General features: G+C 50.0%; 1 protein-coding gene and 1 long non-coding RNA gene across 6 annotated transcripts in view; one reads left to right on the plus strand and one right to left on the minus strand.

Moving 5' to 3' along the window:
- The first annotated feature begins 6,150 nt into the window (after positions 1-6,150).
- On the plus strand, positions 6,151-51,940 carry KCNJ12 (potassium inwardly rectifying channel subfamily J member 12). Of its 4 annotated transcripts, none has more exons than XM_019715988.2 (3): positions 6,152-6,810; positions 39,905-40,026; positions 46,969-51,940. In XM_019715988.2, the coding sequence occupies exon 3, from the start codon at positions 47,025-47,027 to the stop codon at positions 48,309-48,311; it is 1,287 nt and encodes a 428-aa protein (XP_019571547.2). In that variant the 5' UTR covers positions 6,152-6,810; positions 39,905-40,026; positions 46,969-47,024; the 3' UTR covers positions 48,312-51,940. The 4 variants fall into 4 exon arrangements, with proteins under 4 accessions (XP_019571549.2, XP_019571547.2, XP_019571548.2 ...); XM_019715989.2 differs by lacking the exon at positions 6,152-6,810 and adding an exon at positions 31,522-31,540; XM_019715990.2 differs by lacking the exon at positions 39,905-40,026 and having other exon boundaries at positions 6,151-6,810.
- A 14,518-nt stretch (positions 51,941-66,458) lies between these two features.
- LOC141568917 (uncharacterized) overlaps positions 66,459-71,057 on the minus strand; it is an 8,276-nt gene continuing 3,677 nt past the window's right edge. For both annotated transcript variants that reach the window (XR_012492226.1, XR_012492225.1), the window contains exons 2-3: positions 69,386-69,543; positions 66,459-66,903 (exon numbers count right to left, since the gene is read on the minus strand). This is a non-coding gene — a long non-coding RNA (uncharacterized LOC141568917). The remainder of the gene's footprint in view (positions 66,904-69,385; positions 69,544-71,057) is intronic.

Below are 71,057 nucleotides of genomic sequence, written 5' to 3' on the forward strand. Positions count from 1 at the left end.
CTTCAGAAGCCATGAAGCTGTAGGAAGTGCCCACGTGTAACATGCGCCCATACTCATTCCTCACAGCCCACCAAGCAGAGACTAGAAGGGAGGCTGAGCTCCTGCTGAAGTCTCTCTCCATTGGCTGGGTGAGTGGAGGCTCGGGGATCTGACCAGGTGGGCCTAGTTCAGAGCACTCATGAAGCAGATGTAGACATTTGCCTACACACAAAAGTGAATGAGGAGCAAGGTCCCCTCCCAGGAGGACCACTAGCAGTTTCATCTCCAAACTTCCAGGTCTTTTGCTTTGCTAATGCAAATAGATCAGTAGTTTTTCTTAACATAACTAGGATCATGCACTAGGCCCTATTCTGCCTCTTGATTCTTTTTTGGCGGGTAGTGTGTCTTGGCCAATGAACTCGCCATTCTCATGATCTACCTCATTCTGTTTCAGAGTCAAGCCCACTTCAGAGAAGAGGAGACTGAGATTGAGGGCTCTAGCCCTGCCCCCTTGTGAGGAAGAAAGGGTGAGGGGTTGGTCGTGGGGCAGGTGCTGGGGACAGAGGCCGCATCCCTGGAGTGCTGGTCCCACATAGGGATCTCAGTGGGGGTCGCAGGAAAGAGGCAGGCAGTGCCCACTGGGGTGGAGGGGGGCTGGGTAATTGGCCCGATTATCCCAGCTGGGAGGCCTCCTTCGTGGAAGCTATTTTTAACCGTGAGAGAGGCTGAAGTGACTTCCCTCCCTCCCTTTACTGCCCTTTATTCCTATCATCCTGGTGCCTGCAGGCCCTGCCCGCGTCCTGGAAGCTCTGTCCCTTTAGAGGAAGGGAGACCGTGAAAAGGAGGGGAGGCAGAAGATGCCCTTGGCCTGTGTCATGCCACAGCATTTGTCCCCCACACAGTTCTGCCAGGCAGCTCTCATGCTCCCCCTGTTACAGAGGGGTTTAGAAGAGGTTCAGGAGGTCTGAGAGACATTTTTCAGTCCTTGCTGTTCTTTTCACATCCATCAGCTCCACCAGCAGCCCCTTGAGGGCATGGAGAGGAGTATTAGAACCCATCTCAAAAATCTCTGAAGTTAGTTAGACAAGGGCTTGTTTAGGTTGCAGAACTCAAAAGTCCAGGGGTAGATCTAAGGGTCCCAAAGGAGCATGTCTAGACTCTTGTTTCTCTCAAAATCTCAGCTCTCCTCTCCTCTGGATGGGTCTTGTCTCAGGTGGGTTCAGCCCATGTAGGGATAAGGAGGTCCCCAGCAGCCTCTGAGAAATAGAACTCCTTTGCCAGATGACCCAGCCAAAGTCCTAGGGCTGGTCCTCATTGGTTGGCTTCAATCACATGTCCATCCCTCAAGCACTCACAGTAAAGCTCACAGCTAGGCCTGGGTCACTTGCCCACCCCTAGGCTCTGGGGATGGTCCCAGCCCCCAAGGAAGCACGGTAGAAAGTATGGGAAACAGGTGATGCATCCCCCAAAAGCAAGGTTCCCAAAAGAAGGGCCTAAACACTGGGAGGACATGGACCACTGATGCCTCTAAAGCTGGGCAGCCAGGACAGAAAACTCCAGATACCCAGGACAGGACAGGTCGTCTGGGGCCTACGTCTTGGCCTTCAGCCCCATTGCTGGCTCCTGGCCGACATCAGCCCATCCTCCTGACAGATGAAGCACCAGGGGAGTCAGAGAGGAGGGGGGAGGCAGCGTGGCGGGTGTCAGAGCCTGTGCAGGAGGGAAATAAGTCAGCTGGCCAGCTCCCGGCTGCGTGATCAATGCTGACTTCCTGACAGGGTGGGAGTGACTCAGTGTCCTGTTTCCAGGGCCGACAGCCATTCCTGAAGTTCTGCTCTCCTCAGATCAATGCCACAGTGTCAGCCAGGGACCTGCGGGAGGGGTATGTGGCCTTGAAGGAGCAAGGCAGTCACTTTGTTGTCCTCTCTGCACATTTACCCCTTCACAGCACCCCTGACGAAGGGCCACCAGGGTTCGGCAGCTCATGTCCTCCCAGGCAATCCCTTTCACTGCAGGAGCTCAGACCCATCTGGGCATCGTTTCTTCATCTACCAACTGTGCGGGCATCTATGTGTCTATCAACTGAAGCAATTACATCATCCTTCATCATGAGTTCATGCAGTGTGCATGTAACCTAGAGGCTGGCACAGGCCAAATGTAAAATTAGCGTCATCCATTGTTACTATCATTGTCGTTATTCTTGGGGAAAATGGTGTTGAGGGAAGGGACAGGGCTAAGAGCAGTACTCCCAGGCCCAAGCTCTGCTCTGCCACTCACGGCCTGAGTGATCAGGGGCCTCTCCTTCTTCCTTGGCCCTGTTGGAATGCAGTCCGGCACCTTTTGACTTCTGGCCAGGGTTTTGGCCATCCCACCAGAAATCATACACTGGACCAGCCAGGCACAGGCTCTGAACACCTTATGGGGGTGGAGGTGAGAGGCGGGGTAAGCTCCAAACCCTGGACACCTGCCTGGATGAGGATGCAAGGCTTCTGCTGAGAGCCAACCTGTGATCTGGGTTTCATTCTGCAGATTCACAGCAGGATCACTGCGTGCTGGGCCCTGGCTATGTACACTCCGGACAGATGTGTCCCTGCCCTTACAGAGCCGACATATCTCGGCTCTGTGCCAGGCCCAGGTACAGTAAATGAGATGCTTCAGAGAGTGGCCAGTGTGGGAAGGAAGTCAAACAAGCTATGGGAGACGCCGTGGGCCTTTACAAAAGGTGCTGTCTGAGCTGTCCCTGAATGAAGAGCAGTTTGGGGAAAGAGCCCCGTGCTAGAATTGAAGTGGTGGCCTGTGAGGGCCTGGATGGTGGGCCAGTATGTCTGGAAAAGGAATGCCAAGAGAGCTGGGCGAGGTGAAGTCAGGTAGGTCCTGGGACTCAGGGACCGTGGGTCTCACGTGTGTCCTGGGAGAGTTTGAACTGGGCATGCCATGAGCCCATGTTATGTTTCAAGGGTCTCCTGACTCAGGGGCCAGGGCTGGGGTGAAGTCTAGGTGGGACAGGAGAAACCTGGGTGGGTTACTGGGAGGAGGTGGTCCTTGAAGCACTGGGAGGATTCTGGGGCAAACTGGTATAGCTGCCTGTGGGGCCAGACAAAGAAACACCAGTGAGGGAATATCTGGTTTTCGCATCTCAATCAATGATTAATTTATGACAGAAACAAATGCATCGGCTTTGTCATATTAAAACACGAATATTATAAGAGCCAGCAGCTTTGAGCCAGCTGCCCACTTGGACCAGCAAACCCCATCTAGCAGGATGCCCTCTCCACGCCCTGACAGCTTTGTGGCCTTGGAAGCAACTCCCCTGACTGGGCTTTTCTTTCCTCAAATGAAGGAGTGGTTCCAAATGGGCTAAGGTGCTATTTGGCCTCCCAGCCTGTGGCTCTGAGGATACCCAGGTCAGCAAATGTTTTTTGAGTAGCTATTATGTGCCAGGCCCAGGGCTGAGAGGGACTGGGCCCCACCCTGGAGGAGAAGAAAGATAATTTTAGATTAAGAGGAAGTCAGGTACAGGGGCACAGTGAGAAGGGGTTGGGAATGTATGTATGTTGCTAGAATCCCTACTGCGTGGGGGACATTGAACTCCCTTTCGTCTCATTGGCTTCTCCAGGGGCCTCCAGAGGGGCATTATTTTTCTCATTGTTGTGGCTATTACTATAACCCCCCCATTTGACAGAGTGGGACCTCAGCTAGAGATCTGTCCAGAGTCCCCTCCCACCTTGCCTAGCTCCGCCTCCCTTCAACACTAGAGGGTGGAGTGATGCCCTAGGAGGGTGGTGAGCCCCTCTGCTCACAGACAGGAAGCCTTGGGGTAGGTGTGTGAACTGGTTAGACAGACAGCAGTGCACGTCCCTGCCCCTCTGTGCCTCAGTCCCTGCATCTGGAACATGAGAGTGCTCCCTGTATAGAGGCTGGCACCCCACGTGGTCCTGCAAAAGGCCATGTGTCCAGGGCCCATAACAGCTGCTCATGGGATGTGATTATGGTTGAGAATTCCGACATAGCAGGTGGGTCAGGAGGGTGGGATGTGGAGCCTAAGGGCAGTGGCCTGGGGAGTCAGACCTGAACCTCTGCAGGGACGTTCTTCGCCGGGTGCCCTTGGGCAAGACACTTGCTGTTTCTGTGAAAGGGGTCTGATGATGGCTCTAGGGAAGGCCTGGGGCTCAGGGAGAAGATCTGGCTTACCTTCCACTGGTCCTCTTGGTGAGCAGCAGGGGGGGGCTGTGTGTGTCGGGGGTTCAGGGTTGAGGATACTCTGGACCCAGCCGCTCGTCCTAAGAGCTGGCAGACTCCTAGACACAGAAGTACCCCGGGGTCTCCTGTCCTTTCCCCAGCCAAGACCTGGCCTCCCAGCTGAGGGGATGCAGCTGCTCCGCTGGGTGCCCATGGTCGGTCGTCACAGGAGAGGTGTCTTGGGGCCCATTCCTTCTGGGGTGGAACTGGGGCCTCCATGTTCTGGAAAACGGGGCAAGGGAGGGTGGGATGCTGAGTCACTTCCTTCCTTGGTCACTTTGAGGGAGAAGGAGGAAAAGTTTCCTGAGAGCTTTTGGTCCCCTGGGAGGTGGGTCTCGAAGGAGGAGGAAGAAACCAGGACACTGTGTGCCAGTCAGGGGCAATGTGGGGTGTTGGGCTGGAATCTCTTGGGATACCCTTCTCTCCACTGCAGCCCTAGGTAGCTGTCCCTGGCAAGGGGGCAGGTCTCTCGTTCGGGAGTTCAGACCTGGCTCTAAGTCTTGGCTCCCCCTTCAATAGTTCTGTGACAGGCAAGACCAGTCTCTGTGTCTCAGCTTTTTTACCTATAAAATAGGGCCAGTGACCAGAGGGTCATAATGATGATGAAACAATTCTAGCCAGCTCCTTAGCCCAGAGCCTTGCGAGTGTTGAGTGCTTCCCCGACCCCCCACCCCCAATCAAAGCTGTGCTAGGCACTCTGGATAGACTCTGCACTCACTGAATCCTCACTGCAGCTCTAGGAGGTAGGAAATCTCACTCACTATCCCCACTTGATGTGAAAGTGTGGCCTTGATAGCAGAAATTACCTGCCTCCACAGTCTGTCAGTGGAGGTGGTGGGGTTCAAACCCTAGACAGCATGAGGTCGGTGAACTCTCTGGGTGGCCTAGGCCAGGTGGGATCTACTAGCTAGCTGCCTGGGGCCAGGTGCCTGGGGCAGGAGCCTGGGGCTGGTAGGGCCTGCAGACAGCTCTGTCTGAGCCGCCAGCAATCTGGGCGTTGGCCAGAGAGCCATCCTCCTCAGTTAGAATCCTGCAGCCAGTCTCCCTGCTGTGCAGACACATAATTATATTTCACATTAAAGGGGGAACTGGAGGCTGAGGGGGCCTGGTAGCCCTTTCAGACTTGTGCTCCAAGCACAGACCTGCCTCCTTAGTTCAATGCTGTGGCCCCAAGGCTGAGCAAGGGGTCAGACTGGTGATAAAATGGGGTCTCCCTGGGCTAAGGCCCAGCTAGAAAGGTCTGTCTGCCAGGATGAAAGGCCTGGGCCCTGCAGGAAGCTGAGAGATCTGAGACCCAGACAATAGGCCCCAGGAAGCTGGGAGGGCAGGGCTCGTGGGGACAGGCTGGGAAAAACGCCTGAACCTCCAGAGGCAGGGGTGGCAGGAGAAGAGGGTCACACGGGGGTCAGGTCTGCAAAGAGGGAGAGCAGGGGGAGGAGCACAGAGGAGAAAGCAGGAGATGGGAGAAGCCAAACAGAGCACAAGAGGGGAGGGGAAAATGCTATTAAAGAGGGGAAATTATGTGTGTATGTAAGTGTTCATGCCTGGTGTGCAAGGAGAAAGGATCCCGTTGGAATGTACAAGCCAAGATCTGTGTGCACATGTGTATATGTGCAGATACTACCCTGCATGTGCACTTCTGAGTATGTATGCACCTGTGCACCTGCAACCATCATGGACGTCAGGGCACTCATTTTGCGCATGTGGATACAGACGCCTGAACTTGTGTGCTGGCTGTGTGCAAGATTCCTTTCCCTGTGTGTGCACTCTCCATGCACCTGTGTGTGCTTGTGTCTCTGGAGGACATGCTTCTGTGTGTGTGTGTGTGTGTGTGTGTGTGTGTGTGTGTGTGTTCGCGCGGCCGGCCGCGCGCAGTCGCGCGCGGTCGCGCGCCAGTGCTCAAGTGGCTGGTGGTTGTGTGTGTGTTGTGGGGGGGCATCCCTGGGCTGGGGAGGCGCATAGCTAGGCCAGCGCCCGTGAGGGCGGGGGCAGCAGCCGCGCGGCGCGGGGCGGGCGTGCTCTCGGCGGAGAGTTAGAGGAGTTGCGGAGCTGGGTTCTGGTGGCAGCGGGGCGCGGAGCTGGGTGCGAGCCGAGCCTCAGACTCCCGCCGCCACCTCGCCCTCCATCCTTCTCTCGCCGCCTTCTCTGGGCCTGGCTGCTGCCACCGCCTCCTTGAGAACTGCAGCGAGGGGCGAGGGGGCTGGTGCGGCCGGAGCCGGCAAGGAGGCGCGGGGCGGCGCGGAGCGCCGGGGCGTGGGGAGCGCGCCTGGCCTGCCTGGGATCAGATAACAGCCGGCGGGGGAGGGGGTGCGCCGGCCGTGCTCACAGCCCAACCGAAGGACGGACTCTAGCCGCGCGGGCCGGACCGAGCGCCCCGCACCCGGGGGCGCCGTCCAGGCGCGCTCCCCCGATCCGTGGCTGCACCGGGGCGATCGGCTCCCGGAACCAACGCTCCCCTCAACATGGAGCGCTCCCGGGTGTTGCCCTGAGGCGGCGGCGGCGATGCAGCCAGCGCGGCGGCGGCCGTGGCCAGGAACGGCCGCCCGGAGCTCGGAGGACGCGGAGCGCGCCGCGCCCGGGGGACTGACCGAGGTAAGTGCGCGGCCGCCCGGCGCACGGACCCCGCGGGCCAGGCTCCAGCTCCCCGCAGGCCCTCTCCCGGCTCGGAGTGAGCATGAGGTGGTGCAGCAACAGGGAAGGTGGCGCGGGAGGGTTTTCTTCCCTCTGGTTTTCAGGGTTTTTTTTCCTCTCTTGGTGAGCCATCGGAGGAAATGCTGACTGCAAGCGTTTTCTTCCTCTGCCATGTCTCCGGCTACACCACCAAGGAACTTTGCTCGTTGCTAACCTTCGTCCTGGGGGCGCTCCGGGAAACTTTGAGGCTCCTCCGGCCCCTTCTGGCAGACTTGCACGAGGGGGCTCGGGAGGGAGCGTGGGGAGACACTTTCCCGCGCGGCATCAGCCCTAAGTGTGACCTTCCCGGAGATCCCGGGATCAGGGTGGGGGGCGGATGAGGGTGCCGTCTACCAGCCGCCCCCAGGCCCGAGATCTGCGGGTTCTTGGAGTCGTTTCGGTTTCTCACTTTCTGTGCTCTAATGGAGTAAAAATATTTCTGGAAATGGTGTTCTCCGCTAGCCAGCGAGCCGACGACTCCAGCCCGAGCTTCTTGCTTTTAGAAATGGGCCTTGACTGCGGAGGGGATGGCCCTGCAGCTAAGAAGCCCCCCGGCGTTTCAAGGCCGGGTCCCTCCCACCACGTGTTCCTGTCGGCTCTGGATGTCCTGGGGAGAGGGGAGGGAGGGCGGATGGGAAAGCAGAGCTCCCTGGAAGGCAACTGGGGTGCGCAGCTTTTGGAGGGGGGGCTTCAAAGGGTAGCTGAGGCGCTAGGGGGTGTCTGTGCTGCCTGTTTGGATGGAATGTGCACAAGTCATGTGAATACCTTAAACTGTGTTCGGAAGGGGAGCGAGGTCACAGGAAAGTGTTTCTTTCGGGGTGGTCTTCAGTCCTGAGAGGTTCTTCTGCCTCCCTATAGTCTGCACTTGCTGGGACCTGGGGCCACTTGCTCCCCGTTTCCTAGGGGGCATGCCCATCCTGGAGTGCTGTGCTACCTGTGACCATATCTACTTTCTCGTTTGCTCCATGTGCCCAGGCCAGAGCCCTGGAATAAAGTGGTGGAGACCTCCTGCCCCCCAGATCCACATCCCAGAGCCTGGGTTCTCAGGCTCCATCTCCCTGGAGCACAGAGGCGCCCTCATGCTTCTGAAATCAGCAGCTGCCTCCTCAATGATGCGAAGCCAGAAGGCATTAGCCCTCCATCCTACCCCTCACTCCCTCCTTGAAGTGCCAGAGGAAGGCTATCCTGCCCCAACCCCAGCCTCACCTTGTGCTAGGTTGCTCCAGACCCTGGACCGCCGCCATGTGGCCAGAGAGAGTTGGGGAGAAGATCCCAGCCCCCAGCACTGCCACAGGGAGCTTATAGTCTTTGTGGAGTATTACCTCTTCTGTTCTGAGAAGAGCATCCCCATCCCATGCTGGGACTCTAAAGAGACTGCTCAGCAAAGTCTACCATGTGGCTTTCTGGTGGCCCCTCCCCTCCAGCCAGGGTGCTGCAGCTCGGCAGTTCCAAGAGGAGGACTTCAGAAGGGCTCCCATCAGGTGGGTCCAGGACCCCTGAGGGAGAGCAGGGTGCAGAGGGTTGGGGGCTTGCTTGAGCGCACCTGGGGACAAGAAGGGGGGCTCCAGTGTGCTTTCCAACAGGGAAGGTCCTTCCCCACTGGAGCCCTGCTGAGTGTGTACAATGGGCACTAAATACTGGGTGTTGACACAGACCTGGCAGAGACTAACTGCAAGCCCCCGACCACCTCCTGGCCCCTGTCCAGGACAGGGCACAGCAGAGCTCCCTCCCCAACCCTGAAGGGGATGGCCCTTCTCTCGGGGGAGGGACAGAGCCTGAGTTTGTCAGCCGTTCTCTAACCCCCCCCATACCCAACTGCCAGGTCAGACCCCATAGGGCTCCCAGGGTGCTCAGGAGGGAACCCCTCTAGATGAGTGCCTCCTGGAGGGATGTTCAGTGGGCTGTGCTGTGCTGGGAGGAAGACGTGCTCTTGTCCAAAGCTCCGCAGCAAGTCAGGGCTTTGAGCAGAAGCCTCCACCTAGCTCTCCCCTGACAGGCTCCTGTTCCAGGGCCATGATACCCCTTTCCTGAAGTTCGCCCAAAGCAGGAGAAGGTGACATTGGTAGCCCTGTGGCAGTGAAATATTATAATAACAGCAATGACAATAGTTATAATAGTGACAGGAGTGCTCTGCAGCACTGGGACTGGTTCTGCCTGGAGGCAGTTTCCTCTGGCCAGACAAGGCCTCTGATGCCCTGGGCCGTAGCATGGCATCCAGAGGTCTTGGCACGTGTCTAGGGAGGAAGCAACTACGTCGTCACACCCGGCAACTTCTGTGGCCCTTGCCTGGTCCCAAGGTTGAAGGGTGCTGGTGCCCCCTCAGAGGCCACCGTATGCCCACCCTCAGTTCTGCTGCTCCCAGGCCTGGCTCTGGGTTGGGCCACCCTCTGACAGGTGCAGCTGGTGTTTGTTACTGGGTTCCCGTCAGGGCTTTGCTGTGAACGACACATGGGCACACCTGCCCCTCCCCTGGGGCCTGCAACGGGAGCACTGCCACGGGCTGGCACAGAGGAGAGGCTGGGAGGGACGCAGCTTGTGGGCAGTAGGAGGGGTGGAAGCTGGGTCCGCCACTTGGAGTGTGGTGGGTGTGTGGGCTTAGTCCCAAGGGACGGCCGCACCAGGGGAATTGGCAGCATGATAGGGAGACAGAAAAGGCTGAAGATGAAAGCCAGCCTAGAACTGGGCGATGGGCTGGGCAGGGAGGCTGGGGGCTTCAGAGGCGCCTTGGGGTGGGATGGGGGTGCTGGGCCAAAGCAGGCAGGTGTTCCAGAGGAGCTGGGGCCGAGAGCAGGAGTGGAGCCCTTGCTCGGCACTGGCTGAGGGCCCAGCGCTCTGCCAGCTGGTTTAGTTTCCTAATGGTCTGCCAGTATAGAGGGTGGCTTTAGCTCCATTGTACAGATGGGAGATTCGAGGCCCTGGGAGGGACTAGAACCTGTGCCCCTCGGTTCCAGAACCCTGGCACTCTCCCAGATACAGCTCTGTCTTCCCTCATTCCACAGATAACCTGCCAGGTGCACCTGTGTGCCATGCTGGCTGTGGGACCGCCAGAATGGCACAGCATCCCCTCCTGACACCCCTCACCCCAGGCTGGTTCTACGCAGGCCCTGGTGCAGCTACCAGGTTGCTGTATCCCTGGGACCTAGTGAGGCCTGAGATGCAGTAGGTGCTCAGAAAATGTTAGGTGGGTGCATGTCTGGCTGCTTTCTCTGGCCACAGCAGCCTCAGTGGGGCCTTGCTGTGCTGGCATGATTTGTGGCTGGTTGTGAACTCCGGGGTGGATGTGAGCTCTGAGGGTGGGGCCCTGGCACTCCAGTGTTCAGCTGGTCCCCAGTGCAGTGTCTAGTGTACAGAAGATGCTTAATAAACTGGTGTTGAATAAATGGAGGCCTGGCTCCTGCCCACAAGGATCTTAGCATTTAGGAGGAGACAACTAGGCTGGGCAAGGCCTATGGTGTGACTGGGGCTGAGTCACTTTTCCTCTTGGGCTTCAGTTTATCATCTGCGAAGTGGGACTGCTAAGAGCACACAGGATGGAAGAGTAGAAATGTGAGCCCCTGTGTGTGCCTCTGGGCAAGGGGTCTCAACAGAAATGGGGGTGTGTATAGGGGGCTCCAGGAAGGAGCGAGATGTGAGCATTGGTGATGCCAGAGCCTTGGGAATTCGTTATTTCAGTCCAGCCTTCCCTTCGACGTGTGGTGAAACTGAGACCCACAGAGGGTAGGTGATTTGCCGCAGCAAAAGAGGGCTTCGAACGCAGGCCTCCTGCTCCTGCTGTGTCCGCTATACCCCCTTCGTTACCCCCTCCCTCCAGCCGCTCCCACTGATGTGCCACAGCTCGGGTCTTCCTGCTTGGCTGCAGAAATGGCAGCTGTAGAGGCAGTGCGAAGCTGCGGGGACTTACGGGACCTCTGATCCAGCCCCTAATTGGCCTTCTGTAGCACTAGACACACTTCTGTTTACATGGCCAGATAGGAGTGGAAGCCCCCTTTTCAGTGGCCTCAGGGAGCAGGTCTGCTGTGGCTGTGATTAGTGCTGCTATAGAGTCACTGGAAGGGGCCTCCTGGATCCCGCTGGGGTCACCTCCCCACTAGCCTGGACTGAGCTCTCCTACCACCTTGGGTAACTGAAGCCTCTCCCTCCTCTGCTCACCAGTGGTCTGGGCCTCTCTGGAGGACTCAGGCTTGGAGAGGGGTCAGGGAGCAAAAATTAAAGCCTTCAAGGTGCACGCTTTTGCCAGTGCCAGCCCCGGCCGTGGTCGCTTAAGCACCAAATGAGCTTGATACACTCTGGGTGTTTTAGTCTCGGGACACCCCTGGGCTCGGGACCCTCCCACGGTTCCCCTCTCACACAGAATAAAAAGCACACTCCTCACTGCGGTCGGTCCACAAAGCTCTGCACAGCCTGTCCTCGTTACTGCCCTCACTCCCACCACTCTTTCCTTCCCCTCAGGCCACCCCTCACCTCCCTCCTTACTGTGCCCACAACACACCAGGCCTGCTCCTGCCCCAGGGCCTTTGCACTTGCTGCTCCCTTTGCCTGGAGCATTCTCCCCCAGATGTCCACACAGCCCCCTCCCTCACCACCTTCAGGTCCTACCCAAATGCCACCTTCTCCGTGAGGCTTCTCCTTGCTTTCCTGCATAACAAGGTGATGCTTTATCCCTCTCCTGCTTTATTCCTCTGTAGAACTTAATGCCACCAGCCATGTTATGCTTTATTTGCTTATCTTGTTTACTGCCTGTCCCCCCAGGAACGTAAGCTTCCTGGGTGTAGGGGTTTTGGTCTGGTTTGCTCATAGCTATGCCCACATTGCTACAGCAGCGCCCAGTGTATACAGGTGTTCAGTTGCCATACATGGTGCCCAACACATAGTGAGTGCTCAGTTGCCAGAATCATTGTCCATTCTGCAGATGAGAAAACTGAGTCTCAGACAGGTGACATCACTGTCCCAGAATCATAGAGCTTGTCGGGGCTGGCATTCAGATCTTTGCTCTGAGCTCTTGGCCTGCCATCTGCCTGTGTCACAGGGAGCGAGTTGGCATTATTTAAGGCCCCTACTCTGTGTTGAGTTTTTTCTGTGACTTCGCCTGCTTCAAGCTCTGAACCTGCTGTGTCCCTGGCACTTGGCCTACCTCCAGCTTAGAATGTACCCACCACATCCCTTTGAGGGGCAGAAGCTGTTCCCATTGCAGATCTGAGCAAACTGAGGCACAGGGATTTGCGCCTCTCAGCTCTCATCTGCCTCCCACCCTGGGGGGCTGGGGTGGCCCAGGGCTCAGTGTCCCCACTTCTTGCCAATTAAGCATTTTCAGGTGTCCATTGTCCATTTGTGTTGTGTGTCAATGTGTTTCACCCCCCCGCCCACTCTCTTTTTGAACATAGCACCCAGATTATTTTTTTTTTAACTTTTGCCATTTTCAACAATAGCAACTTCCCACTTTAAAAAGAATCTGCATGCTTCCCCCTTCCGTTCTCTCCTGATCTTCCTGTCACCTGTGACAAGTTGGGGCTTACTTGAGCAGACAGGTTCCAAGAGGCCGGGCCCTGGCCAGGGCTGTTGTGCTCCACCAGGTGCTGGTTGGGCCTCTCTGGTGGATGCACTCTGGGCAGGGCACTGTCTCTTGAGGCTCACCTCTGGGGCAGAAAAGGGACCGGCTCTTAACGAGAACCAGAGTCGTGTCCAGCTCACCCATGGCTATTGCCAGCCCCTGACCTGTCCCCACCCTGCGAGGGGGTGTGGTAGGGGGAGGGTACAACATGAATATCTCACTGTGGGAGTGGGCAGCCTGAGGCCCAGAGAGGGACAGTCACAGCCAGAGGTGGCACAACTCCTTAGAAGCAAGGTGGTGGGCAGCAGAGGAGACCCTCTGCCCCCGCAAAGCCTGCCAGAAACTCTTTGGAGACACTTAGGAAGCTGGGACTCAGAGGAAGGAGTCCGTGGAGATGGGGAGGTGTTGTGCTGTGTGTGTGTGTGTGTGTGTGTGTGTGTGTGTGTGTGTGTGATAGCAAGGCTGAAAGGCCAAGGGCAGGAAATGTCGGAGGTGGGGGTTGTATGGCTCCCAGCCCCTGCCCACCTCCCTCTCCTTCCAGCTGCAGCCTGAGCCCCCTGAACTGGCCGCTCCAGCCCTGCAATTCTCCAGCACTTAAACCAAAAATTAATCGCTGCCAGCAGCTGGTGTTCTGGGTGGTAGCTGCTGTGCTACACCCCCACCCCACCCCTGACTCTATGCCTCTGGGTTCTTGGTTCCAAGCCAAGGCCAGGCCTGTGGGGGTTCAAGGAGGACTAAGGAGGGCCGCAGGAGGCTGGCCCCATCCCTTCCCAGAACTAGAACTTGGCAAGACCCAGTGTGTGGGGCCTGGCTGGGTCACATGGAGGGCAGAGGCAGTTGGATTCCTGAGGCTCCTGAGGGTGCTGGGATTCCGGGGCAGGTGGGGGGCCCAAAAGTGGGATTTGTGGAAGCAGGGTGTGGACACGGCCTGGGAAACCCCCTTACATAACCCCTCGGGACAAGCCCCTGGTAATCTCTTGTCTTGCCAGCTTCTCCCTTCCCTTCTCAGAGAGGTCTCACTTGTCCTTCACGCTTTCAACACTTAGCTTCTGAGCACATGTGCTGTGCCCCTTGCCAGAGCTAGGGGCTCACGTCTAGGTAGGTGGGGAGGAGGAAAGAAACAAGTAAACCAATTCATAAGGAAGTACAGACTTTGTCATATTCTTTTGTTAATTATTACAATTTTTAATTATGAGTGTCACATGTTCATGGCAAGCCATTAAGCAATTGTAAGGGTGGAAAGTGAATTTCTCTTTCTCAAATCCTGTATCCACTTCACCCCAACCCCAAAGCTTTATGTTCTTGAAGTGCCCATGATTAGAGAACCTTCTGGATTGACTGCTTGTGCAAACATGTGAATGTAGCTATGTAAACATGCCAACATCTATAGCTCCCTTTCTCCTCTCTGCCTTTCTTTTTTTCTGCTTCCCCCCCCCCCCATGGGATGACTCCATACGTGCTGCCCCCGTTGGTGCCCCAGCAGTCTGGACCTCAGCAGCAGCTCATTGCCTTCAATCTAGTTGTGGAGGGCGCAGCTCACTGGCCCATGTGGGAATCAAACTGGCAACCCTGTTGTTCAGAGCTCGCGCTCTAACCAACTGAGCCATTCAGCTGCCTGGAATCTACAGTTTCTTAATCTCCCCAATAGCACAGCCGGCAGCCCAGCCCCCTGTAGGGTAGTCACCCTGCTGCAGTCAAGCTCCCTGACCCTGGAGCGGTCCCACTCTCTCTGGGCCTCAGGGACCACTAAGCCAATACATCTGCCACTCAGCGCAGTGTAGACAAATAGGGGCTGCCATGAGGCGCTCGTCCCCATTACTTGCTCAGATGGGCAGAAGGCCTCTGTTTGGGGGAACTGGTCACCTCTGATTCATCTCTGAGCTTCTCCATCTCAGGTGCCCACCACCCTGTCATTCCTGTAACCTGGTTTGAGCCAAATCAGAAGGATAGTCCCTGCTTTGCTCCACCAAGGGCCCCTGTTTGAAAGGATCTGATAGACTAAGTCTGAGAGAAATGTTAATCAGCCCTGGTGCTCTTCCTCCCCGAGCCTCAGTTTCCCTATTTGTGAAATGGGCATTAACACCAGGCTCCCATCTGAGTATCCATTTTCTCATTGCCTTTTGGTTTTGGCTCTGCGGGCAGGGCAGGGCAGGGCAGGAAGCGTCCTCTCTCCCTGCTCCCCCATCCTGTGCCTTGTGTGCTGGATGCTCGGCCGTGTCCATCCCCTTGGCCTGCTGGGCCTCAAGCTGTCGGCAGCACCTGTGCGGCTGGGGCAGCCAGACCCCCCTGTCCCAGGCCCTGGGAGCCTTCAGAACCAATGGAGGGGGTGCCCTCGGAAGTCCCTGGGGCAGCCACAGAGTGGCCCAGCCCCTCCTTGGGGGCTGAATAATGGAATAGACCCTGGCTGCCCTCTTTCTTTCCTCTGCTGGCCCTGCCAGCCATAGCCTCAGAGGCAGCCTTGGGACCTGGCCGTAATCCTACAGCAGATGCCATGGCCCTGGAGCTCCAGGGCCAGGTGACCTGGCTCTGGGCCCTGTCCTGACCCAGCTGCCCTTTTGGAGGCCTCAGGACCAGCTGCAGCTGGGTGGGCCCCAGGGGTTCTCCACTTATTCTGCCACAGATCAAGGGCAGGTGGACGGGGTGTGGTTGGGGAGTAGCACCCCTGGGAACTGTGACCTGATGAGCCTGTGGTCTCAGTTTCCTCACCTGTGAAATGGGAACTCCCGGGAAAATGGGTTGAATGAATCCATATCCTTGACATTTTGTCTAGGGTGTGGAAGAAGCACTGGGCCAGCACTCTGGAGGGACAGTCAGTTAGGTCCAGACAGGAAACAGAGGCAGGACGGTGAGGAGCAGATTGGGTCGTGTATGGATTTCCCGTGTATGCCATAATAAATAACCACAAACTGGATGGCTCAAAACAGTACTGGTGTATTGTCTCCCAATTCTGGAGGCCAGACGTCTGAAATCAAGATGTTGGCAAGGTTGCTTCCTACTGGAGACTCTGAGGGAGAATGTTCCACGCCTTTCTCTTGGCTTCTGTGGCTGCTGGTCATCCTTGGGGTTCCTTGGCTTGTAGACACATCCTTCTAATCTCGTCTCTGTCTTCGCATAGCCTGCTTCTCCCTTTGTGTCTCCCTCTTGTCTCTCTCTTTTTTTAAAGATTTTGTTGGGGAAGGGAAACAGGACTTTATTGGGGAACAGTGTGTTCTTCCCAGTCCCTCTTCTTTGTAGAGACATTTGTCATTGGATTTGGGGCCCATCCTAATCCAGGATGATCTCATCTGCAGATCCTTAAGTTAATTATATCTGCAAAAACCCTTTATCTACCCTATCTTGCTGTGTATAATGCGCACCCACGTTTTTGGTCCAAACTTTCAGGGGGGGAAAAAATCTTTCATTTTAATTTTTTAATGCAAATTTTTATTTGTTTACATTTAGGTACTTGTTTTTTGTATTATAAAGGAATTCTAGCATTTATTTTTAACATAAGAAATTTTACAAGAAATTTTATGTAACAAATTGTCATGCAGGGTGACAGTCGGGGTCTCTAGTCCCGCTCCCCACAGGAACACAGGACATGGTGAGGCCAAAAAGGAACACCCACGGAGCCATAGATAGGGGAGTCACACCACTATAGTCTCGCTGGCGGCTGGGTTGGACACACAGGAGGCAGGAGCCACACGATCCGCAACCTGCCGTCCACTTGTGTCTACCAACCAACCTCACTTGCTAACTGCAATCCTCCTCTCTGCCATCCGTAATCCACACTCTGCCACGCCATGCCACACCAGGACCCCACACCACCACGCCACACTTTGCCATGCTAACTGCAATCCACGCTTGCCAGCCACCATCTTCTTGCTAGCCCCCATTTGCTGCTAGCGTAGCCACAGCAGTTATATTAGTGGCCAATGGCTCCCTGGTTACAGCTGACGGCCAACTAGCCACAGCTGATGGCCATGCAATCACAGTTGATGGCCATTTACTACCCAAGTGAGCACCTTTCCACATGAGGGCGAGAGCCTGGAAACTGCACTCCTGGCTCTGTCCCCACACAAATAATTACAAAACACAAGAACAGATACAAGGTACAAGAAATTTTATGTACCGGTTAACAAATTTACGATATTTACTATTTACGCATCATAAAGGCCAAGAACTCTTCGTAGTTGCAAGTTTGTTGTAAGTTCAACAAAACTGATCATCGTATTCCAGGGTATTATGTTGTATACAGATATCATTATTGATTTCTAGAGTCACCCTTATAACTCATAAGCGTAAATTAAAGAATTAAAAACATTTGTATAGATACAGAATTGGTACTTCCCATGTATAATGCGCATCCTTATTTTTCCCTCACAAATTTGGGCCAAAAAAGTGCCCATTGTACACAGCAAAATACGGTAAATTCACCGTCACAGGTTCCAGGTGGATAATGTTTGGAGGGCCGTTATTCAACCCATTATACATGATCAAGCTGAATATGCTGCCCTGTACCTTGACTTTTTCTTTTTTAAGAAAACCAGTCTATTTTGGCAGCCCAGGCTGATGATACGCTCCTCAGGTGTCTGGGTTTCCCTGAAAGCTCACTGTTGTTGGAGGAAGGGAGCTGGGTTTCACGCCCGCTAGCCTCCCCACCCCGGCCCCCTCCCTGGGCTGCCAGGCAGTGAGTGTCCTTCTGGAGAAGGCTGGTGCATTGATGAGCCACTGTCATGCTCTGGCCTGATGCTGTGTGGCCTGAGGAGCCTGGGTGTCCTAGGCCCCCTCCCGTGGCTCCTGACAGCCATCAGAATGTTTTGGGGGCTTCAGCAAAATGCATACCCCGGTGGTGAATTCAACTGCCCATGGTGTCACTGGGTGCCTTTCTCTGGAAGTGGCGTGACATTTTGCTAAGACTTGGCACTCAAAAATAATAATGAAAATGACTGTTTATCCGGTGCTTTCTGGTGCCAGGTGCTGTGCTCAGTGATTTTCCAAACATCATCTCATTTAATTCTCAAAACATCCTGACCGTGTGGGGAGCAGGGCTTGAGAGAAGAGGCCACTGAAGGAGGCAGGAGGCCAAACCGCCTTTGAGCAGTAGCACCCCTGGAACTGTGATGCTTACCATGCCCTGGCCTGACGGGAAGCCTCATGAATGGGCCTGACTTTCTCTCCAAAGGCACAAAGTCTTTTAAGAATGCCATGAGTGTTTTGTTTATTTGTTTGTCTTGTTCCTTTGCTGCTTTCAGTTTTATATCCCACATATCAGTGAAATCATATGGTTCTCGACTTTTTCTGTGTGACTTATTTCACTTAGCATAATAATCTCAAGATCCATTCATTTTGTCACAAATGGCGCTATTTCAGTTACCAGAGCGGGGGGGGGGGGTAGATGAGGGTAAATGGGGTCAAATACGTGGTGATGGAAGGAGAACTGACACTGGGCAGTGAACACATAATGTGATATATAGATGATGTATTACAGAATTGTACACTTGAAACCTATGTAATTTTACTAACCATTGTCCCCCAATAAATTATAATTTGAAAAAAAAAGAATGCCATGGGCCCTGCTGGGCTCTCCCTTCAGGGGGGTGGAGCCCTCCTGCGCTGAGGATCCAGACATGTCTTTGAAACATCTCTGTCTTGGAGTTGCAGTGCTGGGCATGAGCCAGGTTGGCCTGGCTTTAAATGTCCCTCTCTATTTGCTGTGTGACTCGAAGCAAGCTGCTTTACCTCTCTCAGCCTCACTTCTCTACTCTGAAAAATGGGGCTATCTACTCCATTTAAGCGGTGATTGTGTGTGCCAGGCGCGAGAACTAGTTCCAAATTCTCAATGACAGAGGGCTCTGAGGCCCTCAAATGGGGAGGGACTGGCAAAGCTGATGCCCACACTGAATGGCCTGCAGCCCTCCATTCCCTGTGCCAGAACATGGGTCTGGTTCAATCTCCTTCATTCTTTCCCTCGCAAGACTAGGCTAGAAAGACAGACCTTTGCTTGAGCACTGACTATATGCTGGAAGGCTCATGCAGAGGGAAGATTTCAGCTAAGGTCTTGCTAAAGCTCTCAGGATGGCGATCCTGCCCCCTTTGCCCATTTCTTAGAGATGGAGCTCATGTCTCCCCATCTGCCCCACGTCCTAAGAGCCCCCACATTCCCATGACTGAGTTCTGTGCTTCTGTGGATGTGGTGGCACGTGTGTCAGGCTGTCCCCAAACCTGTCCATAAATATTGTCTGATGCCCCAGGATGTAATGGCACTGGCTTTGCTGTTTGGGGAAAGAGTGGAGCTGTTGATCACTAATTTATTCATGCACTTATGCTTTTAACTTTGGATCCAAAGTAAATGAATCCATGTGGACTGAGTAGAGGTCTCTGAAGAGAGCAGGATGCTGGAGGTGGCAGAGCAGAGAAAGCGCCCAAGGGAGAGGGCTCTGGCCCCTGACTCCATGGGAGGCTGCTGTGGCACCAGTGCCTCCCAGGGTGAGTGTGCAGCCAGCAGAAACTGTAGAGAGCCCTTCAGAGCCATCCCTTGGGCCTTAGGCAGGTGCTAGGGCACAGAGGTTCCTTGCCACTTGCCTCATGAGCCCTCCTAGACACACAGGGAAAGAATTAAAGGCCCCCTGAGTCGAGTCGCAGCACTCTGCTGCTCAGCCCTCTGCCAGTTGGCCTTACAGACCCCTTTCACTCTAGGTCATGCTTCCGAGCTTGGGGCACTGGTCCCAGAACCACCCCCTTTCTCTCCATTCCAGAACCTGCCCCTGAAGATAGGGCCCCACCTTCCACTCCAAGGTTCTAGATTCTCAGCCAACAGTGTGGCCTCCTCTGTCACAGAGAAAATCAAAGAAAAGAACTTTCACTTGTTCCCACCACAGCTACCCAACGCCCTTACACCTGCGCCCCTCACATGCCTTCCTCCCTTTCCTGTGGATAGATTGTTATCCCTGCTTTCTGTCCTGGGATCCCACTCCTCTTGCCTACCCAAGAGCATCGCTGTGGCGAGTCTCCCTCTCTCTGCTGGACCCTCCTCTACACCCTGCACCTGTTTCTTCCTAAGGTGATTGGTAAAGCCCTGCACTTTCTCTGAGCACCGGGACATTCCAGGGGCCAAAACAAAGTCCTACCAAAACACATTAGTGATTAAAAACTCTCAGTAAAGTAGGAATAGAGGGGAACGTTCCCAACTTGATAAAGAACATCAACAAAAAACCTGCAGCTAACATCTTAATTAATGGTGAGAAACTCAAAGCTTCCCCACAAAGATCAGGAACTCGGCAAGGATGTCCCATCACACCCCTCCTTTTCAGCTTCGTACTGGAAGGCCTTCACAATGCAGTTAAGAAAAGGAAATGAAAGGTATACATACTACGAAGGAAGATATAAAATTGTCTTTCTTTGTAGGTGATGTGATTATCTATGTGGAAAATCTGAAAGAATTGACCCCCCCCAAAAAAAAAATTCTTGGAACAAGTAAGCTATTGGAACAAATAAGCTATATAGCAATGTTGCAGGATACAAGGTTAATACACAAAAGTCAATTGCTTTCCTATATACTAGCAATGAACAAATAGAATTTGAGATTAAAAATAATAGTATTTACATTAGTTCTCCCAAAATGAAGTACTTAGGTATAAGTGTAACAAAATATGTGCAAGGCCTATATGAGGAAAATTACAACAGTCTGATGAAGGAAATAAAAAAAAACACCCACAACACTAAATAAATAGAATAAATGGAGAGATATTCCATAATCATAGATAGGAAGACTCAATATTGTCAAGACGTCAGTTCTTCCCAACTTGATCTACAGGTGCAATGCAGCCCTAATCAAAATCCTATTGAGTTATAGCGTGGATATCAATAAATGGATTCTAAAGCTTATAGAGAGGCAAAAAATGCAGGACAGCCAACACGGTATTGAAGGAGAAGAACAAAGTTGGAAGACTGATCGCACCTGACTTACTGTAATGCTGCAGGAATCAAGACAACGTGGTCCTGGCAAAAGAATAGAGTGCAGAACTAGATCTACATAAATATAGTCAATGGATCTGTGGCTCTTTGACAGAGGAACAAGGCAATACAATGAAGCAAAGATAGTTTCTTGAAGAAATAGTCCAGGAACAACTGTACATCCACATGCAAAAAATGAATCTAGACACAGACGTTACAATCTTCACAAAAATTTCCTCAAATGGGTCACATTTTGTAAAATGCAAAACTATCCAACTTCTGGAAGAGAACATAGGAAAAAACGTAGATGACCTTGAGTATAGCAATGACTTTTTAGATAAAATACCAAGGCATAATCCATGAAAGAAATAATTGATAAGTTGTACTTTTTAAAAATTAAACACTTCTGCTCTGTGAAAGTCATTGTCAAGAGAATGAGAAGCCACAGACTGGGAGACAATATTTGCAAAAGACACATCTAATAAAGGGCTGTTATTCAAAATACACAAAGAACTTTTAAAACTCAAACAATAGGAAACAAATGGCCTGATTATAAAAAAAAAATGGGCCAAAGACCTGAACAGACACCTTAGCAAAGAAGATATACAGATGGTAAGTAAGCATGAAAAGGTGCTCCATGCTGTATATCATTAGGGAAAGAAATGCAAATTTAAAGGAGATACAACTATACACCTATTAGAATGGCCAAAATTCCGAGTACTGACATAAGCAAATGCAGCCGAGGTTGTGGAGCAACAGGAACTGTAATTGCTGCTGGGGATGCAGAATGGTGCAGCCATTTTGGAAGACAGTTTGGAGTTTCTTACAAAACTAAACATATTATTACCATCCAGCAATCATATTCCTTGGAATTTACCCAAAGAAGCTGAAAACTTATGTTCACACGGATGTTTATAGCATCTTTTATTCATACTTGACAAAACTTGGAAGCAACTCAAATGTCCCCAGTAGGTGAATGAATGAATGAATGAATGAACTGGTCCATCCAGACAGTGGACTATTATTCAGCAATAAAAAGACATGAACTGCCAAGCCATGAAAAGACATGGAGGAACCTTAAATTCAGATCATTGTATGAAAGAAGCCAATGTGAAAAGGCTACACATACGTGATTCCAACTATATGACATTCTGGAAAAGGCAAAACTATGGACGGACAGTGAAAAGATCAGTGGTTGCCAGGGGTGGAAAAGGGGAGATGAATAGAGCACAGAGGGTTTTGAGGGCAGTGAAAACACTCTATATGATACTATCATGGTGGTTACGAGTCATTATACATTGTCCAAACCCATAGAAAGTACAGCCCCAAGAGTGAACCCTAATGTAAATTTTGGACTTTGGGTGATGATGATATGTCAATATGGGTTCACAGACTGTAACAAATGTCCCTCTCTGGTGAGTGACACTGATAATAGGGGAGGCTGTGTCTGTGTGGCATCAGGAGGCATGCGGGACATCTCTGTACCTTCCCCTCAATTTTGTTGTAAACCTAAAACTGCTCTAAAAAATAGTCTTGGAAACAAAAATGAATCCTTGCCCTCACATGTCAATAGGTAACTGAGTACAGACTCCTGAATAAGTGGCCCTAGAACATGTGAGAGGCAAGGGGACATCTAAGGAGGGACCTGCATGGGATCAGGGCGGAGCCAGGAGGATGTCTGAGCTGGGAGCCAAGGGAGAGGCCAAGGGTGGATTGTGCGCCTTGGGTTCAGGGACCAGCCTGGAGAACAGAACGTCGGGGCTGGAGTGGAGTGAGCAAGGAGGGAGCCTTGCACAGGGCCCACAGGCAGTGCAGCGTTCCCGTGTTGTTTCTTACAGCAACAAGCATTTCTGTCCCACTCCTTCGTAGGTGGCTGTGTCTGTACTGAGTGGGTGTGAGGAGTTAAGCTTGGATCTGTCAGGGTGCAGTTGGGTTCAATCTCTTTTGTGTGTCTCCTAAAACACACACACACACACATATATATATATATATATTTTAGGTAAAATTCACGTAACATAAAATTAACCATTTGAAAGGGAACCTTTCACTGGCATTTAGTACAGTCACAATGATGTGCCTCCAGTGCCTCTTATCTAGCTCCAAAGCCTTTCCTCGCCCCACATGACGCCCCGTACCATCCGGAGTCACTCCCCACACCCATCTCCCCAACCCCTGGAAACTACCAGTCTGCTTTCTGTCTTCATGGATTTGCCTCTTCTGGACGATTGTGGTTTTTTGGTTTGTTTTGTTTTAATGAACGTTTTTTATTTTATTTTATTGGGGAATATTGGGGAACAGTGTTTCTCCAGGGCCCATCAGCTCCAAGTAGTTGTCCTTCGATCTAGTTGTGGAGGGCGCAGCTCAGCTCCAAGTCTAGTCACTGTTTTCAATCTTTAGTTGCAGGGGGCACAGCCCACCATCCCATGCGGGAATTGAACCGGCAACCTTGTTGTTGAGAGCTCGCGCTCTAACCAACTGAGCCATCCGGCCGCCCCTCTGGCAGCTCAGTGGCAGCTCGTTGTCTTCAATCTAGTTGTTGTAGGGTGCAGCTCACTGGCCCATGTGGGAATGGAACCAGCAACCCCGTTGTTCAGAGCTCACGCTCTAACCAACTGAGCCATCCAGCCATTCCATGGACATTTGTATACGTGGAATCACACAGTATGTGGTCTTTTGTATGTGTCTGGCTTCTCTCACTTAGCGGAATATTTCTGAGGCTCATCCATGTTGTAGCATGGGTCAGCGCTCGAGTCCTTTTTATGGCTGTGATGTTCCACTGTGTGGATGCACCACATTTTGTTTATCCTTCAGCAGTTGATGGCTGTTTGGGCTGTTTCCACCTTTGGCTGTTGTGAACAATAATGCTGCCGTGGACATTTGTGCACACAGTTTTGATTGAACACCTGTTTTCAATTCTCTTGGGTGTACACCTAGGAGTGAGTGGAATTGCTGGGTCCTGTGGTGGCTGTCTGTTTAAGCTTCTGAGGACATATTACCTTTGAAAGGCGTCTTCCAACAATGAAACACCTCCCTTGACCCCTCTCCAGCTTCTGCCTCACTTCTCTGCTCTCAGAAACCACACAACTCACAGGTGGCAACCCCGCTTGCTTTCCCCAATTTCTGGTTCTGGCCTTCACCTCTGCGATGCCAGTGGAACTATTCAGGTTCGTGGTCACCTTGTCTTCGTCCTGCTCGCCCTCGCTCCCTCCGGGAACGACCTGCGTGGCTTGGCACCCATCCCGCCTGCTGGCCCTTTGGCTCTGCCTCCTCCCCAAGGTCCCCTCACTGGTGTGCCCCTTTCCCTGCAGACCTCAGTCCATCACTCACCCAACTCTCAGTTTTCATCCCTAGTCCAGACCTTTCTCCTACCTTCAGGCTCAGCCACCCACCTGCCCACGTGCGTCTCCCCAGGGTGTCTGCAGGCACCTCAAGACTCTAGGCAGGAGCTAAGCTTCCACCTTCCGCCAAGCTTCTGCCCTCTCGCTACCTCTGCTCCTCTCCAAGAGACGATGAGGCTGCAACATACATGCTGCGATGACCTCCTCAGAAATTCTCAGAGTAATCAGCAGGTGGGACCCTGGGCTGGGGGGACTGCCTTCCAGCAGGGCTGCTTCCTGACTCCACCGCTGTAGTCTCCATCTCCTAGAGCTGTCTTAACGGGGCTTGGTATCCAGGGGTTCCCATAGGCCTGGCACACAGTAGGTGCTCAGTGTGTGCTCACATGGGGGGTCATGGGTCACGGACATGGATATGTGTGTGTGTACTCAGTGGTGCCCAGTCCAGCAGGTGGGTCTCCCCAGGGAAGGGTGGGTCTGCCGGCTGTGATGGGTTTAGAAAGCCAGGCAGGGGACAGATGTCTCCTCACCCCTCACCAGCCCAGGCTGCAGCTGCTTGAGTTGCAGAGGACTTGGCCCAGCTGACCCCCCATCCCCTAATTAGCCTGTCAGCACTGAAGAGCGGGCAAGAGGTCCCCACTAGGCCTGTGCCCAGCAGCTGGATTTGGAGGGGATTCAAGCCACGTGGCTTCCTTTGGCCTGAGGATGCAAGTGCTGTTGGGAATGGGAGTTTCATGGAAACTCCCCTCCGTTTTCCCCTTCTCATAACCAGTAGAGCCAGCCCAGGCAAATGGGTTCAGAAGGTGGGGCCTGGGACCAGCTGTGTAGACAGGGTGCGGCTGTCTGAATGGCTGACAGTATAGAGAGTTTGTGGCCCATGGTAATGGGTAGGGCTTTGGGGCAGTGCAGACAGATGAGCACTGTGGAAGCAGATGGATGGCCTGAAGGCAGGTGTGGGCAGTCGAGATGGGTGCCTTCGCTGTGTCAGTGCTGTGAGCAGTGAAATGGGTGTGACCTGATGACATAGGTTGGGGAGGGCAGGGGCATCCATGGGTCTGATCTCCACTCCCCCATGCTCTGACCCTCAGTAACTTCTGACCCCTCTTGTCCAACCCACCAGTCTCTGAGGAGGGGCCCAGGCTGCTTCCAGGCCAGGACTGGATTTTTAAGTCCACATGTCTTTCGAATCTTCCATTGTTTCCCTGTACTATGGTGCCGACATCTCCCCAACCCCCCGGTTCTCTGGCTCACCTATCCTCCCACCCACAGTGCCTCTCACCCTCACCCCTGCTCAGCTGGAGGGAGAGTGCAGCCTCCTCCGTCTTGGTCTCGGTCTCGGGAAAGGACCTGGAAGCTGCCTTTCTTTTGTTGTCCCTATTTACAGATGAGGATGTGAGGCTCAGAGAGGTTTAAGGGATTTTCTGGGGACCAGGTGCTCCTTTGAGCTCTGGTCTAGGGGTCAGGCTCTGGCTGACAGGTAGCCCTCAGAAGCCCAGCATCAGGGCCCCACAAGTCTGTCCCTAACTGCTGGCTGCCCCAGGGCTGGCCCCGCTCACCCCTGCTCCTAGGCTTTCCTTCCTGGTGCTCACAGAGCCTGTGCGGGGCCTTGCCTTTGTCCCAGGCCTCAGGTGCCTTTTCTCTCTTGCTCACAGGGCCAACACTATCTGCAGGCCATTGATCTGGTGCTGGGCCCTTTAATGCTCCTCTGAGGACCTCGGACCCCTGTCTGGGCTGACCTACCATGAGGGGTGGAGGCATGAGTGGAGCGAGGCCCACACATCCACGGGCCCCTCCACCCCTTTCTTTCAGGACGGATAGCTCCCACTCTGCACTAGGCACTAGGTTCTGACTCATCTCAGTCCCCCCACTTTACAGATGAGCCCACAGAGGCCTTGGAATGCACAGTGCACTCCCGCAAATCTGAAGCCAGACCCATGCTTTCACTCTTCTTTTGTCCTGCTCTCACACTGAGCATTGGGGGCCTCTCATATGGGCTGGTAGGTGACAGTACAGGGCTCCTCCAAGCTTAGGCCTTGGGGGTGCCACTGAGGGGTGAAGGGACCATCCCCACTGTAGGGTACAGCTGATCACTAGTGCTGGCATCTCCTGCCCACCCCACAGGCTGGAGCAGAGAGGGGAATTCTGAGTTCGTGCTTCACGCCATGTGAAATCTCCAGTGTTCTCAGGCCACCTCCCGTGCCTCACTTTCCTTGTCTGTAAAATTATAACATGTATTTCATAGGACTCTTCTGAGGCTTAAATGAGAGAATCTAGGTAGAGTACTTGGGGACAAGATGTGGTGTACCGTACCCTCTCAGTAAACACGAGCTCTCGTTATAGATTGTTGTTGCTTTGAACGTAGACGCAGAGCCCTTGCTCTGTGCCTGGCCATGTCCTGGGAGACTCCAGACATGAGTCAGGATCAAAGCTGGGGGTGGGGGTGGGCAAGGTGCCTGGTCTGGTCAGGGCTGTGACAGAGAGAAACCCAGGGAGACCTCACACTCGAGCTAGGGGCCTGAAGGACGTGCCAGAGGTTAGCCAGGAGCTGGGCATCCCGGGGGGAGGGGAGTGGGGTGGGGAGAATAGCCTGGGCAAAAGTATGGAGATGGGAACTGCCGGGAGTTTGGTGTTGTCAGAGGTAAACCGTCAGAAAATGTCACTTCATTTTCTTTTCAGAAGCTCTTTCCAGGCCCTGCTGAAGCCACAGAAAAGGGGTGCCTGAAAGTGCATGAGGACCTCTGGAGCTGGCAGGGCCGGATACAGACTGTGAACACAGTGTTCAATGCTGGGACCCATGGGCCTCTTCCTGCTGTGCCGTCCGTGGCTGGCACAGAAATGCTGATGATGCTAAGCATAGTGACAGTGACGATGTTTCTCGATGCCAGGCACAGTTCTAAGTGACTTATGAACTCACTAATCCTTACTACAATCACACCTTATTAACCCCGTGTTACCGATGGGGAAACTGAGGCCCAGAGCGGTAAAGGGACCTCCCCAAGATCTCATCACATCTGAGCGGCAGAGCTGCAATTTGAACATGGTTGGTGTTCAGGCAGGCGTTGTGCACTGGCCCAGGGAGAGGGGAAGGGTGTTCTGAGGCACGGTGAGTGGGGGGGGCTATTCCTGGTGGGAGCCCACCCTGCCTGCCCTGTCCTACTGTGTGGCCCAGGCAGAGCTGGCCCTCTCTGGGTCCCTGGGCCTGAACCTTCCACTTCCAGCTGGGCCACACTTCTGCTGTTCCGAGGTCCCTGCCAGGCCTGGCACAGTGGCCACTCTGGGTCCCCGATCAGCAGGCATTGGTGGGGGATCACTCAGAGTTCCAGCTGCCCTGCTTTTAGAGTTGGAATGGGAGAGGGCAGTCAGCTGTTAGCGGTTGCTGAGACTGGAGATGAGTGCTGCACATGCCTGGACCCACTTTGTCCCCACATCCCTGTGGGGAAGGAGTGACATCCTCAGCTGGCAGGCCAGGAAACTGAGGCTCAGAGAGGGGCAGCTGGGTGCCTGAGATACACAAGCAGGGAGTCACAGAGCCGGAATGTGAACCCAGAGCCTGCCCACAGCAAAGCCTATGCAGTCTATATTTAAGCAGATGTGCTGCCTCAGGCTTTGCAGGTGGTGTGAATGCCAACCACAGTGGGCACTTGCTGAGCAATTACTGCCTGCAAACCCTGTGCTGGCCATCAAGTCCTCACATGCCCAAACCCACGCTGGGAGGGGCTGTCAGCCCCCATCTCACAGATGAGGACACTGAGGCCCAAAGAGGGGACTAACCTATCTGGCAGGATTTGGGATTCTAGATAGCTCTGTTTCCCGGGATCCTGGGAGAAGCTAGGGGTTATAGGACGCCCTGGGGATGGGCAGGGGCTTCGCAGAATTCCCAGCCCAGTACTGACATGGCTGGGCCTGTTCAACTGGGCAAGGGGCCCCTTTTCTGTGATGACAAGTGGGTGATGATGAGAGGTCAGCGCTGTGATTTGAGGGCCCTTCACACTTGTCACTGTGCTGAGAGCTGTGTCCTTGGAGCTACCAAAGCTGGCCAACCTGGGCCTCCATTCAGCGCCTGGGAGTTGGGGCTGGGCATTGAAATATTGAAGAAGTCAGGTGAGGGGACTCCACGTGGCTGCGGCTTCAGGTAGCAGTGGGAACTGACTGTACTGAGCCATTCTCATCCTCCTTGGACACATCCATGGGATCACCCAGGGCACGGAGTGGAGCACAGTGTCAGTCAAGGTCACCTGTCTGGCTTCCATTCCTGGCTGTGTGACCCTGGGCAAGTTACTTCACTTCTCTGAGCCTGTTTTCTTATCTGTAAAACAGGGATCATAATGGGGCTTACCTCACAGGGCTGCTCAGTTAGGGAGGCCAAATGCTGTGAGGAGAGGCACAGGCTCTGGGGCCCCTGCCTGGCTTTAGTCCCCACCTCTTCCTCTTATAGGCTGTTGGTCTGGGGTAAGTCACTGCACCTCTCTGAATCTCAGTTTCCTCATCTGGAAAATGTGGATAATAGTAGACTCTTTCCTGCAGGGCTTTCTCAGGACACAATGAGGCACTCGAGGTGAAGCCCAGTAAATACAAGCGGAGCACCTGTCCCAGGCTCTCAAGCAAGGGCTGTCCCGGAAGAATGTGAGAATCCACAGACTTGCCTAGAAAGCCAGAGTCCACTTCCCAGATGCCCCCGCCCGTGTGGGAGTTCAACTCCTGGCTGCCTGAGGGGTTCATCCTCGCAGCGTTTTCAAGCGAAGATAGGGGAGTGTCTGGGTCAGGCCCTCTCAGCATAGGCAGTGAAGCTGATGAGCTGGGCGTGGGGACAAGAAAGAGATAAGAGCTAGTGAATAAATCATTGCACAATCTGGGCTAATGGACCGCCATGGGACAGCATATGCAATTAGTGCATTAATTGTCCAGAGAGGGTGACTTCTGTGCTGGGTGACCCAGCATCCCATGGTTTACCAAGTGCCTGGTATCTGGGGCTCCCTCTTCTGGTGCTTGGTGAATCTGTGAGCCGGCGCTCCCCAGATCCTGCAGTGTCGGGGCTTGGGAGGGCCCACATCATCCCTGCTTGCTGTCCTCTGAGGGGTCTCCCCAGGACGCACAGCGGGCCCTGCCTGATAGAGGAACCTGCTTTCCAGCTTCCAGCAGCCCTTAGCTGGGGGAGGGATAGGGCAGTCCCCGGTGCAGGTGGCGCAGCTACGAGCAGAGCCTTTGCCCGCTCCCATCCCTCCAGCTCCTTTTCTTTTCCCAGCCTCTTTGTGTTTCATGGTTTGAACCAAAGGTGTCCCAGCTTAGTCAGCTCCTGCCCCGTTGCAAAGGTGACCAGACCATCTCCACTGACAGGGCTGGGCAAGGGACTATGGTGCACATGCATTCACATAGCCTGGGCACACATGCATGTGTGTGCCATGCCTGGTACACATGTGTGTGTGCACAAAGCCTGAACATGTGCAGGCATGAGTGCAAAAGCAGACACACGGTGACCTAGCCCAGGGTGTCCAGCACCAGCTCTAACGTTGGGACAGATCCGTCCTCGTGAGGACACAGGTCCGTGTCTGTGTGCACCTTGCACACGCACCACTGTGTTCCCACAAAGGAGCAGGGGCGAGTAGCTGACACACACACACACACAGACACACACACCCTGCTGCATGTGAGACGTGAGCTGTCAGGTTGCCCTCTTCATACCTGGAACTTCCATCCGCACCCTCGTCTCTGCATGAGCACTTCCTCTGGCCACTGGAACTGTCCCTGTCCTGCTGCCCTTGATTGATGACACCAGGCCACTGTAGTCCCTGCCTCCCACAGCACCATAGGCCACTCCTGTGACTGCCTTGCCCCTGAGGGGCATAATGAATGTGCAAGTTTAGGCACCAGTGGGCAGGAGCCCGGTGCCTGCTACTCATCAACACACCCATTAAGGGCTGCTGTCCTTCCCTGTATCACTTTCCTCGGGGTCACCCTCACACTCCCTGCTTCTGGGGAAATGCAAAGTGGGGCTAGGTGCACGCACACCCATGACACCCCTAGAATAGCAAGCACCGTGCTGTAGGCTGTGTACCCATGAAAGGACGGTGCACACATGAGCACCTGTCGTGTACTGGGCACTTTTCATCCAATAACTCCATTAATTCCCAACAGTTATACCAGGGAGGCAATGGAATTTATTTAACCAATGTGGAAATTGAGGCAAGGATTAATCATACAAATGAGTGACTTAAGAGGCGGAGGCAGGGCAAGCTAGAGCACGTAAAGGCCAGGACCTGGCATAGGAGGAATCCATTCCTCCCCCACCCTAACACTCTCCCACCCCCCAGCAGATGCTGGTGTGAGGATGGAAGCACCCTTATTCACCCTCCCAGCTCTGGCCATGTGCCCCAGCACCAGGTGCACCTGACCTCTTCAGAATGCCTAGCTCGAGGAGGGCCACCATCCCTCCCCCAGGCACTGACTGGCCTGTTGCTTTGGGCCATTGGATTCTCTCTGACCCTGTTTCTTCCTCTTGGGGCAGGGAGAGACCCAGGCAGTGTTTCATAGGCTTGTTGAGAGGCATACACAGTAGATGCCAAATAAAAGGTTGAAGCATGAGAGCACTTTTTTCTTGGATTTTCAGTGGCTGCTCGTCCTGCTCTCGGGACAGAGATCTGCTGGTAAGACCCATTGCTCTAGGACAAATGACCCTAAACCTACCTCGTTCTCCTGGGCACAGGCTCAGAGAGGGCCAGTGGCTCAGAGTCACAAAGCACAGCAAGGGCCAGACAAGGTCCAGACACCAGGCCCTTGCCCCACCAGCCCTGGGCTTTCTGCAGCCCCTGCCTCTACACAGCACCAGTTAGCCATGAGGAAGAGGTGGTGGGAGCCATGCAGCTAGGGAAGGTTTCCTGTAGGAGGTGATGCTGAGTCACCTGGAGAGACTAGTTTCTCCTAGAGACATTAGGGCCAGGTATGTGTGATTGATTCCAGGGTCTCTGTTCCCACAGCCCTGGAAGTCCTGGGTTCCCATCCCAGCTCTGCTGTGGACCGGCTGTGTGGCCCTGGGCAAGATGCTCACCCTCTCTGAGCCCCAGTCTCTTTCCTCTATTGAAAGGAACGGTTGCATGAACTGAAGTAGCATGTGTTAAGTGTCGGGCATGATGGGTGTACAGTTCCAGTTCCCTAGAGTTAGAAAGACTTGCATGGTAGTGAGGTCAGTGTGAGGTGGCGTGGGGTGAGAATGTCAGTTGCCCTGCAGCTGTGGGTGCCTTCCCACCCTGAGCCTCATTCTCCTCATTGAAATTATGCCAAGAAGAGCCTGCATCTCACCCAGGACTAGATGAGGTATTGCATGGAAGGGTGATGCTGTCCCTGTGTTCCAGAAAATATCTCAGGTTTATGTTCCTCCCCGGGACCTTCGGAAGATTCCCAAGGGACTTTGGGTTTGACCTGGGACATCATAGATGGGTCACAGGTGAGACCCCGACCTGTGTGCCCCCCCCCCCACTGTAGACCTCCTCTCCCCCTTACTCTCTTGCTGACCTCCTCCCTCAGATTGTATGCAGCTCCTTCTTGCCTCGTGACCTTTGCCTGGCGCTGTTTCCTGTTCCAAGCCTTGGCTCTCTCCCCACCAGCAGGAGGCAGTCACACAGCGCCTCCTGCAGCCTGAATCATTGACGCATTTTTTTCTCAAATGTCCGTCACCCTCCTATCTGTTCTGAGCACCAAGGGGCAGGACCTTTCCATCCTGTTCACAGGACCTCTCATGGACTCAGTGCTTAGCGAAGACACGCTTGTGGAATGAACGAATGGACGAATGGACTAATGAACGAGTGAGATGGCCCAGACAACCAACCTCACCATTTCATAGGTGAGGCTCCAGTCCAGGTCGGGTTGGCTGTGGATGCTTGTGATGTCCACTTGCTCAGGATAACATTTTTGAATGCATGAGAGACCCCACATAGGACCACAAAGGAAACCAGAAACGTGAAATAGTTATCAAAACATGATTTTAGAGATGTTTCAAAGGTGCAAAAGAATATCGTAAAAAATAAAAAACAAAACCATGATTTTAGAGTATGCGAGACAGTGATTATAGCATGCTGTTGCTTAATAATGCCTTCAACAGCAAGACCTAGCGAAGGCCCCATTACCTGCTGTACAGAGTGTGAAGCTTCAGGGCTTTGCTGTCTCCATTTGTCACAGAGGGAACACATTTTGCGGAGAGAAAAGGGAAGTTCACGTGTTTTCTCCATCAAGGTCATAGAGCCTTGGAGTCCATCTTTGGGCCCTTGGAAAGAGTCCTGAAATGTGCTGAGTTGTGGCAGGGACCACAGGACCCTTCCCTGCCCCATGCAGCCTGCCAGGCCCCTCCACATACCCCCAGGTGCCCTCAGTTTCCCTCCTTTCTTCTTGGGCAGCCCTCATGGGTGCCTGGGGACCAACACAGGCATCATGGGCTATGACCTGTGGTTCAGTTTCCTGGACACGGCCCGGAGAAGCTGCTCTCTCAGGCCCAGTAAATGGGCTGTTCTAGGTGAAATGCCCAAGGCAGGCATTGGGTTGTCTCCCTGCAGGGTTCTATTATGGGTGGGCGGGCCCCCCAACTCCCTGAGGCTTGGCCTGGAACCCCTGGCTGACCTGGCAGAAAGCTGACAATTCCTGCCTTGCAGGCTCATCCAGAGCTCCAAGGGGGCTCAGGTGGTGCCAACCATACCCCACTCCCTGCTGTGAGCAGTTAATAAGGGAAGGAGGTGCGAGACTCCCCATCCCTCAGGCCACAGACTTTTTCCTGCAACAAGTTGAAGAGGACCAAGGGGAACCTCTCATTTGATAGACGGGGAAACTTCGGCCCAGACAGAGCAAGGTTCCATGTCAAGTTGAGGCTGGAATGGTCTTGAGACGGCATACAGCCCTGCCTGCCATCTTGCAATGCAGGCCTCAAGGGCACTCCTGGGTTACCGGGGCAGATCATGAGGGGCTTCTGCACTCTGCTTCCCACTGCCCTCCTTGGCCTCCTCCTGGAACCTGGCCCCATGCTCGAGGCAGTCAGACCTAGGCCCTGGCCTCAGGGGGCTTCTCGTGGGAAGACTCGGTAGGACAGTTAATTGACACCCAGAATGGTCTGATCTAGGACTGAGGGAAGTACAAGGGTTGGGGGCTTGCAAGTGGGTGTTGAAGGATGCATGGGAGTTTGAGGGAGAATGGGAAAGAAAAGGCATTGGGCAGAGGGTCTGACAAGGAGGTGGAGAGCATTTCCTCTGGGAGCCATTTCTGGGACATAGATGATTATTGTCACTGGCAGATAAGGAAGAGGAGGCCCAGGTGTTCCCATCTGCCTCGCTGGCTATGTGTCCCCAGCTAAGTCATCTGTCTGAGCTGTCTCTTCTCCTTCTCACCTATTCTCCCCTCTCCCTGGCACACTCAGCCCCAGCTCCTTTGCCTTCCCTCCAGTTTCTTAAACACATAGAGCAACATTCCAGCCTCAGGGCCTTCGTCCTTGCTGTTCCAGGAACGTTGTTCCCATAGCCTCTCAGAGAGTTCTTCCCTGACCTCTAGAGTAGTGCCTGCCCTGCCTCCGGAATTACTTGGGTTCTTTTCTCCTCAGCATGTTTTCTACCTTGCCCCATTCAAACGTCGGCCCCAGGCAGTATGTTTGTATATAGTAGAGTCTCGTAAGCATCTGTTGAGTGAGTGAGTAAAGGCTAAGTGTGATCCTGGTGAGCAGACGGAGGGAGACCCAAGGCCTTGGCAGCGATCCCACATCTGAGCTGTAACTGGGGTCCTGGGCTGGAGTGATAGGCCCTCTGAAAAGCCCACCCTATTTTCCTGCACTCCTGATCGCAGAACTCAGCCTCCTGCCCACGCCAGGTGAGTCCCAGTGCCCTCACAGGTCTGTCACACCCTCCCAGTGAATTTTTTGGTCCCAAGATAAAGCCAAATTTATAAAAGGAGGAAAAGGAAAGGGAAGCTGAGAAAACAACTGTCCCTGTGTTCCCCCAGCAGGGCTTCTGGGTCGCTGGGGACTGAGGCCGGGTCTCAGGCCCTGATCCTGCCTGGACTTTGCCTGTCAGGACTCATATTGGGCACAGCCCATTAGGAAGAGATGAGGCCCCCAAGGTGGGGCCTTTTCCCTGATGGGAGCAAGGTGGGCCCGGAGGAATCATTAGGGAAGAGTTGGCTGGAGCAGGCAGGGACCAGAGGCACGACACCTGGGGGCGAGGCTCAGCAATGTGGCTCATAGACCAGGACTTATCACATGGCTGTGCACTTCTCTGCCTTCTTTCCTCCTCTGTCAAAGGTGCTTAGGCCATCCCACCTGGAACAATCTCTGATGAAGTGCCACGCACTCAGCGGAAGCCAGGCACTGGTTTCAGGGGGCCAAGAACCATGTTGTGTGGACTTGGCAAGGAGCAGCAGGGAACCCAGGGAAATCTTGGATGGCTTCATAGAGGAGGCATCCTTTGAGCTTGAAGGATGCATCAAGTTCTGGAAGGCAGAGCAAGACATCGCATGATGAGGAACCAGCTTATACTGAGGCTTTGAGGCGTGAGCATTCCTGAGACACAGCTCACTGAGGATCACATGACCCTCCTCAGTGGGGAGTCCAACCCTAGCCCTCTGCTCATTCCTAGTGTGTCTTGTTGATTTAAAAGAATTCTTTATGTATTAAGTACATCGGTCCTGTTTTATAACATACATCAAACAAAGAAAACATTTATACCTTTTGTTTTGCTTTGGCGAGTTTTGGTAAACATCATAATTATTTATATGTTGGCAAATTTTCCAGCCTATTTATTCATGGTCTATTTTGTTACAGGATGTTTCTTGTTACTTAACCTCAGGCCCTTGCTCTCCCATGCACATGCTGCACTTAGGAAATGCCTGAGACTCGACTTAGGTTGAAGCTTGAAAAATTAGTGCTGTAAGGAACATAGAAGCCAGGGTGCCTTTGCTCACTGGTCCCTCCCCCTGCAGTTCCTTCCCATTCTGTCCTTTTGCTCATTCCTTCCTGCATTGCACTGAGTGAGGTCCAGCTGTGGCCTTCCAGGTGCCTGTGACCCGTCCCCAGCGTCAGTCGGGCTCAGACATGTGATGACAGGAGTGGGTGGAGGCCAGGAGATTCCAGCTGGGCAACGTCCATGTATTAACTTGCTGACACCCCATCACCACCCCATAGTTAGATACTATTATTAATCCCATTTTACAGGTGAGAAAACGGGCTCAGAGAGGTTATATGACTTGCCAAAGGTCACATGGAAAGAGAAAAGACAAGATTGAATCCAAGACATATTGACCCAGAACTCATACTTTCAAACTCTCCTCTGGGATCAAGTCCAAGCTCATAAATATGCATCCAGGGACCTCTGAGAACCTCAGTCTCTTCATCTGTCAGTGTAATGCCTCGGCTCCAGCACCTGCACACATAGGCACTCAAAACACCTTCGCCTTCCCAGTTATTAGGGTGACAGGGTGTGCCCCCACCTGTTTCTCTACGCCTTCCTTAGCCCCAAATCCCTTAGGATCCTGGAATGTCAGGCTTGGAAGGGCCAGCTCCTTCATTGGAAGATAGGAATAGGGAGGCTCAGAAGCAGGGAGACCCAGTGTGTGAGGAATAGAGCCAGATGTGCACCCCGATCCGTGGGACTCTGAGTCCCCCTCACTGCACTGTGGTCAGTCTCAGGCTAGGCTCTCTCTGCTCCCTCCAGGAAGCCCCCTTCTCCCCCAACTGGTTTAGACACCTCCCTTGGGCTCTCAAGGCTCTGACCTTGTTGTGGTTGCTGGTTTATTATCTCCCCTGCTTGGCAGGATGCCCCACACAGGCAGGTACTTGGTGCCCAGCTGAGCCCAGCTTGAGCAGGACCTTAGGGAATGTTGACTGCAAGACGGAAGCCCTGAGTGGGACAGACACCTGCCACAGGTCACACAGCAAGTTGGAGCAGAGCTGGGAGCTCCATGAAACCCCCAAGACCCTCCAGGTTCCAACTGCTGCCAGGACCCAAAAAAAACCCAGGGACGGAGCACTGCCTGTAATGGCCACTCCAGTAGAGAGTGCCCAGGGGCCTCTGTCCTCTGCTGCTCCCAGAGGCCTGGGGCCAAGGACACCCTGTCCCCCTCCTTCCCCCGCCCCCTGTAGAAGGATGTTCTCAAGATAAAAATACCCTTGAAAACATTCTCTGGTGCCTGGCCTGACCGGAAACATTCCCTGGTGCCTGGCCTGACCTGTTGTCCACCCTGGGGACCAGAACCTTGTGCCCTGGATTCCCTTCAGGGCTCAGAGGATGGATGTCTGCTCCTCCTGGCCGCTTGGTGCAGCCTATCCCTGGGATCAATGTGTCCAGCCCCTGTCTCCAGACCACAGAAGGCGAGGGGCCAGAGGGGTCGGGGGCACCTGTGGACACTGCGACCACCACGTACCGAGCACTGCCTGCCGGCCAGCACTACCCCAGGCGCAGAGGAGCAAGGCAGCCAGAACGCTGCCCCAGTGGAGCTCACGGCCCTCTTGCATCATTGCCTGTTGGGGTTCATTCGGTGAGCGTTACCCGTGGCATATGGGAGGGTTAGGGATGTGCCAGGTCTGATCCCGTTGGGGATCCCCATTTCTGCTCCGAGCTCCCTGTGCTGGTAGTTGTCAGAGCCAGAAAACCCCCATCAGAGAACACTGGGAGGACCTGGAATTTACTATGGCTCTGTGTGCCACACAGTGGAATATGGCCTCAGTTTACCCTGCTGGCAGTTTCCTGAGGTAGATGGGGTCTACCTGTTTTGTAGACGAGGAGGCTGAGGACCAGGCAAGGGGTTACTGTGAGCTGGGAGGCAGCCTCAAATGCAGAGCTGGGGACTTGCTGGCCCCTTGGGCCCCACCCCTCCAGGGATGGCTGGTGTCATGATGATGGTGACTCTGACAGCTGCCTCTTCCTGGAGTCCTGCTGTGCCAGGCCCTGTGCCCAGAGCATACCTCCCTCACCACATTGAATTTCACAGTCACATCCCCTGGGAGGCCAGTCATCAGCCCATTTTGTAGAGGAGGAAGTTGGGCCTCAGGAAGGGGAAATGCCTTGCCCTGCGCCCTAGGCAGTTTCAGCTCCAGCCTTGGCTGGCTGGTTGGTGCTGGGGTGTGAAGGCACGTGGAGGCTCCGGTGTCAGTCCAGGCCCTGCCCTCACTTGCTGGGAGACTGAGGCCAGTTGGGCCTCTCTGGGCTCCAGCTGCCCTTCTGTTGTGTACAAACCTTGCCCCCAACCTTGACTACCCTGTCCAGGACTGTTACCATGACTAGGAAAGTGTCTGGTGAACTTCAGAGGGCCGAGCTCACATCATGGGCTGCTGAAGCCACTGCAGGGTGGCAGGGGAAGCGCTGGACAGGGCATCCAGAGACCTGTGTTCTTGTCTCCAAGCCACCCCTCACTCAATGGCTTTGTGGTCTTGGGCAAATCACTCCTCTGTTCTGAGCCTCAGTTTCCCTGTAGCAGGGAGCTATTTTTGCCTCCCTTGCAAGTGAGAACAAAGCTGACTCACTTGGATTTGTGGGTCTGGAGAAAGCCCCTTCCACAAAATAGGGAGTCGGGAACGAGGTTGAGATCGCCTGGTGCAGGCCAAGTGACCAACAGGAAGTGGGGAGGGGCAGGCTATCATGCCTTTTACCCTCACCCCTTCTCCCTAACCTTCTTTGGCTTCCTTGTCCTGTGACAGACACCTCTGCTCAGAGTTTCAGCTCTAGGTGCCCCAGAGCAAGTGACTTAACCTGTCTCAGCCTCAATTTCCCTCTCTGTCCAGTGAGGACACTCATCTTGCCTTCAGGTGGGGCTGTGAAGGCTGGACTAACTGAAGGCAGGAGCTGAGCACACAGGGCCAGGCATAATGTGGGCTCCTCAAAGGGACGGCATAAGAACAAAGACCTGATCACAAGTCCTTGCGGTGGAGAGTCCCAGCTGTGGGCAGTGATCTATGACGGAGCCTCCCTGAGCCTCAATTGCCCCATCATTTTTGACAGTGAATGACCTAAGAGAGACACTGCAGGACCTAGGGCAGCTGATCAGGGAAGTATGAGGGATCGGAAAGTAGGGGAAGAAGACCGGGAGTCTTGAGGAAAGAGCCCAGAGGGTGAAGAGGGAGCAGCCAGGCCATCCCTGTACAGAGTATGCAGAGGCCTAGAAAGGGGAAGTGACTCACCCAAGGTCACACAGCTTGTGAGGGGCGGAGCTGGATCTTGAACCCAGCTCTGTGTGCTTCTAAACCCATTGCTGTTGCCTACCCCAGGAGACTTATGATGTGAGGGTGACTCACCAAGTTACCTTCATTCCAGCCAGAAAAGCCAGTGTGACAGTGGATTATAGCCATCCTTAGCTGTGAAAGGGTGGGGCTCCACGGCTCAGTGGCTAATAGGTGGGGGAAGGTGAGGGCATTCCAAGTCAGCTTGCCTCTGGAAATTTGTAGAGCCCCTTCCCAACACACTCTCCCCTGATCCTCCAGCACAAGAGGAAAGCAGGGGCCCCCTTTGACAAATGGGAAAACTGAGGCTTGAGGGTTGCAGGGACCACATAGGATGTGTGGTTGCTCAAGGTAAATCTCTGACAAATTACTGATGTGCATCCATCTATACGAGGTGTGATCAAAAACTCTGGTGAATGCTGCTGCCGAGTGCCATCCAATGGAAAGGCAGGAACCTTCAATTTGGGAAGCGGTGTGTCAAACCTTAGTAACAGTGTGTGACAAGTTTCAGCTTGTTTGATGCAGGCAATCGGGTGTGAGCTACACTTGAGAGAAGTTGTGTTTTAAAGTGTGCCGTCTGGAAACCACTAAACTATTGGTACATTAGGGTAAATGGGATCAAATATATGGTGATTAAAGGAGAACTAACTCAGTGTGTCCTCATCCACCTTATTCACTGGATCAGGCTCTGTGTGACTTCTGGCTCTTCCCCAAAGTGATACAATGTGATATAAAGATGATATCTTACAGAATTATAACCTAACCTATGTAATTTAACTAACCATTGTGACCTCAATGAATTTTAACTAAAAAAAAAAAAAGTATGTGGTGGATGGTTAGCTCAGTTGATTAGAGCGCAGTGCTCTTATCAACAGGGTTGCCGGTTAGATCCCCACACGGGCCACTGTGAGCTGTGCCCTCCACAACTAGACTGAAACAACTACTTGACGTGGAGCTGATGGGTCCTGGAGAAACACACTTAAATAAAAGTTAAAAAAAAGAACATGTGCTGTAAATCATCCTCCATCACGACAGCATTCCATGTCACACATCGCTTCTGGTACAGCAATTTCTATCAAATGAAAACATTACGGTGTGTCCTCATCCACCTTATTCACTGGATCAGGCTCTGTGCGACTTCTGGCTCTTCCCCAAAGTCAAAATGATTCAGGACATCAGTGCAGCCATGACAGCACAACTAAAGACACTCACAAAAGAGGATTTCCACAACTGCTTCAGAAAGTGGCAAGAATGATGGCATAAGTGTGTTCGAAGAGAGGGGGAGTATTTTGAGGAAGATTAATGGCAATGTGTGTTTTACTGCAATTAATTTTTTTCTGTAAACATTCACTATATATTTTTTATCACACTTCATATAATCATCCATCCGCACACCCACTCATGTATCCATGTGTCCTACCAACCACCTCATCCATTCATTCACCTACGCATCTACCCACTTGCCCAGCCATCACACACCCACCCACCCATCCATCCATTATCCATCCCTCTATAGCCCACCCATCCATCTATCTGTAATCCATCCATCCATGCACTGCTGGGCCCTGTGATTGTTATTGGGAAGGCTCTGCAGGTGATAACTAGGAGCACAGGCTAGGGAACCAAGTTCCCCTGTGATCTTAGGAGAATTCCCATAGTACCCACCTCTCTGGAATGGGAACAGCAATAGTTCCAATCTTGTACGGTTGTTGTGAGCATTACATGAGTTGACGTTTGGACACCCACCACAGTGTCTGGAATGTAGTAGGCACTTGCTAAATATCAGCTGTTATTTTCTCCGGGGACCCATCTTCTATTGCCCTTCTCTGGTTCTGAAAGTTATGGACAGGCTCACATGCTGTGAAGACGAGGGGCACCAGAAGTGTGGGAGGCCCCTCCACCTCCCTTGGGACCCTGGGGGAAGCAAGCAGAAGTATGGGTTCATGTGGAAATTTCTGACTTCCGAGCCCCTCTGAGGAAAGTGGCACTGTCTACAGTAATTTGGCTTTGGTTTGTTAACTTTAGGGCCTTCTAGCAACTGATTTGTCTCCAACTGGTGCCTGGGAAATGGCAGCTGCTACTAATGCAGCCTTGAAGACAGCCACTTGCCCACTCAGCACCGTTACTTAGAACATAGGATTCAAGAGGTAAGATTAATGTCACTGGTGTGCACCTGTCCGTCTAGTCGTCCATTCAGCCAAACACTCATCTATGCACCTACCCTCCTACTCATCTGTCTATTCATCTACCTATTCACCTATCCACCCACCTATTTAACTTCTCATTTACCCATTATCTATCCACGAGTTCCACACATTCCCCCATCCATCTACCCAACCCATCCAGTCATCTTTCCATGCATGTCTTCACCCATCTCCCAACTATTCATCTGTCCTCCCCAGCCATTCATCTACTCACCCAACCACCCGTCCATCCTTCCATCCACTGATTCATCTAGCTATTCATCCACTCTTCTAATGTATCCAATCATTTTCCACTTACCTAATCCATCCATCTCTCTGGTCACCACCCATCCATCCGTCCACCCATCTGTCAGTCACATTTATCTATCCATTTGCTTGACCACCCATCTCTGTACATATGTCTGTCTCCTCATTCATTGATCCACCCATCTCCTCATCCATTTCTCTATTCAGCGTCTTACTCCCTCATTCTTTTGTCTGGTCAGTGAGCATTTCCTGGATTCCCTCTCTGTGCCAGGCCTGCATCAGCCCCTGTGGGCCTCTGAGGTTGGCCAGAGATGGGGCCTGGGCAAAGTCAACTCTCACACATGGTAGAGAGTAGTTTCTGACCCTAACAAGGAGAAACCCAGAGCCAGAGAATCCAAAAGGGCGTCATGGAAGTAATGGCCTTCAGCTGATCCCTAACGGATGGAAAGATTTTAAACATTCCCTTTGGCTATGATTCAGAGGTTGGGCCACGTGGTGCAGAGGGGCACTACAGTGAAATCCATCAAAAAGCCTGTTGCCATGTCCAGACAGGAGTGGCCTGGACGTGAGGGTAGCTGTGGGCAAGGAGAGTGGATGGCTTTGAGAATTCAGGAGGTAAAATACCACAGGACCTGGCGAGGGAGGAGGTATAGGGGCTGAAGGAGAGGAAGGAGGCCAGGCTGCTGGCTGGGGTGAATGGAGAAGCGGTCAGGCTGCCAACTGACCATGAAGAGGGGAAAGGTGAGAATGAGGAGAAGTAAGGAAGGGGAAGGGGAGGGGAGATGGGGGAGAGGAAGGAGACGGAGGTTTAGAAGAAGAATCATATCGGCCATGTGGTGCTATGGGGCATCCAAGAGGGGAGACTCGGGTTTCAGAGCCTCTGCCACAGAGGGCCACCCTGAAGCCTGTGAGGGAGGCCTAGGAGACAAGGTTCCATGCAGACAGTTTAGTGGTTGGTGATCCCAGGAAGTACTAAAGGGGAGAGACCAGGAAGGGAAGGAGCCACCGTGGGGTGTATTTTCAACAAAGTCACTGCTTGGGGCAACTGGAGCCCAGTCTGCTGAGGAACCTGGGGAGGCAGCATAGAGCAGGCACCCCAGAGTGCCCGTGGGGGACAGAGAACTGACCACTGACCGAAGGCTTCTTCTGAGGCATTCATTCCCTAGCCTGCCAGATGCATGGGCAGAGCGTGCTCCAGTTGCCGTAGAGATCTTTCAGGCAAAGTGGTTGGATTTTGGGCATTGGCCCTGGAGTGGTGAGGGCCGAGGGAATGGGTGGCAAACCAACCACCCCTTATCCCCAGCACATACCGTGTTTCCCTGAAAATAAGACCTAGCTGGACCAGCAGCTCTATTGCATCTTTTGGAGCAAAAATTAATATAAGACCCAGTATTATATTATACTATATTATATTAATGATATTATATTAAAATAAGACCAGGTCTTATATTAATTTTTGCTTCAAAAGATGCATTAGTGCTGATGGTCTGACTAGGTCTTATTTTGGGGGAAACACGATACCAATGTATCATTGCTGGTTTTCTCCTTAGGCCTAGCGTGGCCTTGGCACAGAAAGCCCGCACTGTGTTGACCCCAAAGGTTTGCAGTCCATGGGTGTGCACTGTGGGCAGAAGCTGTCTGTGTATTGGCCTGCAAAGTTGATCCTACACACAAGCTTGTCATCTTTTCTCCAGATTGTGCGAATGGAAGTGGTCCCCCTCCCAACCCTCCATCTCCTTCAGTGCCAACTCTTTGCTCGCCCTACACCAGCCTCAGCCTCCTCACTGGCCCCCCTCCCCGAGTGTGCCAGGATGTTCCCCCTCCTGCTTGCTCTACAGTGTCCCCACTAGAAATGCCTCTGCACTCCCAGCCCTCGGTACCTGTCACACCTGACTCGCTGGGCTGCACCCTCCAGGTCTGGCCCTGTCTCTCACTTCCCGTGTGACTGAGTAAGGGAGCTCCTCTTGGAGTTTCAGTGTCACCTTCTGCAAATGAAAGATTGGATTTTTAAAGCTCTTGTGCTAAGTCTGATGGACAGTGAATGGATTAAGAAGGATTCTGAGACTGTCCCAGGACACACTGAAAAAGAAGTTCTACGATGGATTAGTGATGTCTGCCACCAGCACAGGCTGTAGCAGGAAGTGCGTGTAGGCCACACAGTAGCTTTCCCTGAACGAAGTGCCCTGTAAGGGTTTCTCCAATTGTAGGACTTGATCATGAGGTTGTGAGTGCCCCTTCCCTGGACATTCTAAGTAAGGCCTAAATGGCTGTAGGCCAAGGGTGCTGGTGCATGTCTCACCTCTGTTTTCGAGTGCCGAGATTCAGGCTGTGTGTATGTCTTATCACTACATGGGACTGCCTTGAGGACCGAGACTAGAGTACAGTGTCATGCCCACAGTCTGGCCTTAGAGTGAGGGACATGGGGGTTGACTTTTCTCCTACCTCCAGATTGGGTGCTCACTCTTTAAAGGCTGTGTGACCCTGGGCAAGTGACTCAGTCTTAGCTTCAGTTTGCTCATCTGAAAATAGGGTAATGATCATAATGTTGTTATAGGGATTAAGTGCATTAATTAGAGCTCTCAGAACAGTTCCTGTCAGGTAGTAAGCACTGGATAAGCATTGATTACAATGGTCAGACCTCTGAAGGGGTCCCTGCCAGCCGAGAGGCCCCTGAGGGAAGAGGACCTTGCGCCCTGCCGCCTTAAGAATGCTTCCATTTGGCCCTTCTAGTCACTGCTTTCTTGGCATCTGAGACTGTGGGCCCAGGCTTTGCCCCAGTGTCCTCCCGGATGTCCCCGAAACCTGAGGTGTCCAGAGCCTCAGGGGACTGGGCGTAGGGTGTCTTCCTCCATCCAGAGGCCCCTCCCACTCACTTTTGGCCCCTCCCACTGGTCATGTGGTAGCTGCCTCTCTAAAAGCTTGCAGCCCAGGCCCAGCTGGTGTTCTGAGCATGCTGGAGGCTGGAAAGCTGTGTCCACAGCTGCTGGGGCTGGCCAGGACAGCCTCGTCACTTCTCAAGAGTTCCAGGTCCACGTTCTCTACTGCCTGTTTTCTGCCTGCTGGGCTCGCTTCACGGCTGTCTGTGGAAGTCACCTTTTCTAGCTCAGGTAGTGCACCCCAGTGCCTTTCTCCCATTCCTCCCAGAAATGCCCAGAACCCTCGTTGGCCAACCTGGGCATCAGCTGAGGATGGTCCTGTTATCTACCATCTCATCCCTGCTCATAAGTCGTTCTGTGACCTGGGATTATTCTCAGCCTCCGTTCTCATTTAGTAGGGAGCTATCCGCATTGCTTGCTAAGGCCTCTTCTAGCAGAACAAATCTAATTCCATTTCTTATCTGATTTAATCATACACACCCACTTAGCAGGAGCCAAACAGGCCCGCAAATCCCTGGCTGAGGATACCATCCCACTTTTCTTAAACTGAGTCCTTAAAGACCGCACAGCTGGTGACCTACTTGCCATGCCTGTGTGTGTGAGGAGTGTCGTTCTGGGGACGTTTGGCAAGTTTGTGGTGCTGGGGTATCTAGTCATGGCTCCTCTTCTGCATCTTTCTTTGTGGTGCTATATTCACAAAAAGCCTGTGAGGGGCTCCCACACCCCAAGTGTCTCATACACACATACACGTATGCACACATGCATGTGCCTACACACACACAAGTGTGCACACACACAGCACAATGTAGGCATGGGAGACTGAAGACTGGACCAACACATGGGGCTCCATCTCTGTCTTTGTTCTTTAGTTTCTGCGTGACTTTGGACAAGTGACTTTGCTCTGAGTCTCAGTTTCCAGCTCCGAGAAAAGGCGGAGTGGATGTGAACATGATCTTGTTGATTTTCTCTGTGTGGTTTTAGGAGGAATGTCAACAGAAGAAGGGATTCCCAGGCCTGTGTGACACGGTCTCGGTGGGGCCCAGGTGCCCAGGCTGGCAGATATGGGGGGAGTCAGTGCAGCAGCCACATATGCCTGGCAGCTGGCCAGGCGTAAAGCTGCCCAACTGTCAGGAGCAGTGCACCAGGCTGGGCCCTCCGGCCTTTGATTCTTGTAATTCTGTTCCACACAGACAGGCCTTGAGCTGCTTGGAGCCCCAGCTGGAGCAGCCATGACCCATTGGACATCCCCCAAGGCCTCCAGGCCACACAAACTTACCCCTTGTGATCGGGGTACCGCACCTGAGTACCCTGACTCTAGCCACCTCCCCCTGGATGGTGCAGAAATCTGGGGCTGAGCCATTTTCCCAGCACAGTCCCTGGGGTCCCCACCAACTCCCTGCCTCATGGCTCATGCAGAAGCAGAATTCACCAGTATGGCCTCTGGCCTCAACTCATCGGACCCATGGTGAGGAGGTCAGCTGGAACACCTGTGGGAGAGAGGGGGATGGAAGCGTGAGATGCCCCTGCAGAGCCTGGACCCCATGATGGGAGATCTTGCATTAGACGAAAATGGTTCGAATCCCAGCTCTCCTGCTTATTGCTGTGTGGATTTGGGGAAGTCAATTTACCTCTCTGAATCTCCACTCAGGGAATAGAAGTAAGAATAGTGCCTACCTCATTGAGCTGTTACTGGACTTAAGAGCATTTGCTGATGTGTCTGGCCTGCTCTCTCTGTGGTTTGAGGCGATGGTTCGCTCAGGCATTGTGTGGGCATCATATATGTGCCAGCACTGGGAACCAGCAGCACCTGGCAATAGAGACAGATTCTGGAAGAGGTTTGCAGCCTTGTCACCTGAGGGCTCCACCCTCACCTATCTCCTAGATATTTGGAGCAGAGATCAGAGTTCATCGCTCCTCTGAATCTCTGGCTGCACTTGGTCACACAGACCAGGGCTGAATCCCAGTATTGCCACCTCCTGGCTGTCACTTCTAGTTTCCGAGCCTCTGGCGGATGCCCAGTCATCTGCCTCCCTGTTCCTGGCCTTGCCACCCTGGGACCTTCTCTCTGGGACTTCATTGTCTTCTGGGCACTCAAGGGCTCCTAGCCTTGTCTAGCTCTGACCTCGTAGTGAAACCAGATGGGGATTGGGGGTGCATGGGGTCCCCGCTGGTGGGGAGGAGCATGCCCAACTCCTCAGCACCTTAGCCAGGCCAGCTGGACAGGAATTTCTACCTCCTTCCAGTGCAGCCCAGTCCTGCTGAGACAGGCTGAGGTCCCGAGCACCCGCAGCCCCGATGCTAATGGCCAGATGGCATCAGTGCCCACAGGGCCAGGCGGTACCATGGTCTCCAGCCTGCGGATGCCTCAGCCTGGCACCAACAGGCTGTCCTGGAGCCTGCAGGGCACTGGGGGAGGGGTGGCCCCTGGCCTTTGTGTCTGGGGGCTGGACATGTACCGCTAGCCATGGGAAGTGTTTATCCAGTGTGGGTGCACGCCATGGGGCATGCCCTGAGACCGCCCAGTGTGTGTGAGTGTGTGTGTACACAGCAGGCCGACTAGGAAATGACTAGGCACTTCCCTGAGTGGCCCAAGGATAGTGACACTACTGACCTAGCTAGACCATCAACTGTAACGCGTCTTTTGAAGCAAAAATTGATATAAGACCCGATCTTATTTTACTATACTATAAGACTGGATCTTATATAATATAACGATATGATATGATGCAATATAATAATATAATATAATGTCAGGTCTTATATTAATTTTTGCTCCAAAAGACTCAGTAGAGCTGATGGTCCGGCTAGGTCTTATTTTCGGGGAAACACGGTAGTGATAAGGAGGCAGCGGGTATGGCATATCAGTGCTGAGTGTGCCTGGGGTGGAATGCGTGAGCATCAGGAGGTGGGGTGGGGCCCAGCTTTGGGTTTCCTTGGAAGCAGGACCTTTCCTAGGTCCTGGAGGTGAGACAACACTGAATGAAAGTGCTCAAGTGGCCGACGGTGTAGGGAAGGGATGGTCGCCAAGTGCAACCCCATGGGCATCGTCGCTGTTACCTTTATTACCATTATTAGGTCAGAGGTCAGAGCTGGGGGGTTGCAGTGGAGACCTGGGTGAGGTATACCATCTTCTGAGGGTTCAGGGAGACTTCTGCAGATGTTCTTATGGCATTAAAGCCAAGGCCTGAAAGAGGGAGGTGTTGGGAAAAAGTCTGGGAAGAGAGAGTGGGGAACAGCAGGTTGCAACGTGGTAAATGAGGGGGAGGCTGGGAGGCAAGATCCAAGGAGTCCCAGGTTCTGCTTATGCAGGCCCTGCAGGTGCCAGGGGGCTCTGGCTTGGAGCAAATGATGGAGCAGATGATGATGGACAGGCTCCCCCCCGGCTGCCACTGGCCTGAGGTTGGGCAGGAGCAAGGAGGCTGGTGAGGTGGCCGCCAAGCTGGTCCAGGTGTGTGATGATGGGGACTCAGGCCGTGAGGGTGGGGGAAGGGGGTGGATAGTAACTATCTTTTGAAAGCAGAGCCCTTGGTGTGGGAGTAAGAGAAGTTGGGGATGAATCTAAGGTTTTTGGCTGAAGTACTAGAAGGATGGAGTGTCAGTCTTCAAGCTGAGAAGGAGGGTGAAGAGCTGGCTTAAGGTGGGAGGGAAGATCAGGAGCTTGGTTGTGGGTAAATTAGGGTCAAATGTCTGCCAGTTCTGAGGGCCCTGGGTGGGGGCAGAGGCATGGGCAGGTGTGAGACACATGCTGTTCTATCTGTTGCAGGAGCCACCCCGCCCGGAGCCAGCCTGGGAGCGAGCGAGGGTCACCCCATCCCCGGGATGACCACAGCTGGCCGGGCCAACCCCTACAGCATTGTGTCATCAGAGGAGGACGGGCTGCACCTGGTCACCATGTCGGGCGCCAATGGCTTTGGCAACGGCAAGGTGCACACACGGCGCAGGTGCCGAAACCGTTTCGTCAAGAAGAACGGCCAATGTAACATTGAGTTTGCCAACATGGATGAGAAGTCACAGCGCTACCTGGCTGACATGTTCACCACCTGCGTGGATATCCGCTGGCGCTACATGCTACTCATCTTCTCACTGGCTTTCCTTGCTTCCTGGCTACTGTTTGGCGTCATCTTTTGGGTCATCGCGGTGGCCCATGGTGACCTGGAGCCAGCTAAGGACCATGGCCACACGCCCTGTGTGATGCAGGTCCACGGCTTCATGGCAGCCTTCCTCTTTTCCATTGAGACGCAGACTACCATTGGCTACGGGCTGCGCTGTGTGACGGAGGAGTGCCCAGTAGCCGTCTTCATGGTGGTGGCGCAGTCCATTGTGGGCTGCATCATCGACTCCTTCATGATCGGTGCCATCATGGCCAAGATGGCCCGGCCCAAGAAGCGGGCACAGACGCTGCTGTTCAGCCACAATGCCGTTGTGGCACTGCGCGATGGCAAGCTCTGCCTCATGTGGCGTGTGGGCAACCTACGTAAGAGCCACATTGTGGAGGCCCACGTAAGGGCTCAGCTCATCAAGCCGCGAGTCACGGAGGAGGGTGAGTACATCCCACTGGACCAGATTGACATCGATGTTGGCTTTGACAAGGGCCTCGACCGCATCTTCCTGGTGTCGCCCATCACCATCCTGCATGAGATTGACGAGGCCAGCCCACTGTTCGGCATCAGCCGGCAGGACCTGGAGACGGACGACTTCGAGATTGTGGTCATCCTGGAGGGCATGGTGGAGGCCACGGCCATGACGACACAGGCCCGAAGCTCCTACCTGGCCAACGAGATCCTGTGGGGCCACCGCTTTGAGCCCGTCCTCTTTGAGGAGAAGAACCAGTACAAGATCGACTACTCGCACTTCCACAAGACTTACGAGGTGCCCTCCACGCCCCGCTGCAGCGCCAAGGACCTGGTGGAGAACAAGTTTCTGTTGCCCAGCGCCAACTCCTTCTGTTATGAGAATGAGCTGGCCTTCCTGAGCCGCGACGAGGAGGATGAAGTGGACGAAGACCAGGACAGCAGTAGCCCTCAGGCCAGGCACAACTTTGACAGACTCCAGGCCAGTGGCAGCACCCTTGAGCAGCGGCCCTACAGACGAGAGTCAGAGATCTGAGCCACTGTTAGCCAAGATGCAGCATCTGCCCAGCCAGGTTGAGGCCCGCATCCTGCGAGGGCCCTGAGTTTGAGCAGAACGGGCCAGGAGCCCCAGTTGCAGACTCAGTAGCATTTTAGATGTTTTATGCTTCTTGACAATGGCCTCGGAAGGTTGGTGAAGGAGTGGGAGGCTGGAGTGGGTGCTTCACCCCCACCTCAGAGGCCTGGGCAGGCTCAGGGGCAAGTAGGTGGCCTCCTAGGGGCTAAGGGTTTTTGCCTGAGAAAAGAGATGTGGCCTGTCCAGAAATGGCTCGACAGCCGCCCAGCCTTTGGGCAAAAGCTGGCATGCTGCAGGGCACCTCACTGGTTTTTAACTTGAGGAGAAACAAAGAGTTACAGCTTTCTCAATCTTAGTTTGGGTATGACTGTTTATAAAACAAATACGTAGTAAATGATTTGAAATTTTTTTAATTCATGGGGGTACCAAAAAAAAGGACAATTAGAATGTCATTTGTCTGCCAGGATACAAGCAGCTGGGTGAAGGCTCCAGAAGGTCCTCTGAGGCTGGGCAGGCCATGTGTGAGTAGGTGGCTTCCCCCAGCAGCAAGCACAGGGCTCACAGTGGTTCTTTATGCTCATGGGCCAATTAGATTCCATTTGTGATAGAAAAACCAAGACCATGTTAATGATCATAATAAAAGCTTTCCAATGTCATAGAGGTGGGGGTAGAGGCCAGAGGAGAAAACTGGTTTGAGCTGTCTGAGTGTGACTTTGTACCTTAGAAGTATCTCTCGGAGCCAGATATGAGACCCGCCCGCTGTGGAGAGTCCCCTCTCCTCCAACATACCGGATTCTCCTGTTTTGTTTCTCTCTCCTTTTCTGGCCATTGGCCTCTACCCCATCTACAGTGAGAGGCATTTGGGAAATGTAGGACTGGATGGCCCTGTGGGAAGGGAAGCCAGGTGGAAGGTTCCCAGACTAGAAGGAAGCAGGTCAGCCCCATCCTGAAGGGGGCCATTGGGTGAGTTGTGCCTTATTGACACTGGGTGATCTGGCTCCAGCTGTTTCTGTTTTTGTTGGACTCCACTGTGCTCCTTGCTGCCATGACTCTCCTGCAAAGTCCCTGCCAGCAAGCCCCTGTCTGCAGAGGCTGGGCTGACCTGGTTCTCCCCCTACACCTGGAGCAGCACCACCTGTGAGCCCAGGTCGGTGGCAGCCAGGCTGTACCCTGCCAGAATGGCAGAGGAACAATTTTAGGGAAGGCGTGGAATTGTCAGTCGAGGTGACTGGGAGGGTCACATGCATCCAGGCACCCCAGTCAGGAAGAGGTTTGGGGCTGTTAATGCTCTAGTGGCCCAGAAGCAGGCCCGGAGACCCAGAGCTGCCTAATGTGGGCTTGTTCTTGGTAGAGAAGACAGCTGGTGGAGGCTGGACCCTTCCCAGGACAGCTGAGAATGCTGTGCTCCCAAATGACCAGGCCCATCAGGAAGTCAGTGTTAGAAAGCTGGGGTCTCCTCAGCCTGCCTTTCCAGGCCTCTCCAACCTGCGCCCCAAAGACAGCTCTCAACATGAAGCCATCAGGGCCTCTGAGAGGCAGAGTGCAAAGTCATGCAAATAAGGATGGGACTTGGGAGACTGGCAAAGGCTGGGCCCTGGGTGGGGTCTCTTGCCTCTTCCCTCCTCCTCCAACCCTGGAGACCTGACCTGAGGTCAGGGGCTGTGGAGGACCTGGGCACAGGCTATCAGCCCCCACCCAGAGACATCCCGGCAGCCCCTGCCCTTAGGTAGGCCTGACTCCCGACACCCTGTCCTAGCCTCAGACTTCACCCCAACTTCTGGCCAAGAAGGTTCAGCCCAAGATACTGGAGGCAGGTCTTTCATCTCATGGTCTGCTGGAGGGATCTCCGCTCCTTCCACCCCTGAGCGCCGGCCTTTCTCAGCCTTAGCCATGGTGGTGAGGGTAGGGTTGATGTAGGCGCACTTACCCACCCCCCACACCCAGATTGTCAGGCTGAGGTAACCCCAGTTAGGGAAGCATAGTGGCCAGTGCTCCTATCTGCCCAGCAGCCCGAGATCTTCCCAGGGCCAGGTAGGCCAGCCTTCCACTCACCCGACCCAGAGCAGAGCCCAGGGACCCCTGAACCCCAAGGCCCTGGCAATCTCAGGTGGCCTGGTGCGCCTCCTCTCAGACCTGTCCCCTCCCCGTTCAGCCGCCAGATCCTGTGGGAGAGCAGCCCCAAGCTGCCTTTCATCTCTCACCAAAAGTAGATGCTGTGTTTTCAAACTCTTCTGCCCTTTTTTTTCCCTCTCCTGTATTTATTTATTTATTGCTTGTGCTAAAGACCAAAATAGTCTTCCTCTTTAATGCACTTGAAATGGGAGGGTGGATGGGAGGAGGAGCTGTGTGTGTGCAGAGCCGGAATCACTGGGCCCCTGGGATGCGTGCGGGGTCGTGTGTGTCCGTGTGGTGTGTGGAGAGGATGTTAACCCACTGAATGTGCTGCGCACAGGTGAGTGGGGCACACTTGTGCACGTGAGTGTGTGTGTGCATGTGTATGTACATGGTCTGTGGTCTGTGTGACATGCAGGTGTGTGTTCCAACCTGCTCCTGCCCTCACCTTCCCAGGAAGTGAGATTTCCAAGAAGTTTGTCAACAGCCTGAACCAGGAGGTCCAGAGGTTGGAGTGCGCTAAGGACGTGGCCTCTGCACTCTGCCCTGAGACACTGAGCTGCTTATGTGGGAAAGGGCCATGCTGGCGGAAGGGTATGTGTGACTGTGAGAGTGTGAGCACCAAGTGTGTGGATTTATATGTGGAATTGTCTCATCTGTGTTCGAATGAAACATGCAATTATGGCTTTGCCTGTAACTTCATGAGAGTGTAGATTCATGATCTGTGGGACTGTTGTACCGATGTGTGCACATGATGATATCCATATATACATGACGTGTAAGTATGTATGCACACACACAGAGTTATGTGTATATTTTCCCATAGGTGTTTTTGTGTGTGTGTATTTTATATGCGGACGTTTAAATGTTCGCCTGGCTATAAGGCTGGGCACACACAGCACTCAGGATACTCACCAGCCATGGTCATCAGCAGATCTGCTCTCAGTGCCCCACTGGCCCTCTGCCATGCTCGTGTCCATATGGGCTGTGTGGAGTATGTGTGCCAGGGGGAGGCTCCTGTGTGCCTGGGCAGGAGCTGATATCTACTGGATGCTCACTGGCATCCAGCAGTGAGCGATTACAAGTATGAAGCCTGTGAACATGTTACGTGCATGTGGTGCATTTGTGTAGCAGCAGGTGCCTGCCTGCAGGGGGCAGTGTGTATGTGTGTGAGTGTGTGCAGGTCCTGGGAGCTGTGCACACAAATGTCCAAGGGGTGGTATATCCATGTGTGCACCCGTGCATGCTGCCTCCTGTGTCCCACTGGTGCTGTGCCGTCCCTGCCTGCTTAAAGGTTCCAATGGGGCTGCGGGGGGAGGCCTGGTGGGAAGGAGGGCCCTGTCTGCCCTGTGTGAGATCACAGAATGTGAAATATATTTTAAATGGTGAAACTGGAGAATTTTCATGTTATTTTCAATAACAAAGACATAGGCCACGAGACTAGACCACATTAAATGCATTTTGATCTCTGAGTGCCACCATGTGGAGATGTGTGTTTGAAAGGCTCTGCCTGGCTCCAGAACAAGCTGCCATTCTTGTGCTCCCTCAGCCCCATGTGTCCTGCAGTGATGGGGCTTCCCAGGGGCCTTTGAGGTGGGACATGGCAGCCGCTCAGGGACAAGGGACAGAACACAGCGTCCTCGCAAACCCTGGCATGCTCTTCCAGCTGGTGCACACGCCCTCATTTCCCCATGACTGCACACCTTCTCCCACACGGCCCTGAGTGTGTCAGACCACCCACTGGGACTGGATGTCACAGCTCCCCAGCTGTGTGACGTCGGCCACTGCCTTGTCGTCTCTGGGCCTGCACCTCCCACCTTCCCCTTCCTTCTGCAAAGATGTGATGAGTGCAGGAGGCCAGAGGCCCACTCTGGGACCCATAGTGCTGGGAACATGATAACAGCTCTGTTTCTCACTGCTGTGACAGCAGAGGAACCCAGGATGGGTGGAGGGCTGAAAGACTCCTGCTTCAATGTGACAGGGGGACAGAGGGCAGACAGGTGCTGCTGGCAGGGGGAACAGTACGTGCAAGGAGGGAAATGCGCAAGGCCCACTTTGAGGAAAAGAATTTTATCTGTACAAACGGCTCAGTCTCTGGGATGTCACTGGCCTTCTGGCCGAGGCCCACAGGAAGAGAATTCTTTCCTTTGCTCAAACTATTTTCACGTGAATAACTGTACATCAACAAAGGACCTGGGGAGTGTTCCCTTGGGTTGAACCTGGGGTTCTTACCCCAGGACCCTAATGGGTCCATTGGGGCACTACATGGAGGGTGCTTTGGCAGGACAAAAAGGAGCAAATCAGTGACCCGGTGTCTGGTTCCATGCTCCCTGCCTCAGTCAGCTGCAGTCCCTCCCTGGGCCTCAGTTTCCCCATGTGCAGTCTTACACATAAGGAACGATGCTGTTTGAGGGCCCTGAGTGTGGCCCAGATGTTAGCTCTTCCTTTCGTTATCAGGGTCAGTGCTGAGGCCTGGGCCTGCTCTTCCTTCCGGCTGAGGCTTGGTGCAGAGGCTGACCTAGAGCTCTGAGACCATGGCCTTCAGCCAAGCTAGGGCCCCCAGACCAGGCTCTGGAGCAGTGTGGTGGCATAAGTTGTATACTGCACCGCCCCAGCGTTGTCACTCACAGCCCAGACAATCTTGCACAGCAATGGTAACCTCTGTAGCATCTCGCCTTTCCTCACTGCCTCAAGGCTCCAGAGAGGAGCTGCTCATGGGCTCACTGGGGAGGGATCACCGCCTGCATGGAACATGCAGTGTGGGATGACAGGGATGGAGACACAGATGGGCGCTGCTTCTCCAGGCACCAATAACTGTTTTGTGAACCCACTGAGTGGCTAGAAAATGTTTGAAAGGGTGGTATAGGCTTATACCAACACACACACCCTGTACACACACACAACCCCCTCTACATAAACATGTACACGCACCCAAAATGCACACAAATGCATACGAACACATCCAAATTGTATGGAATATTACACAGCCATGAAAATAGCAACCTGCTACGTGCAACAATGTGGATGAGTCTCACAGACACAATGTTGAATGAAAGGATCCAGACACAAAGGGGTACATGCTGTTCCTCCATATGAAGTTGCAGAACAGACATTAATCTGTGATAGAAATCAGGACAGTGGTTGTCTGTGGAGAGCAGGTGAGCCAGTGACTGGGTGTCAAGGGACAGAACTTTCCTGTTAGAGCAAGTGGCTGGATTTCGGCTCAGAGAACAGGCAGCACCTAGATAGGACCAGGGCTTGAAGGACGGTTCCAGGTCCACGTGTCCTGCCCAGCAGAGAGTGGAAGTGAGTGACTTGTCTAAGGCCACAATGTCCTGCCCTTTTAGCTGGCCAGCCCTGGGAGCCATCACTGCCGGCAGAGCCTTCTAGGGGCAGGCATAGAAGGTGGGGAGGCTGGGTTGGCTGAGAAGGAGGAAGTTGAACTGGCGCCTGGAGGTGTGAGTTGAGGGGGGACCTGGTGTGTGGTGGGGCCCTCCTGGTGGCAGACAGAGGGCACATGACATCAAGACCCTCCCTATTTAGAGACACTAATAAGGTTCTGGGCCTCCCAGAAATCCCTCAGCACAAACAGGTACCCCCACTCCCATCTTAGCCCCTGAGAACCAGGCCCACATGCCCCTCCCCCTTGGAAGAACAGCTGGGCTCAGCCTGTAGAGCCAGATGGGCAGGTGTTAAAGTGAACTCTGTTAACCAGCCTTGTGTTTGTGGGGGTCAGTGAGCCAAGCTCCTCTCAGGAGGGGGGTCCCAGGCTGAGAAAAGTGTCCTGAGTGACCATGAGGTCTCTTCCCATGGAGTTATAACCCTATAGGGTGGGCTGGGATGGGGCCATTTCTTGAACCTTCTGCTGAATCTCAGAAACAGAGTATTCCTCTGTCTGCCCATGGAGCACTGGGAAGGTCCAGAGGGTTCTGACCTCTACCCAGCACCTAATGAGAGGCAGGGACAGTGAGGTGTGGCTTTGATTCATTCAGTAGTTGAACGCTTCCTCTGTGCCTGGCCCAGAAGTGATAAGTGCCACAGACCTACAGACCAAGTGGGCGGCAGAGAACCAAGGCAGTCAGAAGGGCCCTTACGGAGCAGACCCTCATGCCAGCCCTGAAAGTTCCCAGAGAGCGAGAATGGCCTCTTGAAGACCAACTCTTTGGGTGTGAAGCTGGCTCCCCCTCTCCCTGACTCTGTGTCCTGCCCCAGGGAGCTGACTTCTATGATCACAAAGCAGGGCATGAAGAATGAATAAGAAACAGGGAAACAGAAGGGCAACATAAGTACGAGCTCTTTTCTCTTGTCACCTATCTGGGGACAAGTATCCCAGGTGGGGGCAGCCTTGAGCTGGTGCTCAGAAGGAAGGCTGGACCCCTTAGAGCCAGGGACAGAGTGCAAACAGGAGAGGGATAGGCTGCAGCCGAGGTTTCCTCACTCCAGGTGTGGTGGGAGCAAGAAAGACCCATGAAATGGTTGATTTCTTAAGAAGATCACTGTGATTGCCATGTAGGAAATGGCACAGCGAGGCTAATGTAGTTTCAGGAAGAGAGGAGGGTGCCTGGCAAGTGAGGGTTTGGGCCAGTTAGGAGGCTGCATGTGCAGCTGAGCTGAGGGGCACCCTGGCTGACCCTGTTGATCTTAGTGTGAGCCCCTGGATGGATGGGGAGGACTGGATGGCATCTCTGGACATTTTAAGATGCCAACAAATGGCACTTCATTTTGGGAGTCAGTTTGGCAGTTTCTTATAAGGTTACACATACATTTACTGTAAGATCAGACCATTGCATTCCTTTGTGGTGCTCAAGAGAAATGAAAATTCATATTTTGCAGAAAAACCTGTAAGTGGATGTTTACAACAGCTTTATGTGTAATTACCCCAAACACGAAGAGACAGAAATGTCCCTTGCCTGTAAGCGGGCAACCAGGCTGTGGTCTGTCGCCATGATGGAATCCTCTGGAGCAACGAGAAGGAATGAATGTTGCTTCATGGATGGATAACAAAGGCACGACGCCCAGTGACAGAAACCAGACTCAGAAAGATCCCATTTATATGGCATTCTGGAAAAGCCAAAACTGTATGGATGAAGAGCACATCCGTGATCACCAGGTCCAGGGTGGAGGAAGGGGTGACTACAAAGGGACAGGAAGGGATTTCGGAGGGGACGCGTGATGAACACATCTGTATCCTGACCATAATGATGGTCACACAGATAGGTCCATTTTGTCAAGACTCCCAGGACTCTGCGCCACAAAGGATAACTATAGCTCAATTATCCTTTTTTTTCTTTAAGAAAGGAAAGAAAAAGCAGCTGCCAACAAAACTCACATGTAGTCAATGTGTCTGGAGTTTGGAGGAGAGGTCAGGTCTGAAGGCTGAGACTAGGGAGTCACCGAGGTGTGGATAGAACTAAATGACCACGAGAACGTAGAAATAATGTGATAAAACAAAGGAGAGGTCGGGGAGATGCTGAGAATGACTGGGGCTTCTGCTGAGCAGACAAGGCACCAGGTGACACCATCTGGTGGCACCCCAAAGTTAGGAGAGGTGGTGCTTCTGGGGCTTCCTCCCCTGCCTTGAGGTGATGCTTCAGAGGCAAAACGGGTCTCAGAGCCTCAGTCAGAGTCAAGACGCTTCTGGGCTTCTGGGAAGAGAAGCCGAGGAGCAAGAGCTCCACTCCAGTGTCCCTGAGACACTTTGAAAGTGACTACAACCCAAAGGTAGCCTATAATTTATTGTCCAAGCCAGGACCTTTTTGGAAATGGAAGGAAGCATAATTAATAATAATTACCTGGGGAACAGTGGTGAAACAGGACAGTCCAGGGCAGACCAACTGGATCCTCCCCTCAACTTCTCTTCGCCCATCCCTTCCAGGTACCTCAAGGGGCCTGGACATAAGTATGAAAGGAGAGGAGGTTCATATCACCTCAGCTTGGGGCCCCAGTACAGCCCCTGTGGTCCATCTGTACACTGGGGGCATTGGTATCAAAGAGTTCAGAAGCCTCCATGGGCTTGGAGATGCACAAGGAAGACTTCCTTAAGGTGCCATGACACACAGGGCAGGCACCCGGGTGAGGTACTCACACATGTACCTCGACACGCAGCATCTCGTGAACCCACTCAGCTAAACAGTGTCTCTCACATGCAGCACTGAACACAGTGCCACATGCATGTCAGTGAACATGGTTCACCACACGTGCACTAGTGACACAGCTGTCACCTACACACACACATACATATATGCGCACACACAGTGAAATCAGCAAACGTGGTGTCTCAATCAAACACATCATTAAACATAGTTCCTCAAAGGGCGTTTTCCACTTGGCGGGCAGACACCAGAGAACCCTCAGTAGTGCAAGATAAATAAAAACAGTGTGCTGCAGTGCCACCTACTGGAAAACAAGAGAAAGACTCTTCTTATAACCTGCTAAATAGAGAAGTGCTAGACACTCTTTTAGAAAGCAGATTTCATTCCCATAAATGCATAGGCAGAGAAATAATCCATCAAATACTATGAATAACCAAGGTAACAAGGCAGTTCAGAAAGAAAATGAAAAATCTCCAGAAAATAAACTTAAAGGCATGGAAATATGTGATTTAAGTGACAGAAAATTCAAGATTGCAGTTCTGAAAGATACAAGAAAACTCAGATAGGCAATTTAATGGACTCAGAAATAAAATCAATGAACAAAAGGCGTACTTTGCCAAAGAGGTTGAAACTTTAAAATAAGACCAAATAGAAATTCTGGAGCTGAAGAAATCAATAAAAGAAATGAAGAGTGAACTACTGAGTGTAGGAAGTAGAGCTGATAAGATAGAGGAAAGAATTCATGATATCAAAGATAGAAATCTCAAAATGACACAGATGAAAAAAGAGACAGATTTGAGAATAAAAAAATAAATAAAAGAACTATCTGATGCCAACAGAAAGAGCAATATAAGAATAATGGCTATACTAGAAGAGAAAAGAGGGAGAAGGGAACAGAGAGCTTATTCAAGTGGTTGATGAGAATTTCCCAAACCTAGGTAAAAATCTGTATCTTCAAAACCAAGAAGCAAAGAGAACATGTATTTATCTCAATCCAAAAGTCCTTCTCCAAGGCATATTATACTAAAACTGTCAAAAATTAGTGACAAAGAAAGAATTCACAAGGTAGTCAGGGAAAAGAAGATGGTTAACCTATAAAGAAAATTCCATTAGATTATGATGGGATTTTTAAACAGAAACAATACAAGCTTGGAGAGAGCAGAATTGAATATTCAAACTATTGAAAAAGAGAAATTATCAGCCGAGAATAATATATCCTTTATATATGAAGAAGAAGTAAAGAATTTTCCAGACATGCAGAAGCTGAGGGAATTTACCATCATAAGACCTGCATTATAGGAAATAACTTAGGGGGTTATTCTACTGAAACAAAAAGACAAAAGATATAATAAAACTATGAGTAAGATGATGACCACACACAAAGAAGGAGGAAATTGTAACCCACATTCATAATAGGGTATTATACACTTAAACATAAAATAAAGGTTAAAGGAGGTAAAAATATCTTTTAAAAAAGAAGAATGCAATAGTGACTGCAATTTGGAAATGAATTCACAGCACAAAGACAGATAATTTGTGACAACAAAAACATGAAAGGGGAGAGGATAAAGGTCTGAATTTGCATAGGGGAATGGCAATAAGTTGCATTCAACAAGAAAGAAAAGGATTGCTGTATGTATGAAAATTTTCTTGCATACACCTAATGGTGACCACAAAAGAAATCTAGAACGGAGACACAGAAGATAAGAAAGAGGAAAGCATAGAATACCACCAAACTAATAAGAGACAGAAACACGGGGGGCGGGGGATGTAGACTCAAAGTGAAAGGGTGGAAAATGATATTCCAAGCACATGGCATCCAGAGAAAAAGCAGGTATTATCATCATTATATCTGACAAAATAGATTTCAAGATTAAAAAACGTAATGAGACAAAATGGACATTTTATAATGATAAAAGGGACGATACAACAAGAAGACATAATACTTATAAATATATATGCCCCCAATCAGGGAGCACCAAAATATACAAAGCAACTATTAACAGAGCTAAAGAGAGAAACTGACAAAAACACAATAATACCCCTACTATAGGAATATGGATAAATGATCCAAACAAAAAACGGATAAGGAAATATGGGCCTTAAATGTCACATTAGACCAAATGGACATAATCAACATTTATAGAACTTTTCATCCCAGAACACTAGATCATACACTCTTCTCTAGTGCACATGCAACATTCTCATGAGTAGACCACATACTGGGACACAAAACTAGCCTCAACAAATTTAAGAAGATTGAAATCATACAAAGCATGTTCTCTGACCCCAATGCTTTGAAATTGGAAATCAACTGGAAAAAGAAAGTGGGAAAAACCACAAATATGTGCAGATTGAACAACATGCTACTAAACAATGCCCTAGTCAAAGAAGAAATAAAAGGAGAGATCAAAAGATACATAGACACAAATGAGAATGACAATACAACATATCCAAACTTTTGTGATAAGCAAAAGTGGTAATAAGAGAGAAGTTTATATCATTACCAGCCTATTCAAGAAATAAGAAAAATACCAAACAACCAATCTAACATTACACTTTAAGAAACTAAGAAGAAAAAGAACAAATGAAGCCCCAAGTCACAGAAGGAAGGAAATAATAAAAATCAGAGCATAACTAAATGAAATAGAGAACAAAATGACAGGAAAAATTAATTCATTGAAGAGCTGGTACTTTTAAAAGATTAATAAAATTGACAAAACTCTGGCTAGACTCACTAAGGAAAAGAAAGGACTCAAAAAACAAAATCAGAAATGAAATAGGAGAAGTTACAACAGATACCACAGAAATACAAAGGACCATAAAATAATACTACGAAAGGCTATATACTACCAAACCTAGAAGAAATAGACAAGTTCTTAGATATATATAACCTAGACTGAATCACAAAGAACTGGAAAATCTAAATAGACTGATCAACAGTAAGGAAATTAAAACAATTATTTTAAAAACCTCCCAGAAAGTCCAAGACCAGATGGCTTCAATAGTGAATTCTAACATTCAAAGTAGATTTAATACCTATCCTTCTCAAACTCCTCCAAAAATTTTGAAGAAGAGACAATGCTTCCTAACTCATTTAATGAGCTCAACATTACCCAGTTACCAAAACCTGGCAAGGATAACACAAAAAAAGAAAAGTACAGATCAATATCTCTGATGAATACAGACGCAAAAATCCTAAACAAAATACTAGCAAATAGAATACAACAATATATGAATAAGATAATACGTCACATTCAAGTGGGGTTCATTCCAGGGGCACAAGGAATGGTTCAACATACACAAATTGATCAGTGTGATACAGCACATTAACAGATAAAAATCATGATCATATCAATAAATGCACAAAAAACACTTGACAATATACAACATCTGGGGTGGCCGGATGGTTCAGTTGTTTAGAGCACAAGCTCTTGGCAACCAGGTTGCCGGTTCAATTCCCACATGGAATGGTGGGCTGCGCCCCCTGCAACTAAGATTGAAAACGGCAACTGGACTTGGAGCTGATGGGCCCTGGAAACACACTGTTCCCCAATTAAAAAAAAAAAAAGATACAACATCCATTTGTGGTTACAACACTCAATGAAATGAGTACAGAAGGTAAGTACCTCAACATTATAAAGGCCATATATGACAAACCCTCAGCTATTATACTAAACAGGGAAAAACTGAAAGCTTTTCCTGTAAGATCAGGAACAAGACAAGGATGCCCAACCTTACTACTGTTATTCAACGTAGTATTGGAGTCCCAGCCAGAGCAGTCAGCCAAAAAAAAAAAAAAAGAGAGAGAGAGAGAGAAAGGAATCCAAGTTGGGAATAAAGAAGTGAAATTGTCACTTTTTACAGTTGACATGATTCTTTATGTAAAAAACCCTAAAGACGCCAATAAAAACTACTAGAAACAATAAACAAATACAGTAAAGTTGCAGCATGGAAAATCGATGTACAAAAATCCACTGCATCCCTATATATAACAATGAAATTTCAGAAAAAAAAATGAAGAAAATAATTCCCTTTGCAATTGCAACTAAAAGAATAAAATACCTAAGAATAAACTTAACAAAGGATGTGAAGGACCTATATCTAAAAATTACAAGGCAATATTAAAATAAATTGAAGAAGATACAAAGAAATGGGAAGACATTCAGTGCTCATGGATTGGAAAAATAAACATATTTAAAATGGCCATATTATCCGAAGCAATAAACAGATTTCATGCAATCCCCATGAAAATCCCAATGACATTTTTTAAAAAAGAAATAGAACAAAAAACCGTCAGATTAGTATGGAACTAAAGAAGACCCCCAATAGCCAAGGTGATGCTAGGAAAAAAGAACAAAGCCAGAGGTATCACACTCCCTGACTTCAAATTATACTACAAATTTACAATAATCAAAACAGATGGTATTGGCAGAAAAACACACACAGACCAATGGAACAGAATCAAGAACCCAGAAATAGAGCCACATTAATATGGGCAGATAATGTTTTACAAAAATATACAATAGACAAAAGAAAGCCTCTTCACCACATGGGGTTGGGAAAATTGGAAAACCACATGCAGACTGTGGTCTATAACTAGACCACTATTTGTCACTACACACACACACACAAATGAACTCAAAATGGATCAAAGACCTAAATATAAGACCTGAAATGATTAAAAAATACATAGACACCAAACTTATGGTTTTACAGAGGATTATATGAATTCGACCTTAAAATAGAAGAAAGTAAAAGCAAAAATAAATAAATGGGACTATATCAAAATAAAAAGCTTATGCACAGAAAAATAAACAATTAGCGAAACAAAAAGGCACCCAACCAAATGGGAGAAGAAATTTGCAAACAACAGGTTTGATAAGGGTTTAATATCCAAAATATATACAGAAATCATACAACTCAGACAAGGATCTGAGATGGTGCAGTAGAAACTGCACTTAGCACCAAGACTGTGCTTACGTCCTTCAGTGACCACATTAAAATTACAACTAAATTATAGAACAATATACCTGGGGAACCATCTGAATTCTACCTAAACAGAGAGCTCCCATAAGGTTGTCATCTGATTTCACAACAGAAACTTTGCAGGTGAGACGGGACTGGCATGAAATATTAAAAGCGATGAAAAACAAGGACCTACAACCACAACAATTCTACCCAGCAAAGCTATCATTTAGCATTGAAGGACAGATAAATCTTAGACAAGAAAAAGCTGAACGAGTTCACCACCACCAAACCAGTACTACAGGAAATGTTATACAGACTTCTTTATGGAGAACATAAAGGTGAATAATAAAATGGCAATAACTATATATTTATCAATAATCACTTTAAATGTAAGTGGAGTAAATGGTCCAATCAAAAAAGACATAGGGGCCGGCCCGGTGAAACTCCGTGCTCCTAACTCTGAAGGCTGCCGGTTTGATTCCCACATGGGCCAGTGGGCTCTCAACCACAAGGTTGCCAGTTCGATTCCTCGACTCCCGCAAGGGATGGTGGGCTGTGCCCCCTGCAACTAGCAACGGCAACTGGACCTGGAGCTGAGCTGTGCACAACTAAGACTGAAAGGACAACTTGAAGCTGAACAGCACCCTCCACAACTAAGATTGAAAGGACAACAACTTGACTTGGAAAAAAGGCCTGGAAGTACACACTGTTCCCCAATAAAGTCCTGTTCCCCTTCCCCAATAAAATCTTAAAAAAAAAAAAAAAAAAGACATAGGGTAGGGGTGCCCAGTTAGCTCAGTTTGTTAGAGTGTGGTGCTAATAATACCAAGGTTGCTGGTTCAAACCCTGCATGGGCCACAGTGAGCTGTGCCCTTTTTAAAAGTAAAAAAATAAAAAAAGACATTGGGTCACTGAATGGAAAGAAAACAAGATCCATATTTATGCTATCTACAAGAGACCTACTTCAGATAGAAAGACATACATAGACGGAAATGAAAGAAAAGCTAGAATAGTAATACTTATAGACAAAATAGACTTTAAAACAGGCTATGATAAGAGAAAAGAGGGACATTACATAATGATAAAGGGATCAATCCAACAAGAGGAATATATATATATTTACAAGAAGTAGAGTACAGCATTAGGAATAGAGACAGTGGAAATGTAATGGCTCTGTGCGATGTCAGAAAGATAATGGATGGGGGGAGGGAGGTTGTCACTGTGTGAGGGATATAAATGATAAATGTCTATTACATTGTTTTGTGCACCTGAAACTAATTTTTAAAAGTGTTATTATACACCTAACATAGGAGCACCTAAATATATAAAGCAAACACTGGTTGACTTAAAGGGAAAGAGTGACGGTAATACAATCATAGTAGTGGACTTTAACACCCCATTGACACCAATGAATAGATTTACCAGACAGAAAATCAAAAGGAAACAGTGGCCTTAAATGACACACTAGACCCAGTGTATTTAATTGATATTTTTAGAGCATTTCACCCCAAAGCAGCAGAATATACATTCTTTTTAAGTGCATATGGAATATTGGACAAGATAGAACACATGTTAGATCACAAAACAAGTCTCAATAAATTTAAGAAGACTGAAATCATATCAAGCCTCTTCTCTGACCACAGGGTATAAAACTAGAAATCAATTACAAGACAAAAACTGGAAAACAGGGATGGATGGGCAGCTCAGTTGGTTAGAGGACGAGTTCTAGGTATCAGGGCTGCCGGTTCGATTCCCACATGGGCCAATGAGCTGCATCCTCCGCAACTAGAATGAAGTCAATGAGTTGCCGCTCAGCTCCCGGGTGGCCAGACGGCTCAGTTGGTTGGAGGGCTGGCTCTCAACCACAAGGTTGCCACTTCAACTCCTTGACTCCCGCAAAGGATGATGGGCTCCATCCCCTGCAACTAAGATTGAACACGGCACCTTGTTGGTTGGAACGTGTCCTCTCAACCATAAGGTTGCCAGTTGGACTCCCACAAGGGATGGTGGGCTGCACCCCCTGCAACTAACAACGGCAACTGGACCTGGAACTGACCTGCACCCTCCACAACTAAGATTGAAAGGACAACAACTTGACTTGGAAAAGTCCCAGAAGTACACACTGTTTCCCCAATACAGTCCTGTTCCCCTTCGTCAAAAAAACACACACAAAAAAACCCGAAAACATACAAACACATGGAAGCTAAATAAGATTGTACTAAATAATGAATAGGTCAACAATGAGATCAAGCAGGAAATCAAAAGATATTTTGAGACAAATAAAAATGAGAACACAATGACCCAAATTTTATAGGACACAGCAAAAGCAGTCCTAAGAGAAAAATTCGTATCAATACAGGCCTACCTCAAAAAAATAAAAATATCAAGAAAGCAATATAATATTACACCTAAAAGAACTAGAAGATGAACATCAAACAAAGGTCAAAGTGAGTAGAATGAAGGAAATAATAAATAACAGAGCGGAAAAAATGAAATAGAGTCCAAAACAACAATACAAAACATCAATGAAACCAAGAGCTGGTTCTTTGAAAAAATAAACAAAATTGATAAACCTGTAAGCCGACTCATCAAGAAAAGAAGAGGGAGGACCACATAAATAAAATCAGAAATAAAAGAGAAGTGACAACTAACACACAGAAACACAAAGGATTATGAGAAAATATAATGAACAATTATATGCCAACAATTTCGAGAATCCAAAAGAAATGGATAAATTCCTGGAAATATACAGTTTTCCAAGACTGAATCAACAGAAAATCTGAACTAACCAATAACTAGTAATAAAATCAAATCAGTAATCAAAAAATTCCTAACAAAAAAGTTCTGGGCCAGATGGCTTCACAGGTGAATTTTACCAAGCATTCAAATGCCTGTCTTTCTCAAATACCTATTCAAAAAAATTCACGAAAAAGAAAAGCTTCCAAGTTCATTTTTATGAAGCCACCATTACCTTGATTTCAAAACCAGACAGACATTACACAAAAGAAAATTGTAGGCTGATATCCCTGATGAACCTTGATGCAAAAATCCTCAACAAAATATTAGCAGAGCGAATCAGCAATACATGAAAAAGATCATACCCCATGATGAAGTGTGAATTATTCCTGGGATGCAAGTTTGGTTCAATATCCACAAATCAATTAAAATTATACACCACAGAAGCAAAATGAAAGATAAAAACCATATTGATAGAGGCAGAAGAAGCTTTTGACAGAATCCAGCATTGATTTATGATAAAAACTCTTAGCAAAGTTGGAATAGAGGGAACATATGTCAACATAATAAAAGCATCGTAGGACAAACCTACAGCTAACATCATTCTGAACAGGGAAAAGCTAAAAGCATTCTCCTTGCGATCAGGAATAAAACAAGGATGCCCAGTGTCACCACTTTTATTCAACATAGTATTGTAACTCCTAGGCACAGCAATCAGACAAGAAAATGAGATAAAAGACATCCAAATGGGAAAGGAAGAAATAAAACTGTCATTATTTGTAGGTGATATGATGCTATATAGAGAAAACCTGAACAATTCTACAAAAAAAAAAAAAAAAAAAAACTATTAGAACTAATACATGAATTCAGTAAAGTAGCAGGACACAAGTTTAATATCCAGAAATTGGTTGCATTTTATTACACAAATAATGAACTGTCAGATAGAGTAATTAAGTAATCACAATCCCCGGACCCTAGTTTAGTCCCTTCTCTTACCTTACGCGTTCCACTTCCCATAATCCTTGGGCTAACACTATTTGGACCTTTCCATTTTAACATTGTTGTCCAGTTTATCTCTTCCAAAGTCGAGTCTATTAAAGCTACAGATGACTATTGTGCAAGGCTTCCAGACCCTCTCCGTGACGGACTCTGTAACCACTTTCTCCCCTTGGGTCAGAAATTAAGTTCCAATTCAACGCCACTAACTTAGTTCAGTCCATAGACAAGGACTCTCAAATTTTGGGGACACAGGCATTCCACCATGCCCCCATTCCTCAAGAGGAACCGAACTTAAACTTAGTAGTCTTCCTGGCTTTCACACAGAGGACAGGACACTGGCTCCCTTGAATCACAATGGAGGAACCCAGGGAAACACCTCACGTGGCAAGGAAGCCAATCTTTTTCTTAAAAGATGTGGGGGCCCAGGAATAAGTTTAACCAAAGTGTTAAAAGACCTGTACTTGGAAAACTATCAGACACTGAAGAAATGAAAGTAGATACAAATAAATGGAAATGTATACCATACTTATGAATAGGATGAATTATCATGATTAAAATTGCACACTACCCATCAAACATGATGATGGAAGGAGAACTAACTGTAGATGATGTATTACAGAATTGTACACATGAAACCTATGTAACTTTACTAACCATTGTCCCCCAATAAACTTTAATTTGAAAAAATAACTGCTGCCATGAGCAAATGGTGGCCAATGTGAGTGGCCGGCAGCCAGTATGAGAGTCCGGCAGCCAGCCAGCGCTGCCGTGAGTGGCCGACTGATGCCCGACGACCAACTGCCTCAGCCAGAGGGATTGCAAAGCTCATGATACCAGCACGGGCCAGGGACCTTTCCTACACAACTAGACTGAGAAACAACGGTTTGAACCTCAGGGGGTGGGAGGGGAGCGGAAGAAGGGGAGAAAACCCTAATTTTGAAACACCAAATTTTGGGATACATCCAAATATTTTATAGTCTCAAAATCTATTTTAAGTACATGAAATGTTTCTGAAAAGTCAGAGGAGGGAAGAGTGAAGACATATGCGCCCTATATTCATAATTCAGGTGCCCTAGCCCAAGGTACGGGGAGTAAGAAGCAAAGCCTGGATTAGGATGTTTCTCTTCACTCCTCTTTTCAAAGCACTGGACATGTACTATTATAAGATTTCAGCAATTTTACTCTGAAGTTCTATAAAACCAAAAAATAAAATGCTTTTTCTCCTTCTACTTATTGTCATCACCCACTGTGAAAATAAACAAGATGTGTGGTCAGTCTCTTCATGCACAAACCATACTTTAGTACTCACTGCAATTTTGTGATTCTGCATCATATTATCAAATTCATTACTTCTTTTATATTTTTCTTCTGGATGTGGAGTTAGCACATAGGAAGTACCAGAGTCTGGGGCTGTGGCACCCTTTGTGCACCTCTTTGCTCACGCCTAAATAGTGAAATTGACAACGAAGGATCAACAAATAAAAAGTAGAGGCAAAGTAAAAGTACTTAGAAGTCCTTGTTTGAAAATAAAATCACCATCTTCATTTAGTTTGTTGAATGTCCTCCAAGAGTGAACTGTGCTCAAAGTAATCATCAGCCTCAGGGCTCTCACAACCATTAAGGCCTTTCTTCTTTCTTAAAATCTGAAATATAATTGGAAAGTTCACACACGATACTAACTTGCCATGAGTTTTTTTTGAAAATTTATTAAGAGAGTACAGACTGAATGGACTTATAGAAGAGCCACTGAAACAGTTTTAAATGACCGCAAATGTACTCTAATTCCTCAGTATGGTAAAGCTTAGATATCAGCAAAAGCTATGTTCCAGTAGCAAAGAAATATTGACTTCTTCCTTTCCAAACTTTCAAACAATACTAAATTTCTCAATGCTCAGACAATTATAACCCAATCTCATTAAACCCTGATCAACATATCTGACAGGGCCAATAAGCGTGAGAATTGAAAAAACATGCATCGAAATGATGCTTTGAGAGTTATGATGGGTAGTACCTTTATAAAATGAACATTTCCGTAACTTCATCTATTGACATTTCTTTCTACATGAGTTTTTTATCCTCATCTCCAGAAAGAATCAGCACAATATCCTAATAATTTCATTTTTAATTTGTTCCTTAAATACAATCATTTTCATACATAACTGTGAAGTATAAAACCTCAAATATTTATATATGACAGTAATGATTATTTCCTATGTAGAATGAACATATTAGACTTTACATATTTTCTAAGTTTATGAAAAAAGTTAGTCAGCATTCATATTCCCCACCCCCTTTTGTTACCTAACTCAGGTTCAGTGCCAGTTGCTGCCCAAAGATTCCAAAAAAGTAGAGTGACAAGGCTTGGTGAGGAGAAAAGCATCCTTCATTCCAGATGCTGGCAGCTAGGGAAGATGGCAGACTCCTGTCTAAAAATACACCTTCCCGAAGACAAAATAATTAAGAAGTTTTATAGGCGGGTAAACAGCAAAGAACAAAGGGAAGCAGGCCTCAGGGCTAATAGTTGACAAGTCATCTCCTGGGGTCTTCTGATGCCTCAGGTCTGCCTCAGTGTTGTATGAAATCTCATTGTCTACAGCCTTCTGCTAGGGAGTTGTAAAATTTTGGTTCCCCAGACATCCAGGATCCTGAGGATTAAAGAAGCTGCTCTTTTCAGGTTAGGGTGTTTGTTAATGAACGAGGTTGGGTAGCTTTGAAAAACAGAGCAGAGCTCTTCAGTTAATCAGTGGGAGGAGAAACAAAGAGGAAAGAGCTGAATATTAGGAGGGATAAAACTGCAAACTAGCAAAGTTAAATTATATTATTGAGCTATCAAATTTCACTCTTACATTTTGTTAGCTCTTTCTAAAGAGCTCCTTCACGGATTGATTTAATTCACTAAGTTTCTGCAGCATTTCCTTAATTGTCGTCAAAGTATCCCCTGGACTAAATTAAAAATAGTTGGTTTTCTAATTTTTTTAATTAAAATCATCATGAAATAACTTTCCCAGTATTTAAAAGAACAAATTTAAAACCAAGGGCTTGACAATGTATGGAATATCAATTTACTTCCAGAATGTCTAACGTTTTAATACTTCTGACGGGTCTTATTTTAAAGTCAAATTATACTGGGTTCATCATCTTAAATAGCTTTGAAATCTGTTGATTTTCCAGCCCAGCACATAGAACTTTAGGGAGTTAAAATTTTCCAGGTAAGCATACCTCATAGAGCTAATTTATTTAGGAAATGATTTGATCAACAGACTAGCATTGGATAAGTTCAGTAATAAATGATTGTTTAAATTTAAATCATTAATAAATTATTATGAACTACGTGATTATTTAGACTTAAGGTATATTTTTAAGTAATTCATTATATTAGATCTTCGTATCCTTTAAAACATGATTTACAATAATTATGAATGCTCATTTTACATTTTTTCTTGAAATAAGCACACAATACATTAAAATTTGAAAAACTTATTTAGCTTCTCTGAAGTTAAATTAGTTTAAAATTCCATTTTACTCAATTTGACTTTCTTCATGCTTAGAGAATCCTAAGAAATCATTATAATCAATATGTTGGCTTCTCCAATTACTTGTCGGCACGTGCTAGGCCACACACAATGCCTGAAATCCCCACCAGCATAGTCACCGACATGCAAACACTACACGTCAGCCCCGTGGCTCTGAGTCCTTTGGGTCTAACTATCTTGATTGGACTTTTATGTGGACTCAGCCATAAAAAGGTCCTATTGTTTAGACCTAGGGGATGGAGACAGGTATCCTCCCTCATCCATGGATCAAGTCCAGCTTTCCAACACTCAGAACACTGGCGCACAATAAACTCTTACAACCTACATAGCCCTAGACACAGAACACATACAGTAGGTGCGTGCACACAAATTCTATTGGGAAGTTCATTTCTTCTAGTCTGAAATCTCTAGATATTTCCTCCTCCTACTCATATATCTTCAGACTAGGTAACTCATAGTCTTGCTCTTCTAGTAATAGCCTCACCAATTATGTATCTCTTTGAACAGCTTTTTAAATTACAGAAAAAAAGAACATGGCGTTTGTTTAGTAATTACACAAAAAATGTTCTAGTACAGTAGGGGTTACGCCTACCTGTACAGGAGGAAGAATTGCGCTCTGGTCAGTCCAGCTCTGCAAGTTGTCACTTCAGATGGGTTTCCTGTCATTGGGAGGGATTTTAGAGGCCGTGTGCTTTGGAGATAACCCATTAATGTGCGTCTGTCAGATAGCCAACTTGTGTCTTCTTCTCACTAGAACATGAAGAGTTGTTTTGAGGACTCAAGTACCATGAAAAGCCTTTTCTGTCTTCCTTATCATTATCACATAGCATAATATTAAAAGTTTATCTCTCCTGTGTCACTGGTATTAAAGAGCGGAATGCTGTCAACTATTAACAATACCAGGTGAGGCATGTAAGAAACAGGCTAGCTTAAGTTTTTTTCTCATGCTTCAAGTTAGTCACAATAAAAACACTTGTTCAATGAAAAAAAGTCAGATAAATCACCCACTATGAGGAATCTGCTCATATGAGGAAAAAATTTCATCAAGAGTAATAACACAGGTCCCAAGCCTGAAAGTAAGATGACTGAGGTTGATTTACAACAAAGGTAATTGATTCAAGCTGTCAACGAAAAACATCCAGCCTAAGAGAAAGCTTATAAGAGTTTATTTGGGCCAAACTGACAATTGCCGGGAAGCAAATTCTCAACAGATTGAGAAAAAGCTCTGCAAAATGGTTTGCAGTGTATTTTACACATAGAATCAAAAGGAGTGTTACATGAAATCCACTGGTGATAGATTAAGGGAATGGGAGAAAGCCAAGTGGGGAAGTCTCTGGGATTGGATAAAAGTAGATGGGAGAGACCAGTACTTCTTTTTTACATTGGTGCACATGATAGTTAGTAGTTCTCATAAAGATTTTATTTCATTGGGGTGACAATTGTTAGTGAAATTACATAGATTTCAGGTGTACAATTCTGTATTACATCATCTATAAGTCCCATTGTGTATTCACTACCCAGAGTCAGTTCTCCTTCCATCACCATATATTTGATCCCCCTTACCCTCGTCTCCCACCCCCCACCCCCCTTACCCTCTGGTAACCACTAAACTATTGTCTGTGTCTATGAGTTTCTGTTTCTCATTTGTTTGTCTTGTTCTTTTGTTTTTTTTTATATACCACATATCAGTGAAATCATATGGTTCTCTGCTTTTTCCGTCTGACTTATTTCGCTTAGCATCATACTCTCAAGATCCATCCATGTTGTCATAAATGTTCCTATATCATCTTTTCTTACTGCCAAATAGTATTCCATTGTGTATATATACCACAACTTCTTTATCCATTCATCTATCGAAGGACATTTTGGTTGTTTCCATGTCTTGGCCACAGTAAACAAAGTTGCAACGATCATTGGAGCACACATGTCTTTATGTATAAATGTTTTCAGATTTTTTGGGTAGATACCCAGGAAAGGGATTGCTGGGTCATATGGTAATTCTATTCGTGATTTTTTGAGGAACCTCCACACTGCCTTCCATAGAGGCTGCACCAGTCTGCATTCCCACCAACAGTATATGAGGGTTCCTTTCTCTCCACAGCCTCTCCAACACTTGTTACTATTTGTCTTGTTGATGATAGCCATTCTGACTGGGGTGAGGTGATATCTCATTGTGGTTTTGATTTGCATTTCTCTGATGATTAGTGATGTTGAGCATTTTTTCATATGTCTATTTGCCATTTGTATGTCCTCTTTGGAGAAAT

This window comes from Rhinolophus sinicus, linkage group LG15 (assembly GCF_036562045.2).
Source record: "Rhinolophus sinicus isolate RSC01 linkage group LG15, ASM3656204v1, whole genome shotgun sequence".
Taxonomy (NCBI): domain Eukaryota; kingdom Metazoa; phylum Chordata; class Mammalia; order Chiroptera; family Rhinolophidae; genus Rhinolophus; species Rhinolophus sinicus.

What these genes read in the sequence shown, in the direction of transcription:
- KCNJ12 (XM_019715985.2), top strand. Translation starts at nt 43,280, where the DNA reads ATGCTGGAGGCTGGAAAGCTGTGTCCACAGCTGCTGGGGCTGGCCAGG. An exon ending in AGTCACCTTTTCTAGCTCAG is followed by an intron (nt 43,437 to 46,968) that starts GTAGTGCACCCC and finishes TATCTGTTGCAG; the next exon opens with GAGCCACCCCGCCCGGAGCC.